The sequence below is a fragment of the Azolla caroliniana genome, unplaced genomic scaffold (genome assembly GCF_043228905.1).
Source record: "Azolla caroliniana isolate FFs.n. ecotype wild unplaced genomic scaffold, voAzoCaro1.0.p SCAF_15, whole genome shotgun sequence".
Lineage (NCBI taxonomy): Eukaryota > Viridiplantae > Streptophyta > Polypodiopsida > Salviniales > Salviniaceae > Azolla > Azolla caroliniana.
The window spans coordinates 11,465,424-11,537,512 of NW_028230450.1; the positions used below are offsets into that span (position 1 = coordinate 11,465,424).

Below are 72,089 nucleotides of genomic sequence, written 5' to 3' on the forward strand. Positions count from 1 at the left end.
CACCGCCTCAGCCCTGGAAGAAGTAAACGTGGGTATGGCGTCAGAACCACGTTTCCTCTCCATCGCAGAAGAATTAAGGCCAGACCAGAGAGACGCGATGATCGAACTACTCAAGAAATATAAAGATGTGTTCGCTTGGGCTCACAAGGACATGAAGGGGTTAGATCCGAAATTCTATCAACATTAGATTAATTTAGCAACCGACGCAAAACCGGTCCAGCAGCGTCGCTACTGCATGAACCCGAACTACGCGACCCGCGTAAAAGAAGAAATTGAAAAAATCCTAAAGACGGGATTCATACAGCCAGTTAAACAAGCCACATAGTTAAGTCTAATAGTAGTCGTTCCAAAGAAAAACAGCAAAACACGAGTATGCGTAGATTACCGAAAATTAAACGTCGTAACCATTACGGGCGCATTCCCTTTACCCTCCCCAGCTCACCGGCTCACCGATCCGGCTCATCCTTCCGGATACCGATCCGTCTCAGGCTTATTCAGCCGATCCGGATCCAGTTGAGCTTGCCGCTCAACACTCCCCCTCAAGCTCAACTTGAGGTCGGATCATAGTGTCAGTTTCCATGGCAGGCGGTCCTTCCACCCGACTCATTCTGGCGTCACTCCGCCTCACTTGCGCTCCTCGTCCAGTCCGGTGTTGCCGATTTGGAACACGGTCCGCGGTCAGTCCTTCGACCTAAACCTCCAAGTGGGTGTGGAACAACGAATAGGCGTCTAAGCATAATGCGTAGGGGAATGTTCCCTGTAACCTATTAGCGTATAAGGGAGACGGCTACAACCGAATCCTTAGCAAAGGTTACACTTACGTTCTTACACGCTTAGGTCTTCAAGACACACACAGTGGGTTAGCCGTAGCTATACACAGAGAATTAGAGAAGATAGAATTCTATTATGAGACGTTTCTTACATTCCCAAAATTACAAGCCCCCTCTATCAGAGGTTTTCTGCCCTTTATATACAGGGGGTCTATTTAGCCATTCATGCTTCCTGCATGAACCGTTACATGCGTTATGATCTTATATTATTTCTTATTCCTACGCTCTTGTCCGTCGGTTACTATTCCGGCGGACAACACCTGGCACGCCTGTGGGATAGTGCCTTGGCATGTCGGACCCATCCCGTTAATCCTCTTCCAAAATGGCCCGGATGTTTGGCTCTACTGCGGTGTCCGCATCCGGAGGTGACATAGGGCCCATAGGTGCATCGTGGTGTGGCTCCCCTGTTTGGTCGGGCTGGTTTCTCCCAGAGTCACAATCGTCGTGTGTGGGCGGTCCGGGTACGGTGGGCTCTTCTTGAGCTAGTGGGTTGGGCTCCGCCGTTGTCGTGCTTGCAGTCGGTTGCGGCTCTGCCTCCATTGTTACGTCCTCCGTGGTGTCAGCCATTTTTGTACGTTCCGGGGAGTGGGGCGGAGATTCCGCCTGGCCCGCACCGTTCTCCGTGTGGTCCGATGATAGTGTAGGGTCGTGCGGATGAACCTCCTCTTGTGTAGTGGTTTCTCTGTCTGGTCCTGTTGGGGACTCCGCTCGTCGGTCCGCGTTGTTCTCCATTGTTGTCATTTCTGGTGATCGAGCCTGCGGTTCCTCTTTTTCGGTCGTGCCCAGAATTAGCGTCACACTGGATTCCTCGTTTGTGCGCGTGTTGCTAGCTTGTGTGATCTGGTGAAATAGCTCCTCCTGGCTTTCACCCAAAATCATATAAGAGCTGCACAAGTTCTTCGGAGTGTTGGTCCGCTAGTGCACGATAGTCTTGCGCTAGGTCCTCTCGTATGGACGCAATGCTCTCCTCATTTAGTTTATAGAAACCTCGGCCGTCTTTTCGCCGGTTCTCCTAGTCCGCACGATACGCATGCAATTCCGCTACTTGGGTTGCCCACGCCATCCATCCTTTGTCCAGCGCCGTTTTCAATTGCGTTGTGAACCTCTCCCGATTTTTTTGGAGAAGGATACGCACGTTATCTGTGATGGCTTGGCAACGATTGCGTGCGTCCTCCATCAACTTCTAGAGGTTTGCGATTTCTTGTTGTTTAACCGCTACCACTTCTTCGTACGTGGCCTTCAGGCCCGCCCACAGTTGGGATTCCTTTGCATGCTGTTCTTCTAATTTCCCCATTTCATTGTTTAGGCGGGCTTCGAGTTGATGCCTTCTGTCTTGTTCGACCACCAACTGCTTGTTGAACCAGACCTTTTTTTCTAATAAGGCCCGGAGTCCCGCGATTTCGCCTTTGATTTCTTCGCGTCCTCCTGTAATTGGGCGTTGTCGTCTTTTGTCCGGATGTGCTGAGCTACCTCCGTAGCGAGTTTCTCTTCAAGGGTTTTTACTACCTTCCAACCGTTAGCCCGTATCTCCTTTTCTCTGTCTGAGGATTGGCGTAGTTCCGCTCGAAGGCGGTCAATTTTTTATTCCGCTAGTTGCACGGCCCTTTTCGCTTTTGAGGCGATGGCGGTCTGAGCCTCAATTTCTTCCTTTAAAGCATCGATGGCGTGGTTTGGTGGCGGAGTTGCGTGTTGCACCATAGCCGCGTGAGCTTCCAACTCCGCGATGCGTTCGTTAAGCTTTTTGTAGTTCGACTTGGGTCAGTTTCACCTTCTTCCAGACATTCTTATTTTTTATGGCCATCTCCTTGGCGCCCGTGTTGACCTTCGCCAGTTCCCGATGGACTTCGACTAGGGCCGTGTTTAATGGGGGTATCTCCATCCCCACTCGGCGTACCCCGGCGTTCCTCTGTCTGCCGACCCTAGCTAACCTTGGCCGCTCATTTACGGTGTGGGTTCTCCGGCTCTGTCCTGTTCGGCGGTGAATGGGTTAGGTGGCGTAGGGTCTAGGTAAGGTTTGAGCCGAAACCCATTCACCTTTTGCTGGACTACTTCCCCGACCAGCGTACCTAGTTGGAACGTGCCTTGTTCCGCTCCAATTATCCAGTATGGGCCAGTCCAGCGGAATCATAACTTCCCCGGCATATGGCCCATGCGAGTTTGGAAAACCAACATTGCTCGACCCACAGCGAACTCCTTTTCCCTTGCGTTCCGATGTCGATCCACAAACGCTTTACACCGTCGTTGTTCCTGTTCCAACACTGCCATGTTGTGGACGCGTTTTTCCCCTAGTTCGAGGAGTTGGTGGAGCCGTACCTCCTCCGACTTGGCTTCTGATAGTCGGTGTCGTACCTAAATTCGCAAACTAGGTACCTGAAATTCGACCGGCATCACAGCCTCCAGCCCAAACGCTAGTCGAAACGGTGTTGACTGTATGCGTGTTTTGTAGCTGGTCTGTACGCCCATAACGCACTCTGTAGTTTGGTATCCCAGTCCGTTCTATTTTCATTGACGATTTTCTTCAAAATGGTCTACAACGTCCTATTGGTGGATTCTGCTAATCCATTCACCTATGGATAATATGGCGTACTCTTCTTATGGACTACGGCGTAATGAGGTGTTTATTCTCGAACAACCGTATTGAGAAAGTGGCTCCCCTGGTCATTGATAAGCTCAATCGGACAGCCAAACCGGCACCAGATGTGCTCGTAAAGGAATCTAGCTATGATGGCCGCCATATTTTCACATAGTGCCTTTGCTTCTACCCATTTTGTGCAATAATCCGTGGCTACCAATATGTATTTATTGCCCGTACGGGCTGCCGCCGGTGTGAAGGGCCCCACAAAATCCAATCCCCACTTTTGGAAGGGGTCTAGTGGTAATACGGGCTGGTGTGGCATCCTTGCGCCCTCTGCGGGTTGTCCCATCCGTTGACACAAATCACACTTTCTACAATACGCGGATGTGTCCTTCTGGGTTGTTGGCCACCATAGGCCCGCCTGCTATACTTTCCAGTCTGTAACGTCGCCCGCGTAATGGCCGCCTGTCGTGCCGCAGTGTGCCTCTCGTAAAACTGCTTCCTTCTCATCCTGTCATACCCCACGTCGCCAAATGTCGTCACTGCCTTTGTGATATAAAATGCCTTCGACGAGGCAGAAGTGATGGCTTCGGATGGCTAGTCGTTTCTTCTCGTTCGTGCGTAATTGTGGTGGAGGCAGTCCCGTAGTCAAAAAGTACGTCATTTCCATAAGCCATCGGTCCGGAAAGGTCGATTCCGTTCTTTCTGCTAGTGTCGCTACCCGCAGGATATCAACGTCCGGAATATCGTTGTCATCTTTCTGTATTGTTTCTCCATTCTCGAGTCTGCTCAAAAAATCCGCCATTGCGTGTTGCGTCCCTGGTCGGTGTTGGATTACGAAATCGAATTCCTGGAGCAGCAGCAATCACCGCGCCAATTTCCCTGTCAAGGCTTGTTTCTCCACCAAATATAGTAGCGCCGAATGATCCACGTGGAACGTGAATTTCCTTCCTAATAAAAAGTGCCGGAATTTATTGATGATATAGATCATCCCTAGCACCTCCCGCTCTGTTGTGGAGTAGTTATGCTCTGTTGTTGATAATTTGCGACTAGGGTAGTATACTGGCCGGTACCAGCTTGGTTCGGTGAGCTACATTAGTTCACTTCCTATTGCTATGTCTAAGGCGTCGACGAACACGTGGAATGGCTTCGCCCAAACTGGTGGTTGTACGACGGGAGCCTGTGTGAGCATTATCTTAACTGCCTCGTAGGCCTTATCCTCCGTTGCAGTCCATTGGAAAGGAGTCTGATGTACGACAGCGTGTAACAGCGTGGCAAAGTCCGCCAAATATCGTATCATCCGACTATGCCACCATATTTGTCCCAAAAACCGGCTGAGTGATTTGGCGTTTGTCAGAGTGTTGGCTTGCGTAATCGCAGAGATTTTGTTCGGGTCAACCGCTATTCCCTCCTTGCTGACTATATGGCCCAGGAGAGTCCCGTTAGTCACGCCGAAAGCACATTTCGTGGGATTCAGGCTTAAGCGTGCGGTGCGGCAACGTTCCAGGCACAGTTGTAAGTGCGAAAAATGGTCTATTGTTCTCCCATATACCGCAAAGTCGTCTAAACAAACTTGCATGAACGCCGGAATGTATTCCCCAAAGATCTCTGTAATTATCCGTTGAAATGTTGTCAGCGCCGTCTTTAGCCCGAACATCATGACCACTGCCACATATACTCCCCAGTCCGTGACAAATGCCGTCTTTTCTTGGTCCTCGGGATGCATGTGTACCTGGTTATAGCCACTGAAGCCATCTAAAAAATTGTACATCTCATGGCCTGCGACGACGTCCAATACGCTATCGGTGAAAGGTAAGGGAAATGCGTCTGTAATAGTGACGGCATTTAATTTTCGGTAATCTATGCATACCTGTATTTTGCCGCTTTTCTTTGGAACGACCACTATCGGGCTTAACCATGTCGCTTGTTTAACTAGTCGTATGAACCCCGCCTTCAGGAGCTTGTCAATTTCTTCTTTCACGCGGGTCGCGTAGTTCGGGTTCATGCGGTAGCGGCGCTGCTGAACGGGTTTCGCGTCGGTTGCTAAATTGATCTTATGCTGATAGAACTTGGGATTTAACCCCTTCATGTCCTCGTGAGGCCAAGTGAACACATCCTTATATTCCGTGAGTAGTGTGATCATCGTGTTTCGCTGGTCCGGCCTTAATTCCTTTGCGATGGAGAGGAAACGAGGCTCCGATTCCGTACCCATATTTACTTCTTCAAGGGCGGAAGCGGTGACTCGTCATGAAATCTCCATTTCCCTTTCGAATGCCGCCCGTGCCCTGCTGAGTTCCAATATGGACTCTGGGTTTGGTTCGTAAAGCTCGTCGTGGCATATTTTGCCGCGGTTGCGATGACGTCTATTTCAAACAGCGGAATAATCTGAGGGTGCTTGTCGAGGTATGCCTCTAATTCTGCATCCTCCACCCCAGCCAGCATATTTATATCTTCTGCGTATAATGGTGTTATACCCTTCAGTTGTGGCATGCTTCCTTCCGTAGGTACGCGAACCTTGGTGCGTCCGTGTCGAAAACTAATACACTTGTGTTGCCAGCTCTACTTGATATTTGCTGCCCGAAGCCATGGTCTGCCCAGCAGCACTGGGTACGCCCCTAGGGCATCCAAGGAGAGGATGACCACCGAGATGTCGAATCGGTGTCCGCCCACGATAATGCCTATTTTGCGAATTAACCCTAATGGTCGTACTGAGCGGGTATCTGCCATTCGGGCAAGCCTCCCATTTTGAAATGCCTAACTATTCGCAAGTTTTCGCGCTAATTACATTGACGCCTGAGCCGCCGTCGATTACGCATCCAAGAATTTCCTATCCGTGTAATATTAATGTAATAGCCAAGTTGTGTTGATCCACTACCAGCGGTCCACTGCTAACGTCTGTAAGGTTTGTAGCGATACTCACCCCAGGTATGCCTGTCACCCATTCTTCCATGGTCTGGCGGAAGCGTGGGACTAGCTGCAGCAGTTTCTCCAAGGTTAACGTTATAGCACAGCCCGCTAACGCCTGGCAAATGGGGTCTGGAACTGGTCTTTCGTCCTCTGCTCACTCCATTGTGTTCGCGAACTCCTTCTGCATACGTTCCGTATTTGTCGCATTTGCTTTTTCCACCCACGCTTGGGCTTGTCGGCGTACCTTGTCTTGCGCAGCCCAATCAGCCGTTTTTGTTTGTTGGCGTGTCGTGACTTGCTGCACTTCCGCCGTAATCATATTGATAGCGAGCCCCTTTCCCTTGCGTGTTGGGCATTGCGTGGCATAATGTCCGGGTTGCTGACAAATAAAACAATGGATGCTTGATTCACCCTTCTCGGCTCCTAGTGGTGTGTGCCACTCCCCTGGTGCTACTTGCTCCTCGCAGTCCGGCCTCGTTTGTCGGAATGTACGCGGTGGCTGCTGTTGGTCCCGTCATTGTTCCTGGTGCCGCTCATCCCCCGAGCTTTCGTCGTAACGCCGGTGATCTCGATATTGCCATGGCTTACCACGATAACCATTGAAACCGCCCCGTTTGTTTGTCTGCCATTGATTCTCGTAGCGCCGACCCCCTTTCGCGTAACTCAGATGTCCACGATAATCCTCGTCCTCTGGTTCATCCTCCTCGGAATCATTGTGATTTCGGCAATTCCGATGGTATCGGTCCTCCCGTGGGTTGCGATCCTTATACCGGGGTCGGTCTTCTTGCCTCCTTTGTTCAGTCTGGTGTGGTAGACGTTGTGTGTCCATGCTACGGACTACGGGAGTGGCTCTGTTTAACATATTGTATTCACATTGGTCGACTGTGTGAGCCTTCGAGTGGCAGATTGGGCAGTGGATTCGCATATTGCAGTCCACTGCGGAATGCCCTGAGTTAAAGCAAATCGTGCACTGGATTGCTTGACGAAACTAGCGTTCCTCATCATGAGGTAACGCTTGTCGTAAGGAGGACATAGAAAACCTTTCCTCCTCGTCATCCAACTCGAGCTGTAACGCTCGTTCAATTACCATATACGTCATTTCCCCTTTCACGCTATTGTTGTTGAGCGTTGCCCGGATGGGCCGGCATAAAGCTGCCAGAAATGTTTCCCGAGCCTCGTCTTCCGCGGGGCTCCGTTCCAGTTTCCGTCGTAAATTTTGGAAACGTAAGGTGAAGTTCGCTATTGTCTTAGTCGGCAGTTGCTTAATCGTATAAAACTGTCTGAGGATTTTGTGTTGTGGAACCCTCCGATGGAAGAATCGCAAGAAGGCAAACTGCAGTTGATCGAAGGTTGTTATTGCTGGTAAATCCATCTGTGAATGCCAAAACGTCACTCGCCCATCTAATGTTAACCCAAACTCCGTCATTTTCGACTGGTGTGCTACCGCCTCCAAAAGGCTCTGCGCCATGTAGTTTGCATTCCAGACATTCAGGAACATGCGAATATGTGTTGCGGCGTCGGTTTCATCGTTAAAGCGGGGGTAGGCAAAGGCCATGGTGGGGGCTACGGCGGGTCGAGAAAGACCACCGGGTGGCTGTGGTGAGCGTAGTCCCCGCGTCTCGTCGAGGTATTTGGAGAGCGAAGAATTACCTTTGTACTCATGGCAGGCAGTATTGTGGTTGCTGAGGCGCGGCTTTTGTAGTGCGCGTTCTTCTGCCTGGCATGTGATGGACCTTGTTATTGGCCGGTCTTGTCGTGTTGGTTCTCTGGGGCGTCTGCGGCTAAACATCCATTCGTCGTTGTTCGTCTATGAGAAGACACAGATCACCAAGCGTGCCAAAAGTGTTGCCGATTAGGAACACAGTCCGTGGTCAGTCCTTCGACCTAGACCTCCAAGTGGGTGTGGAACAACGAATAGGCGTCTAAGCGTAATGCGTAGGGGAATGTTCCTTGTAACCTATCAGCGTATAAGGGAGACGGCTACAACCGAATCCTTAGCAAAGGTTACCCTTACGTTCTTACACGCTTAGGTCTTCAAGACACACACGGTGGGTTAGCCGTAGCTATACACAGAGAATCAGAGAAGATAGAATTCTATTATGAGATGTTTCTTACATTCCCAAAATTACAAGCCCCCTTTATTAGAGGTTTTCTGCCCTTTATATATGCAGGGTCTATTTAGCCGTTCACGCTTCCTGCGTGAACTGTTACATGCGTTATGATCTTATATTATTTCTTATTCCTACGCTCTTGTCCATCAGTTACTATTTCGGCGGACAACATCCGGTTCCGTTTGCCGCAACCCTTCTGATTCTACGCATCTCGACCTCCTCGGTCAACTTGTCTGCTCAACAGGCCCAATTCAGCTCCTTCGTTGTTGTGACTTCGGCGCTTGTCAACCCGCCGGTTCCTTTGTGTTGGCGTCGACTTCCGCTGCCTTCTCGTCCACTTGGCCTTCAGTTGATCCGGTTCTTCCGAATCCGTTGTTGAACCAAATCAGTTGTCTCGGATTCGTTCCAGCTCTTGTCCGAATTGGTCGCTCCTGATTCGTCTTCCGGTTCCAAGCCCTTCACCACATCGAACTATGTCCAGGTCTTGGCCTTCTTCCTGTCTCCCCCTTTGTCAGTTCTTCCCTCACCGGCGTTGTCGTGCCTTTCGGCTCCGGATCATTGCGTGAGTCGGGTGGGAACCACTGGGGTTTTGGACTAGGAGGAGGAAGAATTTGAGGCTAATCTAGTTATGAATATGAATAGATTATAAGAAAGAGATACAGAAACTTGTGAATCCCACAAGTATAATTGTTTTAGTTTATCTTAATCGTAGTAATAAATTGAAATAGTTTAGAATAGATTAGAGTAGATTGAGAAAAGAGATCAAACCTTGTGAATCCCACAAGTATTACATTAATCAATATTTATGTAAGAATATGAATTTAGATTGAAAGAGATAGATTATATAAAACTTCGTGAATCCCACGATTCTATTTTATTATTGGTGTTTTAGGAAATATATCCAATTTCCCAAATATTTCACACAACTATTACATTGTGCTCCCCATCCTTATATGGTGATGAGAGAGTCTTCACAATCCATGCTTTTTTTTCTAACTATAGACTCCATGCTTTTCCTATAGATAGATTATATGCTTTATCTAAAGTGATCATGCTTTTTCTATCTTGTGCGTTTTTTATCGACTATAGCGTTCATGCACGCTAGATATGCATGCGTAGCTTTTTCTTTTAACTAAAGTTTATCCTACGTGAACTTAACTTTCTATGTGGGACATCTACTTTTAACACTAATGAATTGTTAGTGTAATGGTAAGGTTTCACATTATTAACATGGAGGTGCAAGGTTTGAATCTTGCCCTATGCATGTATGATTTATTTTGAAATTTTCTTCTATTTCTTCATATTTACTAAAACATTACTTTATAAGTTTTTCATGTAGTGTACGAAATACACTACGACAGCGCAATCGGTAGTTTCTTTGCCTTTGCCCGTTCTCCCCCTCAAGTGTGGCACGTCGAGATGCTGAACACCAAGCATTTTAGTGAAGTGCTGCAACTTGTCCGATCCGAGCGGTTTGGTGAAGATGTCGGCAAATCGCCAATCCGTATGAACATACCGAAGTTCAACTTCACCGCTCAGAACACGCTCACGCACGAAGTGGTAGGGCACTTCTATGTGCTTTGTACGAGCATGGAATACAGGGTTCTTGGCGAGCTGCATGTTGCTTATGTTGTCGCAGTAGATCAGAATTGGGGTCGGCACCTCGATCCGCAGGTCTTGCAACAATCGTCAAGCAACGGTAGTGCCCCGGTATTCAACCTCAATGCTTGAAAGGTCCACTGTTGGCTGCTTTTTGATGCTCCACGCAACAACCGCGCTACCAAGAGAAAACATAAAGCCGGAGGTGGATTGGCGATCTGATGCATCGTCGGCCCAGACGGCATCAGTGTAGCCGACTAGCTCTTCGGTTATACCATGCCGGTATAACAATCCTCGGTCCTTCATGTCGCTCACTTATCGCAAAATTCGATGTGCGCACAGAAGGTGCTCCATGGTCGGCTTCTGCATATATTGGTTGATCACGCCAACTGGATAATTGATGTCGGGTCGGGTGATTGTCAAATATATAAGGCTTCCGACGATTTGTCGGAACCGCTTCTCATCGCAGGCCGGTCCTGAGTCAGGACGGAGATTCTAGTTCCGGTCTAGGGGTGTGGAGATCGGTCGGCATTCCATCATGCCTAACTTGTACAACATCTTCAACACATAGTGTCTTTGTGAGAGCAATATGCCATCGAGGGATTCCAAGGAAATAGTGAAGATCCCCCAAGTCCTTCATCTCAAATGCGTCCAACAGTTGGGACTTGACTCCACTGATTTCATCAAGTCCGGGTCCGGTGATGAGTAGATCATCAACATACAGCATAATGCAAACCGGACCGTCCAGACCTTGTCAGATGAACAATGAAGAGTCGGACTTGGAGGCCGCAAACCCCATCTTATGCAATCGGTGCGTGATCTTCGCATTCCAAGCTCGAGGGGCTTGCTTCATGCCATAAAGTGACTTCTTCAGCCGGCATACAGCCGACTTGTTCATCCCAACTGGAAATCGGGGGATTGGGTCATAAAGACCTCTTCTTCAAGATCGCCTTGAAGAAATGCATTCTTCACGTCCATCTGGTGAAGATGCCACCCCCTTGCCGCAACAACCGCCAACACCACACGAACTGTCGTCATCTTTGCTACCGGAGCAAAGGTCTCGTCGTAGTCGATTCTGTGGGTCTACGCGTATCCCTTCGCCACTAACCGGGCCTTATATTGATTAACCGAACCGTCGGCATTGTACTTTACCTTGTACACCCACTTACATCCGATCGGTTTATAGTGTCGGGGAGGGTCAACTAGGTCCCATGTGTCGTTGGCATCAAGTGCCCGCATTTCTTCCTCCATAGCGGCACGCCAATTTGCGTCCTTTGCCACTTCTGCGTAGCTCTCTAGTTCACGCACTTCCGCCACTTTGGTCATGTACGCATAGTGATGCGCCATGTACTCATTGTACCAGTACTGCTTCACGGGGTTCTTCTGGCGGGAAGACCGGCGTAATCTACCGTTACCCGGTTTGAGGCCCTTCTTGGCCGGTTTGGACTTCGTTCCCGAAGATCCACCTTCTTCCTTACCAGAGTCGGATTTGCTCCGATCCGACTCAACGTTTCCGGTTTCATATTCCGGCATCTTCTTCTTCCCCTTCTCTTTGTGCGTGAACCGTCTCCTCGGTTCCTTGCACGGGGAGAGCACGGCAGAGTCTCCACTACTCGCCGGTTCATCATCCGACTGGTCATCCCAACTCAACCGCTCATTCGGTCCACTTAACCGAAACGATTCCAGACTCATATCTAGAGTCTCAAACCCTTCGTCTTCTAACTGGACCGGTCCAGGCTCATTAGCCTCATCCTCCAGTATCGGGTCGGGGTCGGAAGTCGGAGCCGGTAAGGCATACCATGATGCCGTCTCATCAAAATCAACATCCCGGCTAACTCGGACCTACTTCGTCCAAGGGTTATAACACTTATACCCCTTTTGCTCATGCGAGTAACCGACCAAGATGCATTTCTCCAACATTGCATCCAACTTCCTCCACTTCTCACCCAGCACATGCACATATGCGATGCTACCAAATATCCGAAGGTGTCGCAAATTCGGCTTGCGCCCGAAATTAGCTCATGCCCGGACACCTGATCACCGATCTGGTTTTGGATATAGACGGTTGTCCGGACCGCCTCAGCCCAGTAGAATTTGGGCATGCTCTTCTCCTCTAGCATCGCCCTTGCCACGTCGATAAGCGATCAGTTCCTCCTCTCGGCCACACCGTTTTGCTCCGGTGTGTATCTACAGCTGAACTCTCTCTGAATTCCTTTTTGCTATAGATAACTGTTGAATTGACCAGAAAAATATTCTTTTCCGCCATCCGACCGCAGGCACTTGATCTTCCTCTCCGTTTCCCGTTCAACCAGGCTTTGCAGGTTCCGGAAACACTCGAAGACTTCGCTCTTCTGCTCAATGAGGTAGATCCATGTGTGCCGGCTGTAGTTGTCAATGAAGGAGACAAAGTATCGACTCCCGCCAAGACTAACATTCTGAGAGAGAGAGAGAGAGAGAGAGAGAGAGAGAGAGATTAGTACGAGGGAGAGACAGAGAAGGAGTAGAACATTAAAAATCTATTACAAAACAATAATAGTTCTCTGTATACATACAGCGTGCTCAACAGCACTATTTATATGTCAAGTCCTAAGAGGACTGACAGAAGTACTGTGTACTTCAATGCTCACACGAGCATCTGACACTAAGTATGAGTCATTAACTACCTAGTAGTCTAGGCTGCTATTAGGCTTCTGGTTACCGCTGGATCCAGCTAACCAGCTCCCTAGCTCACCGGCTTGCTTGCTCACCGGCTCACCGGCTCACCGATCCGGCTCATCCTTCCGGATACTGATCCGGCTCAGGCTTATTCAGCCGATCCGGATCCGGTTGAGCTTGCCGCTCAACAGTAATCTAGGCTTACGGGGGAGATAACCCCAAACACTTGTACATGCAAGAAAGAGTAGTCCTTTTACGAGGGAGTTTGTTGGCATAAAAGGCCGACTCCTTCCAAGTTGTATCTGTCCGAGTGTGAACTCTTCAATAAGTTAAGGCTTAGTATATAAGTGAATTCCTAACATTGTATAGAAAAAAAAGAGTGACAAAGAGACGAAGTGTGTGTGCATTGTATCACAGTGAGAGACTGAGAACGAAGCAAAAAAGCTTTCCATTAGAGCTTGCACTGTATAAGTCCACGCACATTCTGTTTTTCTATCTACGTTTTTTGCTATGCAGAACCGACAACAGATCCACACACATTTCTGCAAACCACACTCGTTACCAATAGTTGTTTCCTTGGGCGGCAAATGATCTTGAAATCAAAACGAGTTAAATATTGCGCCCACCGAGCTTGTCGCCTATTTAGCACTCGAGCCGTCTAAAAATATGTAAGATTTTTGTGGTCACTATAAATGATGATTTGATGAGGCGAACCTTCCAAGAAATGTCACCATTGCGCAAAAGAGTTGACCACAACTAGTAACTCTTTGTCATGCACCTCGTAGTTGATCTCCACGACATTAAATTTTCTTGAGTGAAATGCGACTAGATGCAACTGCCCATCTTCACCTAGTTGTGATAGGATGCTCCCCAATGCAAAGTCGGATGCATCTGCCTCAATGGTAAATGGCTTTTCTAGATCAACATGAGCTAAGACCTGAGCTGATGTGAATGCCTCTTTCAACTGAGTATAGGCTTTGTCCGCTTCAAGAGTCCAAAAAAATTCTTGATTTTTCTTGGTGAGTTGAGTGACTGGCAATACAATCTTCAAATAATTCCATATGAATTTGCAGTAGAAGTTGGCAAATCCAAGGAAACACTGGACATCACGAACGGAACTTGGAGTATGTCATTCCAATATTGTTTGAATTTTCGCTAGATCCATGAAGATACCTTTGGATGAAATGGTATAACCCAAGAACTCAACATCTTTGCAATAAAAACTACACTTCTCCAGTTTGGCACAAAGACCATACTCTCTTAAGCATTGGAATACCTTCCGCACATGTATATCATGCTCCGCCTGCGTTCTAAAGTAAATCAATAGATCATCTAAATAGATGATGAGAAAGATATCTAGAAAATCGCGGAAAATGTCATTTGTCATATGTTGAAACACGGCGGGAGCATTTGTGAGCCCAAAAGGCATTATTATATACTCGAAATGGCCATACCGAGTGCAAAATGCAGTCTTCCACTCATCTCCCAGTCGAATACGGACAAGATTATATGCACCCCTTAGATAAATTTTGGTAAAATGCTTTACCCCATCAATGCGCTCTAAAATACTGGAAATTAAAGGTAGAGCATACTTATTTCTTATTGTGACTTTATTTAATCCCTGATAATCCACGACCAAACGAAGTGAGTCGTCCTTTTTCTTCACGAAAAAGATAGGAGCACTAGCTGGAGACTTTGAATGTCGAATAAACCCACTTGCAAGATTCTCATCGATGTATGCTCAAAGAACCTCGAGCTCCGTTGGTGACAGATTGTAGGTCGGACCCCATTGTGGCTCTTTTCCTGGTTGTAGATCAATGGGACAATCGTATGGATGATGCTTTGGAAGTACACTAGCTTTGACTTTGTCGAAGACATCAGCATATTCTTGGTACTTTTTAGGAATGTAGACCTCTGACTTCCCTTGAGTGTCATTAGAAGGTGCAACTGATATGGCAAATAAGAATAAATCCTCTTTTGCTCTTTCTTGGCATAATTGTTGTAGGGTGATGGTTGAAATCTGATGAAGAGGAACAACGTGTTTGGTAAAGGGTGAATTGGTAACACTATGTTTTTCAAGAGGAGGATCCTAACTTGTACTTGGGCAGAGAAAACTCTACTAGCATGCTTGGAAGAGATGGAACCCATACTAGGCTATACAGATCTAGGACTGTCCAACCAAACGACTCCGATTTTGGCCGGACTTATTCATTTGACTCATCTTCTAATTGGCTTAGGACCTCAAACTTATTGGATAGAGTTGGATTACTAGAATCACTAGTTGGCACAGTTTCAATGATGCTAGACTAATTTCTATTATCATAGTTAATATGATGTACCTGACATCTCGATCTGTGCGGGCAGTGAATGGCAATATGTCCTGGACCTCCACAATATAAGAATACTCGATTTGCTCGACGACGTTGTTTCTCTTCATCCTATAACGGTCCTCGTCGTCGAGTCATATCAATCTCCATCGTTGCCGGGCTATCCATTGGTGTTGGGCTACGTGCTTGCTGTGGAGTTGGGATGGGGTTATATTGTTGCCTTGGAGATTGTGTCGTCACTGATGCATAAGTTGGCATAAATCTTGATCTTGTTTGTTGTTGTTGTCGCTCGGACTGACACTCAAAAAGCCGATTATCACACTGTATTGCTCGGCCAATAGCTTCTATAAGGGATTTTAGATCCTCCGGGAAGGTAAGAAGTAAATCTTTTACTTCTCCACGGAGGCCCGAACGAAACTGCTCCATTAGGGCTTGTTCGTCCCAAGGAATATCACTTGCAATGAGATGAAAATTGGTTGCATACATTGATGTTGGTTGATCCCCTTGCCGCAGTGTGCGAATCCTATTGATTGTCGTTCTTACAAGTTATCAGTGTCTCCGAAGCAAGCCTTAAACTCTTTGATAAATTCTTCAAAGTTGTTAAGTAAGGGAGAATTTGCTTCTAGCAATGGACCAAACCATGACAATGTCGTGCCAGTCAATAAAGTGCCCACTAACCCGACTCGAGATGAATCCGTCGGATAATGCATGGGATGCATCTAGATCACCAACCGCACTTGATTTATAAAACCCCCAAAATGTGCTCTCGAACCATCAAATTTAGCTGGGAGGCTGATTTTGGGCTCCTTAAGAACTCCTTGACCATCGACTTTTACTTGTTGTAAAGCTACAATTGCCGACTCTAATTGTTGAACCCTTCGTGTAAACTCATCATGTATTTGTTGCTTCTCTACAGAAACCTTATGTAGATCTTCAAGCTATCGTTGATTCTCTAGCTCTAGTGATGCAAACTTGCTTTTGAGATTCTCCATTTCTGCAACAAAGGCGAGGTATTCTTGTGGGTTGCTAGCAGCCATGGGTACTGACTAGTGTTTGTGGAAGAGGTAAAGGAGAATCAGTTCGAATCAAACTGTCAGAACAAAGCAAGAGATTGTACGATTGAAGGAAGGTATAAGAGAATAGAAGAAGAGGGGAGAATGGATTGATAAGAGAAGAGTGGATTTATTAGTGTTAAGAATTAGGTAAGTAATTAAGGATGGATTAATTAGTACCTAATTATGTGATTAGTTGATTAGCGGAAGATTATGTGATATGTGTGTGTATGTGTGTGAGAGGAAGAGAGAGAGAGAGAGAGAGATACACTTATAAACAACACAAGATGGGGGATGAGTAAGTATATTAAATTAGCATTATCATCATCAAATACAAAAATACCTACAATGAGGTATATATAGATTTCATGTGCAAGGGTGCAATTGTGTGAGGATAATATAGGTACAAAAGTGTAAGTCCTATATTAAATGTACTTAGGAGTGGAGGATCTAGAATATCCCACTTAAGTACAAGGTCCTATTTAAGGCGTTATAGTCAACACTTCTAACTAGATTCTATCTAGGTAACTACGAAGTTGCATGGTTGACTAACTAACTAAACTAAGTTGAGCTTGATCTCTCAACAATTAGAATAGAATGAGTACAAGGATGAGTTGGATACAAGGTAGGCTTGGGGCTGAAGATTGTTGTTGATTCGAAGTGATTTGATATGATCTATTTGTCTCTATTTATAGGTTTCTATAAAATAGCTTAGAGATTTCTAGAATGTTCTAGAATGTTCTGGACCTACAATATTCTAGGATGTTCTAGAATATTTCTAGAATGTTCTAGAAAGTTCCAAAAGTTTCTCTATTACAATAATCATTATGAAAAGTAGCATTTATCATTTCATATCCTGATAGGTTACCTTAATGGTTAGGCGTCAAATTTCGTAATACGAAGTCCTAGGTTCAAGTCCAGGTGAAGCAAAATGTTCACGGATTCATGACAGTCACCACGGCGCCGAACGCACCCTTGGATGCGCACCCGAAATCCACTGATGCCACAACGACAGATACGGATGAAGGGCCTATGCAAGAAACATTCCACGAAGAGCAGACACCAACGATTGAACTGGCAGAAGAAGACTCGCAAGAAGAACAGACGCAAGAGGCTGAACTGGAGCTGACAGAACCCATCCCCCCCCCCCCCCCCCCCCCCCCGAACTTGAGACAACATAGCCTATCAACCTCCTTGAACCCGTGCCTACGATGCAGACCATGACAATCCCCAGAACACCCACCATAGTTCTCGCGGAGACGGACCGTCCAGAGCCGAACATCCTGAACATCTTCAACGACGTATGAAGGTCTTCTGTGGGTTCGACCGTGCAAGCACTGTCCCACAGACGTGCCATGTGGTGGCCGCCTTGGACCGCCAAATGGGAAAGGTTGAGAAGGAGAAAGACAAAGGGACGGTTACGACAAGCGAAGAAGATGGGTGGGATCATAGCGTAGTAAAGAGGGAGTAACAACTATAGTGTGGGGACAGCGAACGGTTCACGCGCCGAGCGTAACCACCCATGACCCTGTATATAAAGGCCATGGAAAACTTGTAAAAAGCTAGTGATAATCTTGTACTCAATATCTGGAATATAGTTTTTGATTGCCTGACTCTCTGTGTTGCTGTGACACTTGTATCTGTTCATGTTTCGTGTCAAGTATACGTTTTGTGTTGAAGTCGTATTACACTGTGTATGCTAGTACATAAGGAGTCGGTTGTAGCTGTCTCCCTAATCTCCACAGTCTCCACGATCAAGTTAACCCTTACGAGTCTCGTACACAGTCACCCGAGTTCCAGGTACGACGTACTCACCCATTCCTCAAACCACGATTCCCTTGAGCCGAACCCCAAAGGACTAAGGATTTGGCGCCGTGTCACCTTAACTGGTAACAATATGTAGTTAATCAACAACAAACTTGGAAGTATTTCTAGAATCCATCTCCGAATTTATGGAAACACTTGGTTGATCTCCTCCAAAATTCTTACAAAATCTCTTCGAATGATCAGCTAGAGATTGATTGTCCAACCAAATGTACCAAATCAAACAAATATCTTCTTTTGTTTTATGAATTGTCACCAAGATGATCAAGTTGACATTTTCTTCACTTGGCAAAGTTTGCATGCAATAATTTAGTTCATTCTTCCATTAGATATACTTCTTTCTTTGCTAACATAAGATGTCATCTCCATTGGACAATGCTTAGAACATCCAAAAATCTAAAAAAATCCCATTTTTGACAATTGTCTAGTTCAACTCCAAGAGGTTCACACTTCTCTTTCTCACCGTATATGTGATGCTCATGCCACATAGAAGAAATTTTAAAATCATCGTCATCTCAACTCATCCCCAGAATTAGGTAAGTTTTAAGTTGGGGATCATGTATGGCTCAACATTTATGTAGTAATGAAAAGACCAATGAGCTATGTAGCAAGTTGGATTATCAATGGTTGGGTCCATACAAAATCTCTAATGAGATAAATGAGGTTGGTTTTTTTTATCTTGATCACCCTCCTCATATATCTCTTCTACTAGGATTCCAGGTATAACCTTATGCTTTTTAGCTCTGATATTCTAGATTCCGTTGTTCGTGGCCCCATCTAATAATTGCGTTGAGCTTGCTGATGGTCCAGAATATGAGGTGGCAGCCATTTTGTACTCCAAGGTTCGTTGCGTTGCTATGCGCGAACAATACATATTCGAATTCTTTCAACGGTTCAAGATCCAGACAGACTTCTTCTACGCATTAATCGCGCACGTGTGTGTGTGTGTGTGTGTGTGTGTGTGTGTGTGAGAGAGAGAGAGAGAGAGAGAAGAGAAGACATAGATAGGGTTATGAAGTTCGATCTACACTTAAGTCAACTAGACATGAAGGAAATGAACCGATCTCTGAAAGACAAAAAAAATTAAATGAATAAACCAAGTAAAATAGAAAAAATTAAAATTAGGAAATCAATGTGTATTGACGAGAGACGACTCTGTATCTTCTTCTTCCTTCTTCTTCCACAGACAAGAGAAGAGAAGAGAAGACAGGCATGGCGGAGGGAATGACGAAGAGGAAACCCAAACCATCAAAAGCATCATCAGCAGCAGAAGAAGAGAAGAAGAAGGTCGACAATCCCTCATCTCTCCCCGCCCCCGCCCTTCCTCCACCTCCTTCCCTGACTGCAAAGCACAGGGTAGTGGCGATCTTCGGATTTCTCTGCTTATTACCATACCTTTACTTCCTGTCTGTGCTGGATCTGGACAGCGGAGTGAGAAGGGCGATCCTCATTAACTCTGCGATGAGCGTAGTCGGTCTTCTCTCCACTGTCCTTCTAATTCCCGTGGCTTCCAAGTATGTCCTCAAGAGAGGTATGTTTGGATACGATATCAACAAGAGAGGATCCCCTGGTGGGCTCATCCAAGTGTAAGGAAAAACTTAACTCAACTCCTCACACTTCTGTTCCTGTGCATCTTTTCCTTTCTTTTGTTGCTTTTTGCTTTCTTCGCCTTCGTGCATTTTTGCATAGCTTTTGTTGCCATTCTTCTTGGCCTTTTTGCATCGGTGAAAATTCTTTATTCTTTTTTGTTTTACGCATTATTTATTTATTTTAAATGTCTGCATCTTATTTACTGTGTTCATTTTTGTTTTCTTTTTCTTATGGAATCGTATTGTTTGCTACAAAATACTTATGTATGCTTTTTTTCTATGATTTTGTTTATTTCGAATTTGTTTCATCGATTTCAGTTTTTTTGTTTTCATTTGTAAGCATTTGTTTTCATTTCTTTTTATTTCAGATACTCTTTGCATTTTCTTTTATGTTGTGAATACTAATTTCCTATGATTTGGCTCTGATTTTCTTTTATGCCATGATCGCTAATCACAGACCTTCCTATGATTTTTGCTTTGGTTTCCAATATTGTATGCTTCAAACACTCATCACAGATTTTGGATTTTGTTTTGAGTTCAGATTAGTGTTTTGGATTTCTAATTAATCAGGTTGTTCAATCTGCCCGTTATTTTATGTTTCTCTTTTATTTCATTGTATGGTTTTTCAGTTTAGGATCATGAACACTAGTGTCAATATGTTGCATGCCTATAAACAGTTGTTTTCCTTTGATTTTTGAAATTTTGGCGTTTTTTTAATGGTTTACTTTTGGATTGATTTCAGTTGTTTTGTGCAAATTGTTTTTGCAATTAATGTTGATACTAAATTTCTCTGCACTTTTTACCGAATAAACAGACCTGAATCTATGGGTTTGGTTTCTGGGATTGTATATCTGGTGGTGATGATTCTTTTTCAGCATTTCTACTTCACACCAGAATCAGCTGTAAGTTAGTCTTTCTTTTCTTTAAAGTGTGTCTATTGATTCTCGACTTTCCCAAGTGGAAATAAATATACACTTTGCCCACGAAATTTGAGATAAAATTATACTCAAGTAGCAAATGAAATTCAACAAAAAGTGCACTTAGCAGTGATGTGGAAAGAAAAACAGATGCACCTAGTTGTGAATTCCAGATAAAGAATTCGGTGAGGAAAAACCTAGAGAAATTGTACCATATGCTCCCATGATCTTAAAAATAAAACTAAATGATAAGGGCATATTCAAGAAATTCAATATTCCATATAAGTGTCCTTTGCTATAGCAATCTATGCTATAGAATGTAAACATATTTGCTAAATTGGAGTTGCTTTAGCACTATATATGTTTTGTTTCTTTAGTATTGTTTTTTGATGAGGATGTATGTGGAAAATGCAGTGGCTTGTACAATATAATGCAGCGTTGACATCTATTTGCTTCATTCTTTTCTTGGGATTCATGGATGATGTACTCGATATACCATGGCGAATGTGCGTCTCAATTGTTTTTATGAAGTTCATATATATGTGTGGGTGTTTGTGTATGTGTGTGTGTGGGCATGTGTGTAACCAATACATTACCCGTGTATTTGTCAATTGTTTTTTATAAATTTTATTCATATCAATATATTCCCATATTATCTTGATCCTTCTCCATTTGTTTATTTTTATCATTATATTCTATTGTGCAGAAAACTCTTGCTACCCTCCTTTGCAGCTCTTCCCTTGCTAATGGCATATGCTGGTAGCACAACGATTCTCATTCCAAAACCAATCAAGGGATATCTTGGAATAGAGAATTTGGATTTAGGTAATTTTATCACTTGAAAATATATTTGATTAGGAATATAACTCTATTTTGTGGTTTCGAATTGTTTCAAAGTAGTGCAATGATTTTGTTTTTATATACATATTCTTCTTTGTGTATCAGGGTGGATTTACAAGCTTTACATGGGTCTTTTGGCTGTTTTTTGCACTAACTCTATAAATATACATGCTGGACTCAATGGCTTAGAAGTTGGACAATCAATAATTATTTGTGGCGCGGTATATGCATTTTTCTTTCCTACTATCATTGTAATATGATGTAATGGAGTGCTAACAAACTTGAGAATACTATTGTTGTTCTTTGACATGGCTAAAGATCTATTAATACATAAACTATTTGTGTTTGTTTCCATTTCTTTTGTTTTCTGTTTCTTAGTTGAACATACTGATCAAATACACTCTTATAGGTTTGATTTTATCATCAAAATTTGTGGAATAATGTCTATAATTACGCTCATAAATGCTAGGTGCTTGTGCATAATATAACAACAATCGCATCGTCTGCGTATGATCGTCAACAAGCACATGCATTTTCTCTCTATCTTATGCAACCCATGGTGGGAGTGTCCCTTGGTTTGCTCACTTATAACTGGTATATGTCAAAACCAAAATCTTCATTTAATACTATAAAAAATGATTATCACCCAAAATTCTAATGTCTTTGTCATCTCTAGGTACCCGTCATCTGTTTTTGTTGGTGATACATATACATACTTTGCAGGGATGTCATTGGCTGTTGTTGGAATTCTTGGTCACTTCAGGTATCATTATACAATATTTATTTCTGAAGCATTCGTTAATCATGAATTTTTCTTGCCTATTATTTTAATATGATGTAATAGAACCCTTGATGTTAACAATATCCCTTGTCTTTTTAACGTTCTACTTACTGAGAGATTGGTTTTGGATTGCAAGATCAATCTCAATACTCTCTTCAGTAAACCTATTTGCATGTCGATATGGCATCTTTTTTAGAGTAGTTTCTTATATCTTTGATTATTCTAATCAGCTTCTTTTTTTAATCTATGCAGTGAAACCCTCCTCCTCTTTTTTCTACCTCAGATTCTTAACTTCCTTTATTCTTTACCACAGGTTTGAGTTTCATGTTCTTCATTTAACATTGCTGCAAAGATTTATGTAGCTTTTTTCGCCGACAAATTGAATGCATATATATTTTTTTAACAGCTTTTGAAGATAGTTCCATGCCCACGACATCGCCTCCCTATGTATGTAATATTCTTTAAACATCTGTACAGCAATACATGATGTTTGAATAGAGCTAAAATATTTGAATCAATATTGATGTGAAAGAATTTTTCTTTGATATTTGTTTTTGATGATTAAAGTACTTGATTCTTTTGTAGATTCGATCCAAAAACAGGGCTTCTCACTGGCACTAAGGACATGAACCTTGTTAATTTGTTCCTCAGACTTTTCGGAAGATGTTCTGAGCTCCAGCTTCTGATCAGATTATTAATTTTCCAGGTTATTACTTCATCCCCTCACAAGTAAATGAGAATCTCTCTTGAATCAAGAAAAGCGAAGTATGAATCAAAAGTCTCTCGTAAAACCAATTTTCATAATTTTATGATCCAAGCAATCATATGCATGAGAATTGTAACATGTGATCGATCTTTATTGTGGAGATATCACTGTTTCTTGAGTTTTTTATAGAATATGTATTATTCTATCAAAAAATTCTTGATTAAAGCAATGTTATAATCACTGAGCCTTCCAAGGAAACATAGATATATGCTGAAATGTTTGGTTTTTTGTTTGTGAAATGTTTGAACAGGTTCTCTCTTGTGGTTTATGCTTTGGAATCCGATACATAATGGCAGGATGGTACAAGTGATTGAATTTAGTGATGCAAAAAAGTTGAGCATGTGAGAAAATCATGTGTATGAGGGACGTCCTGTGACCAATATTTTTGTGGCCATCGTGCTCTTTTAAGAAATCAAATTTAGCAACATTTTTTCCGGCAAAAGATGCATTGTAATCTCATAGATATCATGTATTGTTATCTCGAGGCAGAGGTAGGTTTGAAGAAAGAAACAAATTGAGACCCAATATGGGGAGAGTTGGTTCAAGAGAACTTGTAATTGAGTCTTGGGATCTATGTGGATTAACACATATTATATATTCAGCTCATCAGAAGTATAAATGAACTTCCAATCCACTTGTTTTATTTAATTGAAAATTAACTGAAGTAAAACCCATCAAATTGATATTTGGGAACGATATATGTTTTGTTCTGCCCTAAATCTGCAAAGCCCAAATGAAATATGTTCTGAAAATAACACAAAAGGAAAGCTTTTCGTATTGATGGTTGATACATTGCCTGCAATTCAAGCTAGTAAATATATTTATGTCTCGTATCATAATGCAATGATCCCATGATTCTGGGTGTAATCCAACATAGGGTTTACTAGTTGAAATGGGCAAGTTGAACTAACCAAAATATGTCCACTTTTTAATACATTCTTTTTCATTCGAAGGTGCCACAAAGACATCAATCCCTAGGAACCTGTTGGCAGCTTCTAGTGATAGGTGAAGCCTATGCCATATATTCTCCTGCCTTTGGGGAATGTTAACACATAGATTTCTATCAAAGTATCCCTTTGTTGGATGGTACATCGCTGGTAATTCTGGAAACTTAGCACTCCAATGTATTTATGGTAGTACACAAATATAAAACACTTTCGGAAAAGAGATTTTGGATACTATTTATCATATCGATTGGAAAGGTTGTCAAGGCTAAATATTGTATTTGAAGGGAATTTAGGATGTGAATTTATCATTTGTTAGTGTTTCTACTTCGGTGTTTATGTCATTGTTTAGGGTTCATCACATTGTCAATTCACACCAAGTCCGTATAAAACTCGGTCCTCTATGCTAAACCCTATTTGAGGCCCAAAATTCTAGTCATTGTTTCATTCAAAGTGTGGCTTGTTTGAATTATCAAAATGGAACACATTTCATTTCTCTATTCGGAACACTTAAATTCAACATATAATTGGTGGCAGGTGCCATGCATCACATATCTGGTGAATAAGGAATTTTAATTTGAAACTCTAAACCTTCATTTTTTTAATAGTGGTATGGTTTGAGTGGACGAAGCACATGAAGAGGTCAATGAGACCTCCATGGATATGAAGGATCAAAGATTAGGAATGTCATTATCAATGAGCTATTTTGTATGAGAGATTATTAGAGTGATATTGAAGGGTGACTTTACACAGCTAAAACAATGGAAGCTTACTGTTCCTTGTAACGGCATCCACCCAATATGTAATAGGCCCACATGGATATCTGGCAAAACCTAGGTCATTAATTTAGTAGTGTAGGTCTAGCAAGGCTATATGTATATTGATGATTTCGTCGGTATTATTGGGCTTTGCTCTCCTCATACCCCTGCAAACGATCTTATATCAAAAATCATCGTTGATGGCTTTAAATTCATCGTCATTTGTATCACATGGCTTTGGTCCGGCATTGGTCACATGTGATCGTTTGATTATATATAGTTGCTCTGCACGCAATAATTTATGAGCCAAACTTTTCATAAAGCCTTTAATTAATGCCCCTAATCAATGCACTCAGAAACCTTGAATTCCCAGGAAATTTGACTGCCATTAATCCCCAAGGAACTAGTTATAAATTTCATGAAATTGTGAATACACTCCAAATACATATTCATGATCAAAAGAATAGTACCAAAATCGAGTGAATATCATGTCCAATCCTACAATTATGTCCACCCTTATCTCATGATAATAAACATTTATGAGTTCCACATTTGCTTTCAATTTTCAGTTACAGAAGTCTTTATTGAAAATCTTCTGACTGTTCATTATCTATGCAATCAATGGATAAGTAGACGTCATATTACTTCATTTCATGTCGACAAAAATATTACTCGTGACATTCCTATTACATTGACAATAAAGAGGGTAAATTGATAGGTTTCATAGTGGCATAGCCAAGCCAAACACCATGTTTGAATTATCATTCATCGTCATGTTATGTGCATGCACATTGTGATCACAATGCAAGTAAGAGAAGGTTAGTTATATGCAATGACCCCGCTATTATTTGTAGAAACAGAACTCCTTAGTTTTGCCTTCTTTCAACAAATGTACCTAAATGTTTTACTATTTCCTCAGACACTCACTCTTCTCTAACCCACCGAGACAGAGATAAGGTACAAACTGACACAAACTAGGATTGCTCCTTCAGAAAGGATATCCATAAGCATTTTAATAGAGGACAATAAAGAAAACCTTCGGCCGCATTCGTGAAAAGTAGAGAACCTGGGTATTTTGAATGTGTCCTAACAAACAGAGTACCGCACATTGTGACTGAGAAATAGGTCCAGATTGAAAGAATGTGGAAAATGCAAACTTTTAAGTGATGGAAAGTGGAGCATTGTAGCAGAGTAGTATTATGTATACATATATTCACAGAGTATTATTTGGGCTATAGTTTTAACAATGAATTGACATGAGTATCTCATAACATTACAAATGAGTAACGAAAGTATTGTGAAGTTTTTACTGCGTTTCTGTTGTCATTATGTAGAGTAGTTTAGTTTAACCTTAAGCTTGTCGGACTTCGTGATGCCCTGGCCCCTATTGGGAACCAAGCCCAAGATGCTCAACAAGTTGAAGGGCAAATACTTATATATCGGCTTACAAATTTGCCTACCCGCAGTTTTATTTCGGGAGGCCCTCATTTGTAACAAAACACCCTTTGGATGGTGACAGAGACCAATACTGAAGAGGTGGTGCAGCTATTGTGAGACTTGCCTTTAAGACCCAGAAAACATCTGAAAGGGAAATGCTGAGGTTGCCACATCTTTCATTTTCATTTAGATTCCTGGAGTTGAGCATGCGATAACAAGATATGGATATGAAACAGTATTAGTCTGTCTTTCGATATCCATCTTCTCATTCTTGTCTGCAACAATGGCTTCTTTCACCTTGCTAGATTGGCTCTTGTATGCATGTGAATTCTCCACTTAGTTTACCCACACACAATCATAAAACATGAAATTCTCTTATCTGGGTATCCATCTTTGTATGAAGACCATTTTGCTCACAAGGAAACAAAGCTCGGAGCCGATAAAAGATATGAATGTAGGCCAAACCTTCTGCAAATATTGTCACCACAACTGTATCGAATGGTATTGGCACAATGATTTGCAGGTTTCTTCACCCATAACAATGCCTACAGTTGAGAGAGAAAGGAAAAGTTAGGGTATTAGGGCGGAACTTATGTACATCTCTCTCTCTCTCTCTCCACACCTGGATATATATACTCACTTAAGATACTGAGTTTCTTCTTCGCCATCGGTCGTTATTACTCCTTGATTTGTTGGCATTGAAGCTAGTGTTGTTAGTCGCCCCTGAGAGAGTAGAAAGATGAGGGGGCTCAGATGAGCTCTGCCTACGCGACGAAACACTCTTAAGCTTAGAGTTGAGTTTCTTCGAGAAGCTCGACCCTGGCCATGAAAAGAACCCTTTCTTTTTAGGAGCTTTGCTATCCAATTGTTCTTCGAGACCCGAGCAATAGCTCCTCAAGCCCATGAACTCGGTCTTCATCTGTTGAACTTCCACTTGTAATGCTCGGACATCCGCACTGTGATGATGGTGATGATGATTGTGAATAGACCACCCATCTCTCGAGGATTGAGGATCGCTATCTGATGTGCTTGCTCTCGCAAACTGAGTTAAAACATGGAGAGGAGGTGTATTGTCTTCAGATGGAGTGAGAGGAGAATGACTCCCTCCTGTGAGCGCATTTCGTAGCTTCATATGCTCCGAGAAGAGAACCCTTATGACCATTCGTAATGGTAACCTATCGTTCTGCGATACGTGCATGCATGAATCTAAAGAGAGCTTGTGTACATCAATGCTTTGGCATAGTTGCTTCCTTTCTTCTTCTGTGAGATCAGGGTGAGCCTGAATCACAAATGGAAACGCAAAAACGAAAAAAGCATGTCCATATTAGGTCATTAATCATGAAATCATTTCAAATAGACTTTTCTGTTTGGTTTTTTATGTACAATAGTTGGGACATACAAATAAATACCTTTAAGAAGATGTCTATGGCTTTATAAAGGCCATCGTGAGATAACCTTGCATTCCCTGGAAGTACCTCTGTAATGTCTTGAAAGCTCTGCAATGGCAGTTTTGGATCATTTGCCACATGAGAGAGATATCCATCCAAAACCTCGGCAATTTTCGATTTAACAGACACCAAAATCACACTGGGAGACTTGAGCAAAGGAGACCCATCAGGTAGACTGTTTTCATGATGAAGAAGAAAGCTCTGCACCATCCGATGAACCATATTCACATCATTGGCAATTTCATACATCTGATTCGATGGTGGGAGAAGATCTCTAAGAGAAACTTGATCTAATTGCATAGCCACCCTCTTCTCGAGCTCCTCACAACAATCAGAATCGATCCCTAACATGTGTGCCACTCTGAGCAGACGGAATTGAAAACTTATGGACACCGCATCAATTTGGGAGGGAAGAACAGATATCATGCTCTCAACAAATGCACAGTGTTTGCTTCTCACCTCAGACGAATCCTCCTCTACATTCTCACTCAAAGGAAGATCAAACCCTCGAAAGGTATGATCACCATTGCCATCTTTGTCATCGTCTTCTCCTCTATTTTCACCATCTTCATTGATGACCTGTTCTTTCGGAGCTGATTTGTTTACAATAAGGTCGAACCCTTTGAACCCATCTTGCTCGACATACTGATGATTCATGGCATCGTCTTCCGAAAGGAGGCTCGGAAGCCATTTGGTGGCATAGCAAGAAACGACAGACCCGATGAGGTCGACCCGCATCCCTTTAGCTTTAATGGCATTCATGATTCTGACAAAGTGATTGGTGCTGAGGAGACACACATCTTCAAACCACCAATCCTGAGGTATAGAAGCAGCAGTAGTAGTAGTAGTAGTAGCAGTAGTAGTAGCTACGGATTTCTCGAGCTCGAGTTCATGGCTACGAGGATCGAACCTTTGGTTGGCGTGACCACCACCACGAGCAGCAGCAGGAGCAGGAGCAGGAGCAGGCTTTCTACCTCGTGTGAAAGACCATCGGATGCCTTTGGGATCGGTGCAGGCCTTCCAGGCGATGGATTCGATGCATCGCTGGGCGATCTCGAGCTTCTCGGACCAAGGTGCGAGGTCAGGGGAGGAGCAGGTCCGGAGGACGGAGATGGAGTCATTCCACGAGGGGAAGACGCGGGAGGAAAGGAAGGATTCGGTCTCGGCCACGAGGTTGAGGTTGGGCGGGCGGCCGGGGGGCAGGTGGTCTGCATCCATCTCCAGGTACTGGGAAGCACATCGGAGGGCTGCCACATTGGAGGTGGTGATGGTGACTGCAACGCCATAGCAGAACTTGGCGGCAAGCTCGAACGCGTGCCGCCCGCCCGGGAATCGGAGCAGACGGATGTGGTCCTTCTCTGTATCCCTCGACTCGAACACCAGCCTGTTCAGGAGGCCGCTGCGGGAAAGGAGAGGGAACTAGGGGGTGTGTATGTGCCATGTGCGTGGCAGGTTTAGGGTTTTTGCAGAAACCAACATATCACACACACACACACCATAGCCACAGATATCGAATCATCAGCATGTTCCTTTTTTTTCTATCATGATGTGAATGAATCATGATATGAATGAATTATAACTATATAATCTTATGAACGAGTATAAACCTGGTCAGATATCATTAGAGAGCTACCATTGAAGCTACACAAAGCGGGGCAAGATAACAAAATAGGTAAATGGTACTTTGAGAACGATGACAGAGAAAGTGGGAGAAGAGGCGTACTTCCCATTAGCGGTGAATAGTGCCAAAAAAAATAGAGAGGGAGGGAAGGAAGAAGCTTTTGCAGAGAGCTTTCGAAAATTAGCGTATTTAATTAGAGAAAGGGCTTCATTGAAACCTGAATTAGAGTCGCAGATAGAAGCGACTTTCCATTACAGACATTGAGGGAGAATTAGCGTATTTAATTAGAGAAAGGGCTTCATTGAAACCTGAATTAGAGTCACAGATAGAAGCGACTTTCCATTACAGACATTGAGGGAGAATTAGTGTTTATATACATATATATAGAGAGAGAGAGAGAATCCTCCATTAAAGATGAGCTTCTAGACAAGCAAATTAGAATCTTTCATGAACACAGTTAGCAGCGTCTGAGAGAGACGCACAGAAGCGCGCTTCCATTAAAAACTTCTCTGAGGATGCACCAATTAGGATTTGAGACAGACAGATTGAGGAGAAAGATCTTGATTATACCTTGTGAAGATGGAATTCTGTAGAGTCCACTTCCACTCGCAGATCGCTCTGAAGAGATGTTGCTACAAACCTGCAAGTGATGAGGAGCTAAGTGTCTATGGCGATCTTTTTCACTCTCAGGAAGACAAAAAAAAAAAAATTAAAAGACTGAGCAAAGAGAAGGATTTACCATGCTTGTCCATCCTTTTGACAACCTGTAATTTCTGCAGGATTGATGAGGAGCTCGACCTTGTGAAGCTTCTGATTATCTGTGGCTGAAGAAGAGAAACAAGAAGCTTCTAATTCTTCTGCGGATGTGTTCATCACAGGCGGAAGAATTATGTCTCGATATTTATCGTTCTTAGATTTTCCCTTGCAGGGGGAGAGGGGGAGACAGACAGACAGACAGACAGACAGAGAGAAGAGCTCGTGAATATGGATATGGATATGGAGTTCACAGGCTCGATCGATCTTCACAAAATTAGATGTCTATTGAAAGATCAGGGAATGGTCTGAGGGCAGAGAGAGAGAGAGAGAGACCTCTTGTCAAAGCTTAATCTTAAGGCTGTTTGGCTATGGCGCCGATTGAGACTGATATATCTGTCGTGGTCTGCTGGTGAACGGAAACCTGGCAAAAAGCTCCGTGAGCAGGAAGAAAATCACATTGGAAATGCAATAGCAACGTTAATTAGCTGAGCTGAAGCTGCTGCGGTCAATAAGCTTTCCTTTGCCATAGCCATAGCCATAATAGCCATAATAGCCATAGCCATAATAGCAGCCATGGATGATATAGCCTACAGAGGGGTACGGTGGAGAGTTAAAGCGTGAATTTTAGAGGTGTTCCTCGACATGAAAGATCCACACAAACCAGGTCTTGTTCTTCCCGTTCAGAGGGTTAAGTAAAGCTGCGTCAAGCTCTTATCGTAGCTTCTTATCCATTGGCAGAGAGAGAGAGTGAGAGCTCTAGGGTAACAACCTAACTGGACTAAAAGCTCAAGACACAGAGAGAGCTAAATAGAAAATGTGTGTGTGAGAGAGAGAGAGAGAGAGAGAGCGTAGCTACATAACATAGTACAGACAATGAGATGAGAAAGACACAGAGGTGGGCCGCGTGCGATCTCAATTAATTAATAGAGAGAGAGAGAGAGAGGCAGACAGAGGAGAAATCTGAAGGAGAAGGAAGGAAAGAGGAAAGAAGAAATTGCGCAGGAGAAAAGGGTTTTTAGGAGGAACAGCAGCAGCAGTAGTCATATATCATCTCTCTGTGTGTCTCTGCGTGTGAGCAGGAGCAGGAAGGGAAGGAGGACGACGCCATTAAATGCTGTCTGTGTAGGGTTTTGGTTTGGATTAGGGAGGGGGCCATGGCCAATAGGGTTTGCACGGATTGGAGCTCCTCTTCTTCTTCTTCTTTTATCTCTGTTTCAGTTAGGGTTTTCTATTGTGTGTTGGGTTCTGTAAACCTGTGTACTGTTTGATGGCGATGGCGATGGCGATGGGGGCCTCTGCTTCTGCTTCTGCTTCTTTTGGTGTGTAGGAGATTTGGCGGCACTCTCTCTCTGTCTCTCAGTTTAGCTGCATCATCTGGCGGCGTATCAATACGCATATTTATATATATATATATATATATATATGTATATATACATACGTATGTTAACTAACATTAATTATACCCTTACCTAAATCTAGAGGCGGCGGGGCCCACATACATACATATATGTACATATACTTATACATACACATATATGTATTATGTATATATGTACATGGATGGATGGATGGATAGATAGATAGATAGACAGAGATAAGATAGATCAGATATGTATAGAGAGGGTAGGGGGGATGTAGTACCTACCTCCTCCAAACAAATTACATACATACATACCACCTTCAATTAATGGGCAATGTATTTGGTTCGCATACGTACATGATGGATGATCCTTCCTCTTAACACAATGGATCCCCTTCTAAACACACATATACATATAGAGTGTGTGTGTGTGTGTGTGTGTGACCCATGGATCCCTCCTCTGTTGGACCCGAAAGTGTGTGTCTGTTGTGTGTTCGTGAATATGTATATCCTCGGTCGCCCAAAACCCGCGTCCTTACTGTCTTACTTACTTACTTACATTACATTACAGTTTCCTCGTCCGTCTCCCCAAGGCCTTCCTTCCATCCGAAAAATGCCCGGAAACTTGCCTAGCCGGAATCTCCCATACCAAGACTCTAACAAACATATGTGTGTTGTGTCCATACAACATACGGTTATATTCGCACCTAGACTTCCTTGCATCAGGTTTTTTTGCTTTTGTGGAGTTCCGGAAATGAAAGAAACACAATCTATTGCCGAAACTCTCGCACAATGTATGTAGCTCATAACATAACCTTACTTTTTTTTTCCTCCAAACATTTCTTTCATTAGTTAGTATTAAGAAAAGCGCCCAAAGACTACAAAACGTACAATCAGAAAATGCTATGTACAAAAGAGAGATGGTCAGGGCAAGGCTACATAACCTTACGAGTGAGTCTTCTTACAAGAAAGGTAAAACAAAACAAAAAAAACATTAGATAGTACACATGTAGTAAAATCTTTGAAGTTCTATCGTAGAGTGATATCATTCTCCCCTAGGAGGGAGGGGGGGAGGCATGGTGTACTTGAAATAAAGAGGCCATTAACAAGATGGCCCACATTTATTTAGTGTAGACGAGGGCCATTTATAGTAGTGATGGTTCTGAGATAGTAGCATAAAGCCATTAAGGAAGAGATATGAATGATTGATCGAGATTGAGAGAGAGGCCACTTACGAAGGAGACTTGGTGCCTTGAATCTTCAGTTATTTATGGTTATTTGAGTATCATTAGGGCAAAGCATAAATTTGGGTAGTAGAAGTGATTGTGATGGCATTGTTAGGAATGCATGTTATTTCGAACCCATGTGGTCACCAAAAATGAATTTCATCACGACTTTGTTAAGATAAAAGCTACTGAGGTCTTTGATTATTACATCTATACTGACAAATGATTGAATCTGAGGAGTAATTTCTTGAAATATTAAACATACGATTTTAAGCATGTTCGAAATGTCCACTTTTTTTTTTTACCATTGAAGGATACATATATAACAATGGCATTTTTTTAAGCAATAAGGATAGTACTAAGATGACCTTTGATAATACAATCAATCAAAAGAACGCATAAGCTTTACAATTACACCATCATTTTTAAAGAAACTTATTATATTTCTCGATTTTGCCATTCACATGAGGCAAATATTTCTTTTTTGATATCTACAGTCTAAAGAGTCATAAGTCTAGGCACCAAGTCTTCTCTTCGTGTGATATTGAGTAGAACCGTGGGGTAAGCTCATGGATAAGAGCCCAAGGTTAGGGCAAAAACTAGACTAATGCCTTCAAACTTGGGCATCACAATGTCATGCTATAAGTTGAGTGTTGTCTTCAAAGGCCAAAGACACAACAACTAACATGTCTCAACATCATACAAAGTCCTTATGTATGATAGGGTGTTGTCACCTCATTCATACAAATGTTTGTTCCCATCATTTCTTAACCTAATGTTTCTACATGATGTGCAAAAATTACGTGAGAGTAAGGAGATGCCATGACAAAGAAACTTGATCTATGAGCTCCTACAATACTCGGGTAAATAAGAAGAAAAAGGCATGGTATTTGGCGATCTTGTGAGAGTCTCTTGGGTGGTGAGGAGTAGCATTGCCACGGTAGAAATTTTATACGGTGTCAAAGTATGGTAGATGGGAAGAGGATTAGCTTTCCTCCCCCCATAGGAACACCAAATTCCCTCCCTGTATTAGTTCACCAGTTGTTCCCTTCCATTTACTGTGGGCAAGGAAGTAGTGTCTTGATTTGCTTTTGAAATATCTTAACAACTATAGTGTTGGGTGCTCTCCAAAGATGCATCGGGTTAACCATGAAGAACTATGAAGCTCGAGATAGTATGGCTTTGGGATGAAATGAAACAAATATGGATGGATGGTATATTTGACTCATGATCGTCAATTATGAAACCTAATACTACTTAGGCATAGCGATAAGGGGCTAATGGATGTCTGAAACATAAATATTCTCAATGACATCACTTCATGTAAATTAACACCATGTTTTTTGTTAGAAGCATTTGGAGTATGGACACAATGTCAATTCCTAGATTCATAACCACAAAACTCAACAAGATTAGACAATGGTTGACAAAAGACAAACTTCCAAGTGTTATGAATCACACACATTCAAGTGTGTTCCAAAGAAATAGTGAATTTGTGCATTCAGATGGTGTGCAATGAATTCAATTTGTACAGAGCCATTAATATGGAATCATATGCAAATACTTCTTGGGGAGAAAAGTCATATTCTCACAAAAGGCATGCACATGACAATGAGCTCGCCTTGTAGAACGGTACCATTGTCAAGAATTCCATGGTTGAGGAGATGGACCAAGTTTTCCTATTTCTTTATGAGATCTTGTAGGAACTTTAATCATGGATTACTATTTTGTAGATTCCCGTGTTATATACGTTTGATTGTTCTTCGATGATCAATTGATATTCAATCCAAACGTGTCATTCAATAGTCCATATATTTCAGATGGGGGAAATGGAGACATTGGAGAGAAGATAGATAGAGGGAAGATAGATGACACTACTTAAAAATTCGTTTCCATTTTTTTTTAAACCTTAAACCTGAAAAATGTTCCAATTGCTTCACACTTGATTCAATCTTTCCAAAAAACATTGGCATGATCGTAGTTCCACGTACCAGAAAAACAATAGTCCTTGTATAACCTCTGTGTTGAGGTTGGTTTCTCTCCTTCATTGCTCTCCAAAAACAAAAATGTGAATATTCATATCCATTAACCTCTTTCTAAGAAAACCGTATATTTCAATCGAGATATGCGTTCATGATGCTGTTTTGATTTGTTAGATATATTAAATTGCTTTTTGGTATCTTCTTATCATGGTTTGTTTCATTGTAAAGGTTGAGTGGGAAGGTGAATTATAACAAACTTTAGATCCTCCCAAAAACAAGCCATCATAATGTGTTTAGCTTTAGAAAAATAAAACTGTAATGGCATCGTCATTACTCATCCAAATCCTACTTGGAAATAACCACTCTTGGGGTTCTTTTGATCAAGCATTAAACTTCCTTTTCGAAAACTACTTCGCTACGAGAAAAACAAAAATACCTCGATTCGATAAAGTCACAAAATGGCAAACTTATTATCTCCAGTCTCATCATGAGCACTTATATATTCAATATGATGTTTAAGAACCAATAATATGTCCAATTTCAACCAATCAAATGGCTATGGGATGAATATTGATGATTTGGCTAGCACCACACGTGTCTTGTCTATTATAGGCTCCCATTTGTCATGCCAATGGACCATGACTACCATATACCATTGTTTTTGACATTTTTTCAATGGTTCACATCCACATGATAAATCACCTAGCCTTTATTTTAGGGCCTAAATCCATCACATATCTGTTTCAAATATTCGTGGCGATTTTGAATCAATAATGTTGAGAAAGACATGAAGGTTAATATGTTTAAACACACTACTATAGATATGTGCAAGTTAAAATGTTGATTGCCCTTGTGATAGTCCAACCTCACACTAATGTTTTGCCAAGAATTAGAAATGAATGAGTGAAATAGTGCAATAAGTTAAACTAGTACCACAATTAAAACTCGAAAGAATGTAATGTACATAAAGACTACATTGTCTTTTTAATACCTTGAGAGTAAGCACATGAACATATATCATGTGTCCATGTTGTGGAAGACTCAACTACTACACGTGGTTAACACCGTGTGCACTTCTAGAGTACAAGTAAATTGATATGATATATGCTCTCGAATATCAACATCAAACTCTTGGGAAATTCGAGACATCTTTATCATATATGTATCTAACCCTCGATCCTATCTTTGCTGTCATAGAGATAATATATTTGTAAAATATAACTTTGCTCTAAGGAACCAACATTAAAAATGGCATGAAATGATGTTCCCAAAAATCGAACAACTTGGGCACATGGTGAAGGCAGTAGCTGATCCTAAAATATTGGCAAATGGACATGAGTTATACATCAACTTCGAACTGTTGGGAACTTCAAGCATGACATCATTATCACGTATGTGTCTACATTTGAATCCGAACCTTTACAACTCATGGTTCTATGCTCGGAAGGATAGAGGTTGTAAATTTATAATTCAATGTTTTCCCAACTTCAATTTAAACCTTTAAGAAAAATGTTGGGCAACTGATAAGATTTAAATTGTTTCACTTGGATGAATACATGTGTGTGAGCGCGCCCACACACACACATCATGGTGATAGGTAAATATGTACATATATGTTATAAATCCAAAATAGAATGAAGTGTACTTATATGCTCTCACAAAACACATCTCGAATTCCCAAAATAACATTCATTTTCTTCGTGATATCCACCATAGTTTTTCTACACAAACCTCTCATAGTCGTGTAGCAATTACATGTCTTTCTTTACTTAAAAGATCATGGGGATGAAGTGAATATCTTGCAATTTTAGCTATCAAACCCAATGAACCACAATGTTGACAAACCTCATCACTAAAACTTTTTTTCTGATTTGGGTGCATGGGGATTTGAAGTCTTGTGCCACATTGCTTGATTCATAGGGTGAATTGTGCCCCCTAGACAACAAGGCCCAAGATCATCAATGTTCATGATGTAACGGTCTTTCATAATACTTGTGCGGTTTTAATGTAGTTTAATTCTTTTATTTTTCTTTTCAGTAACACTTTTATTACTAGTGGGAAACCTCAATGTGAGGTGAAAACCCACAAAGAATAAAGTGAAGTATACAAGTGTCGATAAGACACTAAAGAGCTTAGAAAGTTTAATTCCACATTACTAGTAATAGTTATATACAATACGTTTAGTCCTCTTGAGTGTATTAGATATTGATTAAATGAAGTAGCCTCAAATGAAATGATTGAGAGAGAGACATGTTCTAAATAAAAGATCATCCAAAATATACTTATATATGTACAAGAGCTTCAAAAGGTATGCTCGATAATGCTTAAAATTGCAAGTACATTTTTTGTCAAGTTTGAGATCTTCATCACATGAAAAGCAGGATTAAGCACATAATTAAACTTCCAACTAGATGCAAAATTAAAAATTGAAGCATCTAATTCACTAAATTAGACATGCCCACTGTCTATGTGTAAGCATTACCAACAAATTAAGATTCTATCTATCGTAAAAAACTAATCCTCACAATGTCACGTGATCAGTGACCTAACTTTGACCAAGCATATGATAGGTACATTTGAAAATATGTAACCAAGCATGTATTTTGAATCTCTCTTAAAATTTTGGTATTTTTTGTTTTCTTTAATGCCCATGAGAGATTGAAGGAAACATTGTAGTATGGGGTCAAGCCCATACAAAGGTAGAATCTAACTTGAGTTCTCTCAAATTTATGATGTCCAATCTTGTGATTTATGATGAACCTCAAGTGTTCGTCCTATTCCTTGTCCAACCATCACATCACACTTTTGTGATCTCAAATCCTCATTATATACTACATTAGCTTTTGATATTTTATTCATTTTATTGTATAGTTGAGTAAATAAGGGTCTTTGTAATTTGAAATCCTCATTATATACAACATTAGCCCTTGATCTTTTATTACTTTTCTAGTATAGTTAAGAAAACCTTATTTACATATTTGTTTTTGTCATTTTAGCAATTTACATAATGAGGTTAGCCTAGCTCTAGTTAGGTCTTTCTCTCATCTTTAATTTTTAGGATCTGAATCATGACCATTTTGTTACCAAGAATATTACTTACCATTGGGGAATAAGAATACCATTTAGTAAATCAATCAAAACATTCCCCTATGCTAATATTATGATAAGAAATAAGCTAATATATTGGAAGAAGGAAAGGTTATCCTTAGCTGGACGTGTAGTTGTTGCTAATTCTGTGCTTTTATCATCTGTTTGGTATATAGCCTCTACATGGTTGTTTTCTAGGTCCATTATGCTTAGAGTTCAACGTCTAGTACGGAATTTTATTTGGGGAAATGATACGGTACACAATACTATAGCAAAGGTAGCTTGGTCGGTTCTTATACAACCCAAACATAAAGGAGGTTTAGGTTTGATTGATCCTTTCATGCAAAGTAAAGCATTACTTGTTAAACATGTTGTTAGGTGTTTATTGCCTGGACAAGAGTTATGGAAAAAGTTTTGGATGTGTCATTTATATAAATTAAAACCATCGGTTGGTGGTAATTGGCGTGATAGTCTTAGATGGTTCTTTAATTCAGATTTTCCGCTGTCTAAATCGACAGTTGGGTCCTTTAGTTTTTTTAATGGCATTCTAAGGGCATGGGAAAGTATTCGTCGAGCGCTGGTTTTTTTGCCACCAAAAACATATCATCAATTAATGCGTCAGCCGTTGTTATGGAATCCTTTGTTTACTGATGAAGCGGCATGTGTCTTAGGTTTACGACCTAGGTTATCTTGGGCTGCAATGGATAATGGACCAGCTCGTACGGTTGCGGATTGGATTGCTTTCCTGCAGACTTCAGTGCAAGACCAAAAGAGTAGGGTGTCTAATTTCAGAGGGGCAAACATTATGATAACTCAAGTGTCAACGGTGTATCAGGTAACATTACCAACTTTGAGTTTTGGTCATTGTTTGAATTGGTATGGTATGTTTTCGAGATTAAATATACTAATAGGAGCTCGTCTGTATACTCAAAATGGTAGCCTTTACTTTTATGAAGTTTGCGATAATGGTAGGTTGTTGGTAGTGGAGGAGGAGTCTTCAATTGTGTCTTCTGCCAGGCAGCTGCCAGTGAGAGTAATAGCTAGGTTGGGAAAAAAGATATTTATAGATCCTAATTCACTAATTGCTAAGTATTCATCTCATATATGGGTTTTAAATTCTAGACCAATTGTTGATTTGCAGTGGGATCCATTAGATTATGGTTGGAAGTTACCAATGTCTGATAGTACGCAAGAGAAAGTTCTTCCATTTTTTGCATATTCTGTGTCACTGGGTAGGAAGTTTTTGTTAAATGAGATAGAGTCAATTCCGGCAGGAAAAAAATATTGGGAGGAAGGTAATGTCTCATCTACATATATGTTGAAGTTTTGGAAACACCTTTGGTCGCTTAAATGTATGAACAAGGTATTGCACTTTCGATGGTTAATGATTCATTATGCATTGCCAGTAGGAGCTTTATTGAGGGGAACAATACCTGATCGATCATGTGGTAGGTGTGGCTGGGCATATGAGACATTACATCATGCTTTTTGGGAATGTGTTACGGCCAAATGTTTTTGGGCTCGTATTCTTAGGCTTTTAAGTCGTAAGTATAGGGCTACTAAATTCACGTGGGGTACAATCTTTTGGGGTACGTTGGATCGAGAAACTATTTTTTATCATTATCATAATTCATCATTGACTTTACATGTGAAAAGTTTTCAGGTGTACGTTACGAATAGCTCCTTGCAGGGAGTCAAGTTCTTTTCTAGGTGTTATGTTTGGAACTTTATTTCCTCGTTGGCCTTATGGATTATTTGGAAAGCAAGGTGTTCTAAAATATATAATGATGAAGATACTAATGTTGTGGATCAAGTTAAATCTTTCTGGGAATTATTGGTAAATATAGTTAAAGGTGAATATGATAGCTATAAGGGTTGTGGAAATGGGCCTAACCGGAAAAGAAAGCGACTTAGAAGAGTCTGGTCAACCATTCCTATTTTTTTGGATGCAATAGGGGAAGATGTAAAGTGGAATTATGTTCCACCTCGATGGTTGTTTCCGCCACCAGCGCCATTTATATTGAACACAGCCGTTTAGGATGAGTGCGTGAGGAAAGTGTAAACTGTTTTTGTGTTGTAAATACAGGTTTTCCACGGACATTGGCAACAAGCTAATCGACGAGAGGGCTGATGTGGAAAGAAGGAAGAATGTGTAAGAGAAAAGGATGGGGTATGGTGGCGGGGTCATAGTCGACAATCGTGAGTGGGTGGGGAATTTTTACACTAATTTTTGTTTTTAATACAGGTTTTTCGTCAACAGTGCAAGATGTTAATCGGCAAGAGGGCTGACGTGGACTGAATGAAGAATTTCTTGTTTTGTGATAAGGATGAGGGAAGATGGCGGGGGGGTCGAAGCCATCTATCATGAGTGAGGAAACTTTGAGATTAACTGTTTTGTTATTGATACAGGTTTTTTCGTGGACATTGGTCATGACGATAATTGGCTAGACGGTTGATGTGGATTGAACGAAGAAATTTTCTGTGTGAAAGTGATAAGGTTGAGTGAAGATGGTGGGGAGGGTGAAGCCGACTATAACGAGTGGGTGAGAAAATGTTTACACTAATTTTGTGTTGATCAATACAGGATATGCGTGGACATTGCCACCGTGTTAATTGGTGAGATGGCTGATGTCGACTGTATGAAGAATTTCTGTGTTAAGGATGAGTGAAGATGGTGGGGAGGGTGAAGCCGACTATAACGAGTGGGTGAGGAAATGTTTACATTAATTTTGTGTTGATCAATACAGGATATGCGTGGACATTGCCACCGTGGTATTTGGTGAGATGGCTGATGTCGACTGAATGAAGAATTATTGTGTTAAGGATGAGTGAAGATGGTGGGGAGGGTCGAAGCCAATGTGCAGGAGTGGGTGAGGACATGTTTTAACCTAAGTTTTTGTTGATTATACAGGATATGCGTGGACATTGGAACCAGGTTAATCGGTGAGATGGCTGATGTCGACTAAAGGAAGAAATATTTGTGGTGAGGATGAGTGAAGATGGTGGGGAGGGTCGAAGCCAATCATCACGAGTGGCTTGAAGAAGACTACGGCCAAGAAGTAGCAGATTACCTCAATGGCTTGATTGGAGAGAGCAGTTTTGTATTACCTAAGTGGTACAAAAGGACATTCACAAAGGAAAATTAAAGGCCAAGGAACGGGAACAGCTATTGGACAACCAGGTGATAGTGAACAACTTTAGTACATGCGGAACCAAATGCAAACATGGAGTTTTTAGACTACTAGCCATGATTACCACCAACATATGTATTCACTTGGACCGCAGGAATTTGTTTATAGGTTGAATATGGGTATACTAAAGAGCTTCAGTATATGTGGAATCACATTCAGCCAATGTTGGCTGCAACATGATGTTTTTTAGAGGCCATAACAAATGCCATCTTTATTTGGTCCCTTTTTTTACGATATATACTTATGGAGTGGAAACTATTATGTACAATTTGTAGATTGCCTTTGGCATTGTTAATTTTAATACCAATGGAGCATATTTAAAAAAAAAAAAAAAACATTCCCCTATGCTAGATAGAATTTCCCTGCTATTGGAGAAGTATGTGTTAAAGACGAATACTTTTATTGAGGAATTAGAATAATTCTGATGAGAAACTAACAAAGAAATGAGTAGTAGAATCTAGATTTAGGAATACCAACAAAGCTATTGTCCAACAATCATGTGTGCCTTAAAATTTTGTTCTCGGCCATTCACATAGAATGAGATGAGATTGATTCCGGCATGAATTATAAGATGATGCCAAAGATATCTTACTCACAATGGAGGATCCATAATCACTTGCAAATGCCATTGTGCATTGTTTTTTGACTTGATAACCACATTTTGAGTGAAGATAAGAGCATCAATGAAGTGAGACAAGACTACATACCTCAATATCGAATTCGACATCATTCCCCCCTTTAATTGAAGGCGACACCAATGCTACGTCATGCAAGTTTATTATTTGATCGTATGAGATCCTCTTTCATATGTTAAGAATAAGAAACATTTGGAGGCAGTGAGGATCTAGAACGCAATAAGCATTTGGAGTAGTGAGGGTTGAGAACTAGGTTTAGTAAAAGTCTCTCATTGATTGGTGCAGTCCCCAAATCGCCTCTCAAAATCCTCATATGGTGGTTATATTCACATTGATCAAGCTAGGAAACCCAGAATCTTGTAAGTACAAGTAAAGTCAAGCAACATATTGGGCTACATGAGCACAACTTTATAACATATCAAATTGTACCTTAACTCCTCTCTAGGTATTCAAAGTCTCATTCTAGAAATTCAAATGATCTAGTAAGAAGTATCCCTACCAATTCCAATGAGTACCGATTCTAGTGTTGTTAGAGAAGTATCAAGGTTTTGCAAAAATGTTGATATGGACAAGGCTACCATATACCAAATCATTGCTCCTATGATTGTCCCATAGATCTCTAGCCAAACACTACTCTTCCATTTGGGGCCATTTATGGGTTGTCATCTGAAGATGTAGAAGCACTTAAAACCTATATTGAGGAGAATCTAGAGATGTGGCACATGATCTAGAAGCACTCCCAATATGTAGTATATGCGCACATGTTCTTGATATTTCCTTCATATTGGTAGTTTGAAATTGATATTCTTTATCATTCATCCCAAAAGATAATGGAGTGCCTCAAGGGAGCTAAATACTTCACAAAGGTTGACTTTCCCCAATGTGTATAATCTCATTTGTATTTGAGCGGGGGACAAGTGAAAGATTGCTTTACTCACTTAGTTGTGGGTTGTTGAGAGATCAAGCTCAACTTAGTTTAGTTAGTTAGCCAACCATGTAACTTCGTAGTTACCTAGATAGAATCTAGTTAGAAGTGTTGACTATAACGCCTTAAACATGACATTGTACTTAAGTGGGATATTCTAGATCCTCCACTCCCAAGTACATTTAATATAGGACTTACACCTTTGTACCTATATTCTCCTCACACATGTGCACCCTTGCACATGAGATCTATATATACCTCATTGTAGGTATTTTTGTATTTGATGATGATGATGCTAATTTAATATACTTACTCATCCCCCATCTTGTGTTGTTTATAAGTGTATCTCTCTCTCTCTCTCTCTCTTCCTCTCACACACATACACACACATATCACATAATCTTATGTGCTTAACTTAATCACATAATTAGGTACTAATTAACTCGTAGTTAATCACCTAGTTCTTAACATGGTATTAGAGCGTGTGGTTTAGCACATCCACTAAGCCCACCCGACTACATGATTGTGTGTTCGAGACTTCGACGACAAAATCCGGCTATCGGCTATCGTAGTGCCGCTACGTAGCAAGTGTACGTGATCGAAGGAAGAAAAGCAAAAGAAGAGAAGACACTACATATCAACATGAACACACAAATGGGTAGCTCGCCCCCAAGTGAAAAGCTAGAACGGAACAATTATTCATCTTGGGAGTACAAGATGACCCAATACCTCGTTGGCCAAGGGTATTGAAGCTACATCAATGACACACAAGAAAATCGACCCAACTCGAAGAACACTGACTACGCAACATGGGAGCAAGTGGCGAGTCGAGTCATGTATTGCTTGACAACATGTGTCGACGATCACATGCTTAGCCACATTTGAGGCACCAAGACGCCTAAAGAGGCGTGGGGGAACTTGAAGAAGATGTTTGTCGTCAACACGACCGCCTGAAAGCTTCAACTCCGATAAGAGTTGAACAACATTCGACAAGAAGATATGTCCGTGTTGGACTACACCGCCAAGATAAAGAGCATTTGCAACTCGCTTGGCTCTATCAACATAATCGTCGACGGAGACGAGATGGTTCAAGTATGCTTGGACGGCCTCGCACAACAATTCGACTCGTTGAGGACGACAATCTTGGTGAGGGAAAACCCTCATTTGTTCTTCGACCTTCAATCAATGCTAATGGTTATAGAGAACTACGTCTAAACCAAAACCAAGACATCGGAAGGACAAATGTTCTTCTCGAATTCGGATGGTGGACGAGGACGAGGACGAGGCGGTAGAAGAGGTCGATTCGACCCATCACACGAAGGGAACTCAAACCTTCAACAACAAGATGGAAGCCATCGAGGAACCTTTGGAAGAAGGGGGAGCTTCCATGCCGAACAAGGTCGGCAAACAATGCCACTTACCTACAACTATTGTGGGAAGATCGGTCATTGCGAAGAGAAGTGTCGAAAAAAGAGAAGTGAGTTGGCTTCAACAAGCCGACAACTCACAAACTACGCCAACAACTCTGAATACGACGACTACAATGGTCTATTCGTAATGAGACATAGACTGAACTCTATGACGGCTTTTGACACCACAAGCACCTCCAATTCGGAAGACATGTGGTTCGTCGATTCCGGCGCCTCACATCACATGACATCCCTAGAAGAGTGGTTTAGTGATTTGCGTACACCCGATCGACCCGACGTCATAGAGATGGGTGACGACATCACACATCAGATTCGGCACATCCGCAACATTCCATTCGGCGACGACCAAACGAATTGCATCAAGAATGTCTTGCACGTGCCCACAATAACGAAGAATTTGGTCTCGGTTGGCCAAATTGTGGAGCAAGGCATGCAAGTCCGCTTCAACAACGAAGGTTGTTTCATTGAGAAAGATGGATGACTCATAGCCAAGGGACGGAGAGACGGTCACATGTTCATCCTCGATTCGAACGAGGTGAAATCGGCCATGTATGCCAAAGGTCTCAAAACCGAGACGAACATCGAGTTGTGGCACAAGAGAATCGACCATATCAACCTCCAATGGCTCCGAGCTATGCAAACAAAGGGAGTTGTCATCGGACTTCCGGCCTTCGAGTCGAAATGAGTCGACCGAGTGTGTGAAGCATGCCAACTCGGCAAACAACATCGACTCCCATTTTTGAAGGAGAGCTCTGAAGCAAAGGCCTCCTTGACGTCATACACTCGGATGTATGGGGACTGGCTCAAATGCCAACGATCGGCGGATGCCAATACTATGTCACCTTCGTTGACGACTACTCCCGCTACACTTGGATCTTTCTGATGAAGAAGATGAGCAAAGTGCTCTCCCACTTCCAAAAGCTCAAGGGTCAAGTCGAAAAAGAAACCGGTCGGCACATTTGATGCCTACGATCGGATGGAGGCAAGGAGTACTTCCTCGATGAATTCACCTCTTACCTCCAAAGTGAAGGCATTTGGAGAGAATTCTCGTGCCGACACACACTCCAACAAAATGGAGTCGCCGAAAGGAAGAATCGGCAAATACTCGAGGTAGCACGCACCACGATGCATGAGAAGCACATGCTGAATTTCTATTGGGCCGAAGCGGCATCCATGATCGTCTATCTCATGAATCGATGCACCACCAATGGAGTGCATGAGCTAACTCCCTACGAGCTCCTTGTCGGAAGGAAGCCGATCCTGTCGCACCTCAAGGTGTTCGGAAGCATTGCGAATGTATGCATCCCAAACGAACAACGACAGAAGCCTGACGCGAAGTCAGAGGAATGTATCCTCATAGGATACTCGTCCAAGAAGAAGGCATACAAGTGCTATAATCCTTTGACCCGAGTGGTTTGGGTGAGTCGAGACGTAGTCTTCGACGAATCAACATCTTTGTATAAGCGTGATTCGGCTCCACCTGACATAACTGAGGAAGAGTTGAACATCAACTCGGAGGATGATATTCGGCCAAGCCCTTCACCAAAGGATCGTCCAAGCTCTACCGAGCTAAATGGACCACACGAGCCTTCAAGCCTTCCAAGCATGTCACGGCCAAGTCCGAACTTGGACAAAGGCAAAGGTAAGATGCCCAAATACAAAGTCGATCACCCCGACGACAGTGATTCGGATGTGTCGGCTCCCTCACTAGACAGTGAGTTTGGTGTACCCATCATGCAGACACCTGGAGTAAAGAAGGTGCTCACATTGGCAAGCGAAAAAATTCGACGTTCTTCTATAGAGAAGAATCTTGTCATTCGGCTTGGCTACAACGAGTACATGGTCCATCATTATGCCTTCGCGATGAAGGTAGCAACCGAACACGAGCCGAAGAGCTCTACAGAAGTGGCTCGTGACCCACGATGGGTGAAAGCAGTCGACCCAAGCCTTTGTCACAGGCTTGAGGGGGAGGAACGGAAGCCACAAGAATACTGACGCCGAAAGCTGCACAGAAGTCGACATCGAAAGCCGGACAATGCCGAAAGCAAAACCAGATGTCATAGGCCTCACACTTGAGCTTGAGGGGGCGTGTTGAGAGATCAAGCTCAACTTAATTTAGTAAGTTAGTCAACCATGTAACTTCGTAGTTACCTAGACAGAATCTAGTTAGAAGTGTTGACTGTAACGCCTTAAATAGGACCTTGTATTTAAGTGGGATATTCTAGATCCTCCACTCCTAAGTACATTTAATATAGAACTTACACCTTTGTACTTATATTCTCCTCACACATGTGCACCCTTGCACACGATATCTATATATACCTCATTGTAGGTATTTTTGTATTTGATGATGATGATGCTAATTTAATATAGAGTTAATCATCCCCATCTTGTGTTGTTCATAAGTGTATCTTCCTCTCTCTCTTCCTCTCACACACATACACACACATATCACATAATCTTATGTGCTTAACTTAATCACCTAATTCTTAACGGGCATTATGAGTATAATATCATGACATTTAGGCTTACTAATGCTCAAACCATTTTTCAACACAAGGCAAATGATGTGGGGATCTCTTTATCATCTTATCATCTTTATCAATTTGAGATGTTCACTGTTTTCTATGGTTTTCCAATTTCCACTGTTGTTCTATTTAGGGGTATTCAATTATTTTCTTGCCCATCATTTGTCTCACTTGAAAGGATGTATGTTTTATGTGGATCAATGGTGAAAAATCGACTCTTGAGGGAGGTATAGAAAATTCCTTCACAATAACTCTAGTTTTGGTACACCAAACTCCATTAAAACCATATTGAATGAAAATAGATGCATCGACTTTTGCATTGCAAATATTTTATGTCAAGAGGGAGATGATAATCAATTGCATCCTATTTCTTTCCTATTGCATTCTGTTAATAATTAGGTAATTAACTAAGGGTTAATTAGTATCTAATTATGTGAGTAGTTAATCACGTATGTGATTAAGCAACGAAAGAGTATGTGATATGTGTGTAAGAGTAAGGAAGTTGAATGAGAGATAGAGATAAAGACAAGTGGGGGATGATTAACACAAGTCTAGCTTAAAGACCTTCTCTATATTAATAAGCATCAAGTTACAAAAATACCCACAATGAGGTATATATACATCTAATGTGCAAAGGTGCACATGTGTGTGGAGAATATAGGTACAAGGGTGTAAGTCCTATATTAAGTATGTATCGCACTTAAGTGCAAGGAACAAAATCCTATTTAAGACTTTATGGTCAACACTCTAACTAGATTCAATTTATGTAACTATTAAGTTACATGTTTGACTAAATGGCTAAACCTAGTTGTGCTTGATATCTCAACACATTCTATCCATTAGAAATCAATTATCCCATCTATGACAAGGAGCTAATGGCTATTCTTGAAGGATGCCCTCACAAATTATGTAATTCTCAAACTATCAAAATGTGAAGTACTTTCAATTAGCCAAGGTTCTTAATGGACATCAAGCCCATTGGTATATGCAAGTTCTATCTCTAGTTAATTTTGTCCTTCAAAATTGACTAAGTCACTTTTATTACAACGTTCATATTCGACACCAAAATATTAGGTAATTCTTGCTTTGGATAGTCTACGACTTTTTTTTATTCCAAACAAAATATGCTTCATTAGTAAAATTCTGCATACATGACGACTTGATTAGGCTAACAACATTACAATGGCTCTAGCCATGAAGACCTATTCTAAGATTATTTCCACCTTCTCACCCAACATTTTTGCCAAAAACTTGAAGTCACAAAACTATTACCATTGTTTGCATAGCATGTGAGCAATGCATGCAATGATGCCCTACATGTTATAGGCATGGTTCATTTTCCCCCCACATCAAACTCATATCAACCAACATCCATGTCCTGTATGCCCTGTCATCATTGCATTCCATGACTTGTAGTCACCACCTTTATTTTAGCTTTGTGAAGCTTGGGTTGCATGTAGATGGATAGGCATTGAGCCTCTATTCGTAGGTGAAGATGAGAAAAAATGTAATTCAATGAGAAGTTTGTAGGGTTAAGTATCAAACCCATGGCATTTTTAGGCTAGATTAAATTGTTTTCACCCAATTTAGCATAAGCACATGAATAAACATAAAACTATTTCTATTATACAAGTATGTAATTACAACCTTCTCAATTATTTTTCCTTCCTCTTTTTCTTTATTTCTGTCTTTCTTTCTCTTATACTACTACATTTATTTTTTTCCAAAAAAAACTCCTTCATTAGTTATAAAATTTTATAGATGAGAGGGACACAATAGTTCCATCATATGTGGATGCCCACTGACTCAAGAAAGGGAGAGGACGACTATTGTTGGATGAAGGCAAGTCGTTGTCTTTCAACTCCATCGGATTTGCCATTGATGCCATTGTTTGGCTCTTTAGCATGACTACAACTTCACTTCATATCTCTTGCATTAACATTACTGGATGCGCAATTTGGTTGGAGAAGGCCCATCTACATAGTTGTTTCCATAGAATCCAAAGAGTTATTGGGTTGACCAATTCCAACACAACTTGGGATTTGTCATTAATAGGAGTTGAGTGGATATTGTTGATGGTGGAGAAAAAAACCTCTTGCGCTTTTATCACCAAAGTCATCCCCTCCTAATGTTTGTACTTGTCAACTAGGGCCTGCCATGATAATCAACATACATTTCCCCAATTGATCGTGCCTTGCACCTAACATAATTGCAATAGGAGACCAACCCCTCGCCATATTCGATGGGTCTCTGGGCAGTCCCACAGAGCGTGTTGGATTGATTCTGTTGCATTTGGGCGTGCTACACAATTAGGAGAGCTAAGGCTCCCACGCTATCACGCTACCACGCTCCAACCGGTAGTGACTTATGTATTAATTGCCATTGGAACACGATAATTCGGCTAGCGTGTTGTTGTTTTTAGATTTTCTACCAAACTTTGTGATAATTGTATATGGAACATGATATACGTGTCATACCTTTGCAACAACATGCTCTTAGGTGGTTTGAGCGGCTAGATTGTGGTGACCCAATCTAGTCATGAATTGGAAGAACGGGATGACTTTGCTTCCTTGACCCACATAAAGATCAAGCCATGTCCATTGCAAAGGGTCCTAACTGACCTTATGAAGCCATGTGTTTTCGTGAGTACACATGTGCCATTTCGGGTTGTACTTTGGCCGGATCGAGATCTACAATCCATATGACCAGTATATGCGAGTACTGGAATTGCCATATTCAATGTTGATGCCTCATTGTCTCGCAATTCACGGCCTTCAATCCTGTCCGGTATTCTCCCACCTCTTGGGATCAAAGAGCTCTCCTCCTTGTAGCCTATCCACTTCTCCATTGTTGTCCTTTGATTAGCAGCTTCCCTAAACAATAGAGCGTTTGTAATTTTAGATCTCATAGTCCATCTTCCCCTGATTCCATGGAGTATGTTAACTTGATCTTGTATTAGCAATGCCATAAACCGTCTCCAACATTCTATATTCTTTCTTGGACCTTCTGCAATGTATCCCCATGACAATCCCTTGCTTGATCCAATGAGTTGACCTGATTCATCTATGATACATGGGTTCTATAGGATGCGTTGTTGTGATGTTGCGTGTCCAGTGGGAGAAAAAGTGAAAAGTATGATTCCGCGCGCATTACACAAACACTTGAAAAAGTGAAAAAATAAACCTAGGGCCTAGTGGGATTGAGTGCATATAGAGAGGGGTGGAAGCAAGATTTGAACCTTGTACCTTCAAGGTAGAAGAGAATTGATTTACCACTAGAACTACTATTACATGCTTTAAATCTTATGTATTTTCTTTTCATATTCAGTAATTCATAGGAAACAAATACATAAAAAACCGTGTGTACAAAACCATGTTTTAGCCCGTGGTTTTAGCCCCGGTTTTTGCATAGAGAGACCTATAAAAGCCTCTAGTTGGGCTTGTGTAAGGGGATAAGTGATGTAAGGAAGAAACTTTTAATAAAAGATTTGAGTTATCCTAATGGTGATGTATCTTGTCTCTTAAAACTAAAGTGAAGGTTTCAATCTCTCTCTCTCTCTCTCTCTCTCTCTCTCTCTCTATCGTAAATACTTTCTCACTTACGCTAGTACAAACTTCGAATACTTCCAGTCTAGGACCCCGACGGCCCCGCTTCTTTTCGCGAACACGCGAGGATTTCCTCGGCAACGTTGATTGAGCCAGGCAGGTTCAGACATAGGTTGATCACACTTGAGCCTGCCTCTTATGTCACACCACGCCTTCCACATGGATGCACCGAATTTATCCTCCAATTGGCGTGAGAAACTTGGTTTGAGATCCATGTTTAGAATCCATCCCGTTTGGGGGTCCCAATTGGCCCTTTTTCGTGGCCTAAAGTAAGCGAAATGTAACCGCATTTTCTAGCAGTCATACCCTAGTTGGAGTCCTCACACCACAACTTTGGGCTTTGGATTGTAAGAGGGGATCAATCAAGCCCAACTCTCCTCTCAACTTAGGTGATGTGAGTATAGTCCACGTCACCTTGGCCCGAGCTGCATGATCTTCATTACCAGACCAAATGTAGTTGTGTATTAGTCGCTGAATTTGATGTATACTTGGAGATTTTCGTTGGTATGCTTGGTGTTACAGGCATGACCATTTAATATCCCGTGGTGAGAATTTACCGTAGTATTCTATACACGTGGATAAGTGTGAGGGTTAAACGAGAGTGTAAAGAAGGGGAGGATTACTTTAAATCCTCGGGATTGAGACAACCCATTAGGTCAAGTGTGAACTTGCCTGGGGGCCTTGGGTATCGCTATAAATAAGAGGCCTAGCTACCCTCATTTGATCATCTCTTGACTACATCGAGACTCTGCTCTTGTGGTGGGTCAACTCTTGTAGCGAGCGCGCCAGCACCAGGTACGACTCGACGCTACGACGGTGGTATGGGACGCCGATCGAGGCTCGAGTCCGTCTCGATCCCTTTGCTCGGGGGTGTTCGGGTGGATCGACACCCTTCTTTCTCTTTCTCCTTTCTATAGATCTATCATTAGTTTATCCTTATCTTAAGCTTACTTTAGTACCTAGATCTCTAATATTTGGTATCAGAGCTATGTACTAATGTTTCTTTGTTTGTCTTTTGTCTTTTGATTGATGGTGATCGATCGATGTGCGGTCGGCCTTGATCCAGACAACGATCAACAAAGAACTTCGGTAACTCTTTCCGTAATAAATTTTTTTCTTTCTATTCTCTCTTCTCCCATCTAATCATGTGTTTAGTTTATATGCCATTTTTTTTCATTAAGTCAATGATGTTGTAGTGGTCTTTAATTGATTATCTAAAACGTTTACATATGTGCACGAGGTCAATACCTCGTTTTTATGACATATAAATCATATGTGATGAGTGTCATATGCGTACCAGGTTAATACCTCAATTACGTATTACGTTCACGAACATATGTTACATTTGCGTATGAGTTTAATACCTTGATTTGTTGTAAAGGATATGCGTTTGGTCTCGTATGCGTAAGAGGTCAATACCTCAATTGTGTATTACGATGATCTCTTATTTGTGGATGTTTCGTGTGCGTAGAGGTATATACCTCGATTACGTATCTCGATCACATCATTTGTGGCTATTTAATATAACGATATGTTTAATATAGGCATATGTGGTCACATATATACGTATATAAATAAACATATGTGTATATTCGTTATTACGTGATTATATCGAAAGTTGTCCTTGTCGGGAAAAGGATGTTGGTGGCCGTCCTCACATTTTTGTGAGAATGGCGTTGTCACCATCCCTTTTTCAACAATTTTTGATTGTTGACAACCCCGTTGATGACCTCGATTTCGTTACGTAAAGAAACGCCTATAGCCATAATGATGTTGAGTACGTAGGGCTTGACCCACTTCAAGTGAGGTCGCTCCAATGACACACGTATCCAACATCCCTCCCTCATTACAAGGATACGATGCCCCCATGAGCTCGTTCTTACGAGCGGCATTCGTAATGACGTGACCATGTGATGGGCCACGTGGGTCTACTACGAAACGAGGGCTCATTTGGCTTGACCATTAGGTTGCACTTTGGCGTATGCCATCGTAATTACGAGACTTGAGGTTAGGTAATGTACCAACATAGTTTTGGTAAATGAGGGCGAAATAAGGACCCTTGATATATATGTTCTTTTAAAAAAAAACATATATGATCAAATGCCTCGCATATCTCTTATACACATCAAACATTAAGCATTCGAGAAGAGCAACTTACTTGGTTGGCTCAAGTGTTTAATGTATTTGTTCTTGAGGTCTCGAGTTCAAATATGACCTAGACCATACAACATCCTTGATACATATGACTATAACACATGTTTAGACTTAAGGTCTAAGTGCACCTCGGGGTCCTCGTAATAGGACTTAAAGAGCCGAAACCACATATGTGGGCAAAGAAACAAACATTTTTTTCGTGTATAAACTACTCATGACGCGAACATACATGGTTGAGCCTCAGGGAGCCGCCATGAAAAAATCGATATAGAGATCAGGGAAAGACATTAAATTGTCACCCCCATGGTTTTTAAAACACCTTTGTGTTACCATAGTAACCTGATCTTGAACCTCATCTCATACGTCTAGAGGGGTATTGACGTGAGATCATAATATCGATTAATGTTTGCCCATGATATGTTTACATCACAACATGATGTTATGACTATCTCTTTGACCTTATCCTATTTCTTTTCCAGAAATAATCTTTAATGGCTCAAATTAACGACCCGATGTCATCCGCTCAAGCGGAAGGAACTCAAGGGAATCCTCTTGGACAAATGTCCATTGAGATGTATTTGGCACAAATAAGCCAATACCTTAGTTTCACCCATGGTTGTTAGGTACGTTAGGTACGGTACTGATACCATACGTATTTAACGTATTAATACGGGTATAGTACCTCCCAATTTTAAAATACGTTAAATACGTTTTTTAGTATGTTAAATACCTATAAAATACATAAAATACGTATAGTACGTTAAATACGTTAAATACTTCTAGAATTTGAAATTTATTTACTTTCTTAAAAAATATTTGTAATATTGTAATATTGTAACCGTGTATATGCAATGTAACGAAGCATTCCATGGCTGTAGTTGCATCTTAAAAGTACTAAAGGGCAAATCGAGCAAATATGAGAATCAAAAGGATACAAATCAACAAATCAAATAGATATTTGTTAGGTAAAAAAAACCCAAACTTGTTGGGCATTTACAACAACAGCCAAGGCCACGAAGCAAAAACTGTATATCCCTCACATGATTGAGGGAATTCACATATGAGTCATGACAAGCTAAAATTCTACAAAAAAAATCGTACTTTTGACAAAAACAACACTTTGACAAGAAGTGCAACATACCTATTGAAGAAAAGACCACATCTTTTGATTTGGAAAAAACCTTCAGAACACATAACATCAAATATTTGAGATACACTTACATTGCATTTTGTCAAAGAAATAGAATGCATTGTAGGAACAAAATTTAGAAAAAAACCTTAACAACACATAACATCAGATATTTGACTTCTAAGAACACATAACTTGAACTATGTCCAAGACTCCAATGTATCAAAATGGGCTTAGATCAAAGAAAAGTAACATATGGCTATTGAGCTTAGTAATAATGTATAGAAATCAGAAATATTAGTCATTAGATCTCATCCTCATCACAATCACCATCTTCATCATCAGATTCAGTGTTAGTTGATGACATCAACATAGGTTCTTCGTCAGTAAGATCATCATAATTTGTATGAATTGCTTCTTTTATTCCATTGACATTATCTTGATCATTTGGTGGTAAAGAAGCAAATGTACTTGATCTTGTTATTCTCCTATCACAAGAAGACCGCTCATCATCTCTTCTTGGCCTCTGCCTCCGTATTCGATCAATAGGGACTCCATCGCTTGATGTTGTCGTATGCGATCTTGTCATGCTCCTTGTCCTTCTTCTCATGCTCATTGTTTCTTGAAAATAAGTTTCATAGAATTCTCTATCCATATCATTCTCGTGGCTAATAGATGGAATATCAGGAGTCTTAGAGACATCTATCTCATTTGGATTCACCTGCAAAAAGTTTATAAAAGCTTAACGAAATTTGAGGAATGTAAATTATAAGAAGTGAATAAAACAATACCTGCATTGGAGATGCATTCACAGTCTCAAACTTGCGAACTAGCCTTAAGTTCTCTCGCACATATACCAATCGTTCAAGTTGTGCTACCTTTAGTCTGTTTCTATTTTTTGTATGTGCGAGAGCATGTGCATTCCAATTCCTTTCTGCTGCCCCAGAAGAGCAATCCTAATAGAAAACAAAATATGAAATAAAAGGTAGTACACAAAAGTGCAGTATTTTAGAACTTAACTATAAAATTGATCATTTTTTCAAAACTTGACACTTGGGATAATATGCGGACAACTAATGCTTGGAGCTTTGGAGTTCTTCCACCAAAATTTTCCCACCATGTGACTGGCGTCATCATAGATATCTCTTCACGTGCTAATGCATAGCTAAATGTCCCTGTACCATTTCGATATTCATGCAATTCACGAAATAAGATATCACATTCAAGTGTCGAGTACAATTTTTCTGTATAGCTCATCCATGCATCCATTAACTCGGGGTTAATAAATGTAGCCTCCTCTCTCCACATCGGATGCAGCAAATGAGCTACAAGGTGGATCAACCTCTTGAACCATTTCCATCGTATGTCAAATAACTTCAAATCTTCGTACCTAAAAGGGTATTAGTAATTACAAAATGATCTGATCTTAAAACATGAGAAAACATTTGGAGGTTTAATGCTAAGAAACCATAAAAAATTAAAATAAATATGAAATTTACTTGGATTTGTGGGGGATGTTTTCTTCCACTCCTTTTGCTAAAACATCTTTGCTTCTTCGCATAAACTCATATAACAAACCAATAGTGGATCCCTCCCTATCAGTAAGTCGTAAAACACTATACAATGGTGCCATTAGGGTCAAAACAACTTGAAACGAGGACTCAGTTGTAGGATCAAGGATGTAGTTCTTTACATTCATGGCATTTGGCTTATTGCAATCTGACCAAGACCTCCACATGTCACTCACCACTGTTTGCTCAAGAGGATACCAAACTTTGAGCAAACGTTGTATGACAAGGTACATCACACCAAACCTTGTCTTAGAAGGTCTCAAGATGGCAAGGTTACTGTGAGCAGAAATTTTTTTCCTAGCATTCCTCTTCTTGCAAAAAAAACGTACGATATTATTTGCTTTCAACATAATACTTTTCATCCAAGGCAGCTGACCAATGTCCTCCAAAAGTAGATCCAAAGAATGGGTTGCACATGGAGTCCAAACAATATTAGGGAACTCTGATTCTAGCAAAGACCCCATGCGGACACAACTAGATGCATTGTCTGAAATGACTTGGACCACATTTTCCTTACCAACTTCTCTAATTGCCTCTGAAATTCTTTCAGCTAACCAAGAGCTATCAACTGTTGGTGTTGTATTAGCATGACTACAATCAATGGACTTGAGGAACATTGTCCCATAACCAGATGATACGAGGACATTTACAAGTTGCCTATGAGAAACATCAACCCATCCATCTGTTAATATAGAACAACCATACTTGGGCCATAATCCTTTTACCCTTTCTAACTTTGCTTGCAAGGATATAACCTCATTTTTCAAGCCTTTCGTCCTCATGTAATTATATGTGACTCCATTATGTTTCTCTCCAATTGTAGAGAAAGCTTCTAACATGTTCCGCCAACATGGTGTTTTTAATAGATTAAATGACAAATTTGCTTCAATGATACATCTCACTTCCATAACGTTTGCATGTTGTTTCCTTTGCATTTGTAACACATGTCCTTTACGCAACGGTTGTTGTTTCACTATAATTGCTGGTGGATATGGTTGGCGACTACCACCACCCATACATGACATGCTTTGACTTTCATCAACAAAGGTAGACGAGCATGAGGTAGAAACACCTAAAAGAAAAAAAAATTCAAGATAAATAATTTACAATTATTTAAACATTAGTAATCAAGACACCTATTGTAGGCTTGTGTCTATACCTTGTTCAGGCATGTTGAATGAGTCGATCTCTGCTACTATATCTTCTTCTTCGCCAATTGCTTGGCTTCCACAATTACCATACAAAGTTGTAAGGTCAATCAACATTTCCTTGGGGACATTGGTACATTTCGTTACTCCATGGCTAGGTTTTCCAATTAAATGAGCAATCATTCGTGTTGCTGACCCATGCATATGTTTGTTGCAAAATTTACACTTCCAACTCCTATTTCCTGTTTGACTTCTTACGACATTGAGGCAACATGTATCCCAATATTTGTTCTTAATGGGCGGCATTTTCCTTCTTTACGACATTGAGGAGCAAGATTATATGAATGCATTAAAGCAAATCGAAGAACTGAAAACTTTGAATAGATCAACCTTCAGGGAGGATGAGGATTATACTACTTTAAATAAGCAACTACAGGATACTCAAGAGTATCTTTTATTCATAGAAAGCAAATACAAGAAAATGTTACAATTAAGGACATGTATAAAAACAGAAAATTCAACTCTTTTGGAAGCTAAAAAGGAAGCAAAAATTACCATAACTTAACTAAAGAGCCTTAATGCTTAACGTAATAACGACATGCATAAAAGCAAAAAATTCAACAAGTTTGGAAGCCAAAAGGGAAGTAGAATTTGGTCAAGAAATCCATCTTGAAGATGTACAGAAAGGGTTCGATGAAGATCTATTTATTCATAGTGCTTTGCTAGATATGTATGTCAAATGTGGATCTATAGTGGAAGTGCAAAATGTTTTCAACCGAATGTCCAACCGAGATGTGGTATTATGGACAACATTGATTGCATGATATGTTGAGCATGGACCCGTTGAGGATGCACTGAAAAGCTTTGAAAAGATACAAGATGAGGGGATACTTATTACTACCAAACACTTTCACCTTTTCTTGTGTCTTAAAGGAATGCTCTCATTGGAGGGTTTGTTGAGTATAGAACTACTGAGAAAGCATTAGATTCTTTCGATAAAATGCAAGTTGATGGAATCTTTCCGGATGCATATACATTGCCCATGTCCTAAAAGTGTGCGGTTTATTATGTTGGAGATGAGGTCGTCTATGCGGAAGATCAAGAAGCATTCGATTGGTGTTTGAATACCTGCGTATGACAGTTTCTTGGTCGTTGCACAGAGAGAGAGAGAGAGAGAGAGAGAGAGAGAGAGAGAGAGAGAGAGAGAGAGAGAGAGAGAGAGAGAGAGAGAGAGAGAGAGGCACAAAAAACTTTCTTATTCCACAAAGCAATAATACAACACCCAACCTTACAAAAAGGTTACAAGGTCACTATATATAGTGACCGACTTAGGGCAACTACCCTTTATGATAATTACACAAATGCCCCAAACTTGGGCTATAGAAAGGGATAGTGTGAATACGTCCATTATACACTTGTATTCGACACTCCCCCGTAATGGGCGTATACATGGGTTATCTAAGATTACAGGTATAGACTTAGGTTCTCGGACATATCAGCTTTGTTCGGGTCGGCAGGGTCCGAAGGTAGAAGACCGAACTGGTCGGGTCGGAACAGTTGAAGCCGATCATTAAGGAACTGATGTCGGTTGTCGGGAACCATCCTGCTCTGTGTCCGGCTCTAACCGGACTGGTTTGTCGTTACGCCCATCTGATGCCGAAGAGACCGAAAACGGTCTGCCGAAAGACACTTGGTCATTCCATCTGCGACATTGTCGGTTGTGGATATTTTCTCTAGACCGATTTTCCCTGAAATGACGCAGTCCCGAACGAAGTGATATCGAACGTCGATATGTTTGGAGGCGTTGTGGTGAACTGGATTTTTCGACAGGGCAACAGCACCTTGACTGTCGCTGTAGACAACTGGAGCTGAGTCATGGTCGACTTGTCGAAACGTGTGCGCCAGCCGACCGAGCCACAAAGCTTCTTTTGCTGCGTCGGACGCAGCTACATATTCTGCTTCGGTCGTTGAAGTCGCTGTGCACTCCTGAAGTTTCGACTTCCACGAGATTGCTCCATTGCCGAATTTGAAGCAGTATCCGGTTGTTGATTTCCGACTGTCTATACAGCCGGCGAAATCCGAGTCGGTGTAACCGACTACGCCTGAGGTTCGGTTCGGACCGAAAAGAATGCCGTGGTCTTTTGTGCCAGCCAGATATCTGAACACATGCTTGACTGCGTTCCAATGCGATCGGCCAAGATTGTGCATAAATCTGCTAACGACTCCTACGGCGTGAGAAATATCAGGCCGTGTCGCGACCATCAGGTACATAAGGGAGCCGACTGCCGGTGCATACGGTACCGACTTCATATCTTCCCCCTCCGGGCCGGATGTCGGGCAGTCTCGCTGAGAGAGCCGAAGATTCATTGGGAGTGGGGTTGAAGCAGATTTGGCTGATTGCATGTTGAAGCGTTCCAAGACACGTCGGATATAGTCGGTCTGAGACAAAAAAAGATGTCGTTTATCGCGATGCCGACTAATCTTCATGCCGAGTATGTGTCGTGCCGGACCGAGATCCTTCATGGCAAACTTCAACCGCAGTTGCCGAATGAGATCGGCAAGTTCGCCCGCGTGGCGTCCAGAAATTAGCATGTCGTCCACGTAAATGATGAGGAAGATGGGTGATCCATCTTGAGCTGTGTTGGTGAAGAGACAATGGTCCTCATCGCTTTTTGAGAAGCCGATCGATTGGATGAAGTCGTCGAACTTCTTGTACCATTGTCGTGGTGCCTGTTTGAGGCCGTATAGACTCTTCCTGAGTCGGCAGACTAGATGTTCTTGGCCAGTTGCCACGAAGCCTTTTCGCTGCTCCATATAAATTTCCTCCTCGAGATCACCATGGAGGAAGGCTGTTTTGACATCTAGCTGAATCAGCTCCAAGTTGTCGGCTGCCACGACGCCGAGCAGAAAACGAAGGGTTGTCATTTTCACCACTGGTGAAAAAATCTCGTCGAAGTCGACGCCATATTCTTGTCGGAAGCCCTTCGCAACTAATCTGGCCTTGTACTTTGGGGTGGTCGAATCAGACGTCTCTTTTAGTCGATAAACCCACTTGCAAGGAAGAGCACGTCGGTTCCTAGGTAATTCGACCAGATCCCAAGTCTTGTTTGCCCGAATGGAGTGCATTTCCGACTCCATCGCCAGATGCCAGGTGGCGGAATCGACAGATGTCGATGCTTCTTCGTAAGACGTCGGTTCGCCGGCGTCGGTGAAGAAAATTCCAGGAGAGTACCTCTCCGGAGGTTGCGACAGTCTCTCGGATCGTCGAGGTATGATTGGACTGGTCGCATCGGGTATCGAGGTCGGATGGTCCGAAAGCGGATTGTTCTGCTGTGCCGAGTCGGAGTTGTCCGAGTCGGTAGTGTAAGGTTCAGCTACCCGTGAAGCTAACCGTGTGTTGAGAGCGGGGCCTTCTTGAAGGGTCGGCACATCGGAAAACGTTACCCTTCGGACTTCGATCGGTTTTTCGACTGATGGATTCATAGCCGACTCGTTGAACACAACGTCCGAACTTCGAACGATTTGCCTGCGTTCGGGGTCCCAGAGTCGGTATCCCATTTCGCCGTCGGATCCATATCCAAGGAAAATGCATTTCCTGGACCGAGGTGCAAGTTTTCGGCGATCATCTTTCGGAATAAGGGCGTACGCCTCGCATCCGAAGATCCTCAGCTTGTCGTAATTCGGCTTACTGCTGATCCATAGTTCCTGAGGAATTTGAAGTCCTAGAGGTCTACTTGGCGACATATTGATTATGTGTACTGTCGTGAGTAGAGCCTCTGCCCAGAAGCCATCCGACAGTCCGGAGTGTTGGAGCATGGAAACTATCCTTTCTTGGATTGTCCGATTCATTCGTTCTGCAATCCCGTTTTGCTCCGGACTGTGTGGTGCCGTAAATTCACGTCGGATGCCGCGTTGTCGGCAGAATTTGACGAATTCTTCGGATTTGAACTCTCCCCCATTGTCTGTCCGAAAGCATTTCAGGTTTCGGTCGGTTTGATTTTCTACCATAGCGAGCCAATCTGAGAATATCGAGAAGACCCGATCTTTGGTGCGAATTGGATAAGCCCACACCTTTCGAGTCGAATCGTCAATAAAAGTGACGAAGTAAGAGGCACCGCCGAGAGACTGATGCGGCATTGGGCCACAGACGTCCGAATGGACCAAATCAAGAGGTCTCGTTTCTCTTGGTGCTGATGTCGGGTGTGATGCGGCTGCTTGTTTGCCATACTGGCAATGCTCGCAGAATTGATGGTCGGAGAAGGATAGTTTAGGGATGTATCCGGCTCTAGATAGATGCGTAATGCCGGCCTTGCTGAGGTGTCCTAATCTTCTGTGCCATAGTGATGACACAGGAATATCCACCAAAAACAGGTTACCCTCTCTGAGCGTAACATGTAACGGATATAGTGAGTGTATCTTGGGTCCTCTAGCAAGCAGGAGGTTCCCCCTGTGGAGTGTCCACCCTCCCGAAGAAAAACCGGCACGAATGCCGTCTTCATCTAGTTGTCCGACTGAGATCAATGGCCTTGAGAGCTCGGGTACATGTCGGACATTGTGGAGTACAAGTGTAGAGCCACCTGCAAGGTTGAGCTCTACTGTGCCGATTCCGATGATGTCACAGTGTTGTGAGTTGCCGACTCGAACTGAGTCGGAGTGACGGATCGTATATTGCCGAAATTGGGATCGATGAGGAGTCACGTGAAATGACGCGCCCGAATCTAAGAGCCATGTGCTCGACTCTTCAGTCGTGAGTAGGACTTCTGATCCGACTGGATTTTCGATTGATAGTATATTCGGGTCGTCTGGTAGCACATCAGCTGAGAAGCTGACGTAATTGATCTCCTCATGCCGGCCACTCTTCTTGTTGTTCTTGTTCTTGAGTGCGCGGCAGTCGGCTTTGATGTGTCCGGGTTTCTTGCAATAGTTGCAGATTCGGTTATCCCGTGACTGGCTCCGTCTTCGCTGATTGTTCGGCGGCCGTGAGGAATCTCTTCCTCGTATGTTCGATCGGTCTGTCGAACCTTGTACTACATAAGCGTCGTCTGTTGAGTCTTTGGCGAAAGACTTTCTCCGAGCTGCTTCGGTCAGGATTGCGCTCGTGACTTCGGAGTATTTAACAGCCGTGGTTGACGCGTTGCACACGGTTGTGACGAAAGTTTCCCATGATGAGGGAAGGCTACTCATGAGTATCATTGCTCTGAGTTCATCCTCGATTGCCGTCCCCTGTGACGAGATTTGGGAGCTTATGCTTTCGTACTCATTGAGGTGTGCTTGAACCGAGTCGGATTCTTTCATCCGCAAGTTGTAGAGGCGCCGGATCAGAAACATCTTTGTTGCGGCGACCTTCTTTTCGTAAGTGTCCGACAGTGTTTTCCACAGTTCGAATGCTGTCGTACACGATTGCACCGTAAAGTATACCGATTCCGATAGGTGCATCCGAATCGTGGCGCGGACGATTCTGTCCAGCTTCTGCCACTCAATTGGTTTGTATCCTTCTGGAGGTTCTTCATTTTCGATGGGATCGATTTGCCCCTTGACTATGAGATAGTCCTGCATTTGTTCCTTCCAGAAGTTGAAGTTCGATCCATCGAACTTTCGGAGACTCATTTCTGACGAGCCGGATGTTGATGCCATCAAATTCGGTTTCGGTTGACGAAGCTCGGTTCGGAGTTGACTACGAGCCTTGTTGGAGTGCAGCCGGTTGGCTCACCCGATATCGCTCTAGTCGGATTTGAACCCGAGTCGGTTCGGCTTCGGAACTTGCTCGAATTGACTCCGGTAGCTTGAGGGACAGAACCGACTGGTCTTCCCGAATGTTGCCGAGTCGGAGTGAGCCCGGTTCGCTTCGGATATATATGCCGAATACCGATTATTAAAACCGATTATCTGGACCGATTCTGCTTCGGTTGACTGCAGCAATGAGAGAGACGGATCCGACTGATCCTCCCGAATGTCGATCAGCCAGATGAAGCACGAATTTGGGTTGTTGTCAAAGTTGCACAAGGGGATTTCACCTCGAGCGGTTACGATCACAAGGGACAGAGTACAACCTACTGGCTTACTCCAAAGTGAAGATGATCTAACGCGATGAGATGCGAGCCTCGTTTTTCTTCTTCTTCTCTCTTCTTCGAATGACGCAGGAAACCGAATGCTGAGACGACGGCCGACAGCGGATTGAAGGACCGACTACTGTGCAGGCTCTGATACCAGATGTTGGAGACGAGGTCGTCTATGCGGAAGATCAAGAAGCATTCGATTGGTGTTTGAATACCTGCGTATGACAGTTTCTAGGTCGTTGCACAGAGAGAGAGAGAGAGAGAGAGAGAGAGAGGCACAAAAAACTTTCTTATTCCACAAAGCAATAATACAACACCCAACCTTACAAAAAGGTTACAAGGTCACTATATATAGTGACCGACTTAGGGCAACTACCCTTTATGATAATTACACAAATGCCCCAAACTTGGGCTATAGAAAGGGATAGTGTGAATACGTCCATTATACACTTGTATTCGACATATTAGGGCCTACAGATAAAGGACAATCCATGTATATGGAGGCTGTATGGAAAGGGTTCCAACAAGTGCACATTTATTCATACCCATCACATTCAAAAGCAGACAACCAAAACCATGATATTCCAAAAAATGAGTAGTTGTTAACAAAAATAAATATGCATTGCAAATGATAAAAAATGGGACATCATTAAAAAAGGACCAAGCACTTTTCCCATGACACGAAATTGAGATCTTTAATGTTTCTGGAAACCAATGTCATTTATAGTAACATGGAAAGTAAATTAGAATGATCAATTTCTGAAATGAATTCAAGTGGGATACAACCACTAAAATCAATAAGCAAAGGATTAGCTAATGCTACAAATTGTGAAAGATTTTGAACACATTGTCTACATGTATACATACATGTTTGAGTTTCAACACATGGTTCCTATAATATTTGATCTCAACACTTGCATAGAGGAGAGTTTTATTGCATGACGTCAATTACAATTGTCTACCAATTTGTTACTTGTATAGATGCATTATTGTGGAATAGATAGATTGTTGGACACAAGCATACGTAAACTAGATCAACTAAAAATTAAATCTCCCTTGTCATTTGGTATTATCATACAACTTGACATTGGAATACAACAAAATGGGAGGTATACTTAATCATAAAAAATAAAAGAAAGAAACATATTCACTAACCTGATTTTATTTTCTTGTTGTTGTTGTTGTTGTTGTTCTTCTTCTTCTTCTTCTTCTTCTTGTTCTTCTTGTTCTTCTTGTTCTTCTTGTGCTTCTTCTTCTTCTTCTTCTTCTTCTTCTTCTAGTGCTTCTTCTTCTTCTTCTTCTTCTTCTTCTTCTGCTTTTTCTGCTTCTTCTTCTTCTTCTTCTAGTGCTTCTTCTTCTTCTGCTTTTTCTGTTTCTTCTTCTTCTTCTTCTTCTTCTTCTTCTTCTAAGTCTATTCTGTCCGTCTTCCTTCCTTCCTTCTATTTCACTAAAGTTGTTCTTTTCTTTTGCTTTCTTTAGGGTTTTACTCACATTTTCTATAAATACGTACTATACGTATTTTTTTAAAGGTACGTTAAATACCGTATTAGACGAATGTATATGACGTTTGAATGAACAACTTTGACGTATGGTACGTACTATACAAATAAGAAGGTATTATACGTATTGATACATTAAATACGCGTATGTAAACAACGCTGGTTTCACCGCTCAACAAACGACCGAACTTCGGCAATCTCAGAGTGCTCTTGAGGCACGTGTCATTAGTCTACAACGTGAGACTAATAGACCTGATGAGCGACAAGGTGAACCATCATTTGTCGTTAAGCCATTTACGGGAGACAAAAAGGAAAGAATCGAAGAAGCAATCTGCACATGGCTGGGACGATGGGAGTCTCATTTTGAGCTCTATCCCACGCTAGATAGTACAAAGATTGCATATGTCGGCCGAGAACTCGGGGGTAAGGCCGTTGCCTAGTGGCGTGGGCTCCGTACTATGGGGAAATTGCCCGATACTTGGACAGATTTTGTCACGGTTTTTAAGGGCCAATTTCTGCAACCTCCCTCTCAAACCGAGGCAGCACAAGCTTTAATGAAACTCTCTAGCAGGAAATTTTCCTCGCTAGAAGACTATGTTCACCATGCTAGAACCCAAATCCAAAAATCGGGTCTAGAAGGGGACAATTGGTTGATAACTTGTTTTGTCAATGGCATCCCCAATTCGGACTATCACTGGATAGTGCACGATAAGGATCCAAAATCCTTCGAAGAGGCCGTTGAAATAGTTCTTCGCTATCAACGCACTTCGAAGAAGGACCACAACAAACCCAACGAAGCGCCCGGGACTAAGCAGTCGCAATTTGTTGGGAAATGCAAGACATCCAACGAATTCTTGGATCGCAATTGTAAGCGACAACATCCTTTTTGCGTATTTTGCAAAAAGAAGGGTCATACAAAAGATCAATGTCGAAAGCTCCAACGGAAAGAGCACGACAACAAAGCTAAAGCTGCAGACCATAAAGGTCAGATTCCTAATGTCCTTTAGGTCTATACACATCATTTAAGTAATTGTCAATGTTCTTTCCCTCACTATGTATTGGGTCCCAATGATTTACTACGTGCAAACGAGTATATCAATGGATCTCCCGTATAATTTTTATTTGATTCGGGAAGCTCACACAATTTTGTCAATGATCGTTTGGTTCAGATATGGGGAATCCAACCCACCGTAAGTGATCACACCTACACGGTGCACTTGGCTGATGGAAGAGTACAATACATCAACGAGGCGATTCATTCATTAGGAATTTCTATTGATACTTATATAAAGGAAGTAGACTTCCATGTAATGAATCTTTGTACCACCGATGTAATACTGGGTTATCCCTAGTTTTATAATAAAAACTCTTCTTTATCTATTGATTGGGTTCATCATTCAATTACATTTGTACTGAACGATTGTACTCATTTTGTTCAATGTGTAAAAAAACAATCCCTCTCGATTGTTTCCTCGTGTCCATCAATATCCGAGTTGTCTTGTTCTACTCTATTTTATTGTGTACTTGATCCGGACATTCATGTTTACAATATCGATAATATCTCGGTTCAATTAACATATTTTGAACAACAACAACTTGATGAAATCTTAAATGATTTTCATGATGTTTTTCCGAGTGAACTACCAGATGGCTTACCTCCTAAACGTAATATAGACCATCGTATAGATATTGTACCTGGTGTTGCACCAATAAGTATACCTCCTTATCGCTTAAGTCGATCCGAAGAGGATGAGGTATCTAAGCAACTCAAGGACTATTTACGAATGGGTTACATACGTTATAGTAAATCTCCATGGGGTGCACTAGTTCTTTTGGTAACAAAGAAAGAGGGCACATGGCGTATGTGTATTAATTACCGACACTTGAATAAAGTGACGATCAAGAATTCGTACCCATTGCCCCGGGCTGACGATCTAATTGACCGTCTCCAGGGAGCTCAGTATTTTACGAAACTTGATCTCCGTACTGGCTACCATCAAATATGAATAAGTGAGGACGATGTTCCTAAAACGGCATTTCGTACGCACTATGGCCATTACGAGTTTTTGGTTATGCCTTTTGGTTTGACCAATGCTTTGGCTACTTTTCAACAAGAAATGAATGACATTTTCCGAGAACAACTTGGAAAATTTGTCGTTATTTTCTTGGATGATATTTTAGTTTATAGTTGTACATTAAAAGAACATGCTAGACATGTCCGCTTTGTTTTAGAAACATTGCGTGACAAACAATTTTATGTGAAGATCTCAAAATGTGAGTTCTTCAAGAAATCAATTACTTATCTAGGACATCTCATAACCGAACGAGGAGTTGAAATTGATCCTTCTCGCATTGAGAAAATCAAGCTTTGGCCCACTCTTCGGAATATTCGAGAAGTTTGATCATTCCTTGGTTTTGTTTGGTTTTTGCGAAAGTCTCTTCGTAATTACTCCCAATTGACGACGCCATTTACTGATATTTTAAAAGGTCAAACGCGTTGTCGTAGTGTATTTCGTACACTACGTGAAAAAGTAAAAATAATATAACCGATTTAATTACATATAAATAAATAAAATAAGAATATTAAGATATTTATCACCAATAAATAAAATAAGAATATCAAGATATTTATCACGTGCATAGGGCAAGATTCGAACCCTATACCTCCACGTAGCCAAACCTCAACTTTACCATTATGCTACCTTATCTTTAGTGTTCCATAAATAGATTTAATAACTATAACTGCTTTATTTGCGACTACCTTTATTAAAAGGTAAATCGTGCATTTTTAGAGTGCGTGAATATTTTTATAGAAAAACGCAAGCGACTAAAAAGTGACTCATGCACATCTAGCGTGCATGAGCACTATATTTAGCAAATAAAAGCAAGGATTAAAAAAACATGTAGCTATGCTTAGTCTCTCCCATCACTACATAAGGATAGGGAGCACAATGTAATAGGTGTGTGAAAAATATTTGGGAAATTGGATATATTTCCTAAAACACCAACAATCAATAAAATATACTCGTGGGATTCACGAAGTTTAAGATAATCTATCTCTTTCAATCTAAATTCATATTCTTACATAAATATTGATTAATGTAATACTTGTGGGATTCACAAGATTAGCCTCAAATTCTTCCTCCTCCTAGTCCAAAACCCCGGTGGTTCCCACCCGACTCACGCAAACGATCCGGAGCCGAAAGGCACGACACAGTTGGTGAACCCGACGTGAAGGCGGGTGGCAAGGAGATGGAGAATCAACAAGAGGCGATGAACATGATGATGATGATGTTCGAGAGAATGCTACAAGAACAACGCGAGATGTCGGAGATCACAACAGTAGTACAACGGCTCGTGCAACAGAACGGGCAATTCGATGGAAAGGACGTGTCACGCTATCTACGTGACTACAAAATGGAGATGTTGCGATATGGTATCTCAGAAAGATTGCAAGTGTTATCTTTCAACCGGGTGGCTACGGATGAGCTTCAAGAGAGAATCCACGAGATACGACAACAAAGCCCGATGTGGGAGTCCTTTGAAGAAGCTATACGAGACACATATGACTATCTAAGACCGAAGCGGATGAGGACATGGTCCACGAACGACGGTCAACAGTGGGTGAAAAGCGGCCACCGACTACCACCGAAGGAGAGCTTGATGCGGAAGGGTTCGGAGATGCATGAAAAGTCGCAAGTCGACATTGAAGGGGAGCTTAAAACCGAACCAAAGTCGAGGCCAACAAAGGACGAGGAGGAGGAAGATCGAGGACGAAAGGGTATCCCCACACCGGTTCCAGAGACTTCGGCGGTTGTGCCCGTGCACCAACGTGAGACCGGAGAGACGGAATGTGTCGGCGGAAAAGTGGAGGACCGGAAGGGCAACGAGGAAGACAAAGTAAATGAGCACGAACGAAGGGATTCCTTCACCATTGTTTCGGAGACTTCGGTACTCGAGCCCGGGTGTCGACATAACACCGAAGATAAGGAAAGTGGCGGCAACGAAACGAAGGTCGAAGCCGATGCATACGAAGGAGAGATAGCCAAGGAGAACATGGCTATGGGTGAAACAACGGAAGATGATAATACCGAGGATTCCTACCCACTAATTCTAGAGACTTCGGCGGTTGTGTCCGAGAACCAACGTGAGACCGGAGAGACGGGAGGTGGCAACAAGGAAGGTAAAGTCGGAAGCCGGTTCGGATGGAAGATGATCCGTCTGAAATTCCGATGTAAACAAAAGCATGACAACGCGAAGGTCGGGTCTACGATGGGAGAAGCATGTAATACGGAGCACGCACTACGGCACCAAAAGAAGCACGTGCTACGGCGTAAAGAGAAGCACACGCTACGGCGCAAAAAGAAGCACGCGCTACGGTGCAAAAATAAGCATGCACTACGGGGTAATACGACGCATGCACTACGATGGAATACGAAGCATGCGCTACGGCCTAATACGACGCATGCGCAACATCGAGAAATAAAGCATGCATTAAAGCCGCACAAGGACCTAACAGCGAGCGCGTATTCGGAGGTCGACATCGACGCGTGGGTAGAACCTACGGAAGACAAGCGCGGAGTGGAGAGAGACAACACACCAAGATGCTCAAGAGTACCACAAGGGACCATGACAACCACTCATGGCAATGCAAAGAATGAACAAAGAATATGGTGGATCGGATGGCGACAATGGTTCGGGTGGAAAGAATGGGTCTACTCAAAATGGAGAGACAAAGTTGACATAGCGGGACAAACGGAGGATGAAGGGGAGACAACGAGCATCGGCAACTTCGGCACATACCGGAGGATGTGCGGGTTCGGAGGGGGCGAGTGTCGTAGTGTATTTCGTACACTACGTGAAAAAGTAAAAATAATATAACCGATTTAATTACATATAAATAAATAAAATAAGAATATTAAGATATTTATCACCAATAAATAAAATAAGAATATCAAGATATTTATCACGTGCATAGGGCAAGATTCAAACCCTATACCTCCACGTAGCCAAACCTCAACTTTACCATTATGCTACCTTATCTTTAGTGTTCTATAAATAGATTTAATAACTATAACTGCTTTATTTGCGCCTACCTTTATTAAAAGGTAAATCGTGCATTTTTAGAGTGCGTGAATATTTTTATAGAAAAACGCAAGCGACTAAAAAGTGACTCATGCACATCTAGCGTGCATGAGCACTATATTTAGCAAATAAAAGCAAGGATTAAAAAAACATGTAGCTATGCTTAGTCTCTCCCATCACTACATAAGGATGGGGAGCACAATGTAATAGGTGTGTGAAAAATATTTGGGAAATTGGATATATTTCCTAAAACACCAACAATCAATAAAATATACTCGTGGGATTCACGAAGTTTAAGATAATCTATCTCTTTCAATCTAAATTCATATTCTTACATAAATATTGATTAATGTAATACTTGTGGGATTCACAAGATTAGCCTCAAATTCTTCCTCCTCCTAGTCCAAAACCCCGGTGGTTCCCACCCGACTCACGCAAACGATCCGGAGCCGAAAGGCACGACAACGTAAGTCTACAAAACCTATTGTGTGGAATGCTACACTAGACCTCGCCTTTAAGGAACTCAAGGACCTGGTTTGCAAGGCTCCTTCACTTCTTTTACCTGATCCTTCAAAACCTTTTGAGGTTGAAACCGATGCAAGCGATTATGCTATAGGTGCTATCTTGTATCAAGATGGTAAACCAATAACATTCGAGAGTATGAAACTTGATTCTGCTCAATGTCGGTATACCGTTCAAGAAAAGGAATTATTTGCAGTTATACATGCGCTCAAAACATGGCGCCATTATCTTTATGGAAATCGCTTTGTGGTAACTACGGACCACGAGTCCTTCAAATATTTTTGTGACCAACAAGACTTCAAAGGTCGTAAGGCACGATGGGCTGATCTCATCCAGGACTTTGATTTTTCCATACGATATCGTAAAGGTTCCATGAACACTGTCGTTGATGCACTAAGTCGCATCCGTGAAGTTAACATGCTTAGCTTCACTGAAATAACATCAGATCTTTATGATCACCTTCGAGGAAAGTATCATGATGACAGTTATTTTACAAAATACTGGGCAAGAGTTGAGTTTGGAACAGACACCACCACATCCTCAAAGGAATACTTCCACATTGCTAACGGTTTGCTCTACCGTAATGGGAAGGTTTGTGTTCCAGATTTACCCGAGGTAAAAAAGAGGATTCTTTTTGAATGCCATGATGCACCCTCAGCAGGGCACCCTGGAATACATCGCACACTTGTTCTCATCTCCACTCAATTTTATTGGCCTAAGATGCGTCCTGACAACATAACTATGTGATTAAATATCACCAGTGTCAGGTTAACAAAGCCGAGCGACTTAAAGCCGCATGACTTTTACATCCCTTGGACATTCCCAATAATAAGTGGGAAAGTATATCCATGGATTTTATTGTTAGCCTTCCTCGCACCCAAAAAGGTCATGATGCCATCTGGGTTGTCGTTGATCGACTAACTAAAATGGCTAGATTTATTGCTACTAAAACCACGGTAACAGCTCCTGAATTGGCTTACCAATTCGTTGACGAATTATTTCGTTTTTATGGGTTACCGATGGATATCATGAGTGATCGAGATCTAAAGTTTACTAATGACTTCTGGACGCAAGTCTTTAAGAAGTTAGAAACTACGTTGAGCATGAGCTCCACGGATCATCCTCAATCTGATGGACAGACAGAACGAGTAAATCAAATTATTGAGGACATGCTTCGAGCATACGTTGGTGCAAAACCAACAAAATGGGAACATTATCTCCCAATTTTGGAATTGCTTATAACAGCTCCAAGCATACATCGACGGGATATAGTCCTTTTATGTTGATGTATGGTTTTCAGCCATGAGCCCCGATTGATGTTAATATACATCATGATGAGTTGCAAAGTACGCAAAACTTTCTTCGGGATATGCAAGATATGTTGCATATTGCACGAGATAATATAAAAACAGCTCAAGATAGAGCACGTTTTTATGCCGACCATCATAGGCAACCTCGTGTATTCAACCCTAGACAAAAGGTATTTTTATGTGTACCTCACAATTCTAAAACATTGTCTACGGGTAAGTGCGCTAAGTTAGCCCCACGGTTTTGTGGACCTTTTACAGTCCTCAAACGCATTGGGTCATCAGCCTATCGTCTCGCTCTTCTCGATGGTGTTGGAATTCATCCAGTCTTCCATGTGAGTCGTTTAAAAGAACTTCTAGGTTCTGGCGACAACATAGTTACAACTAAAACTCTGGTTACTTCTGAAGATTTATCTTCGAAACCACATGTACTAGAAAGAATTCTCGATGTTAAAACAAAAAAGTTACGTACTAAAGAAATCCGAGAATTTAAAATAAAATGGATGGACAAATCTATCAAAGATTCCACATGGGAACGCGAGAATACTCTAAGAACAAACTTCCCTAACTTTCCATTGCAAGAGTGCATTGTTTTAAAGAAGGGGAGTATGTTATGGGCATGACCATTTAATATCCCGTGGTGAGAATTTACCGTAGTATTCTATACACGTGGATAAGTGTGAGGGTTAAACGAGAGTGTAACGAAGGGGAGGATTACTTTAAATCCTCGGGATTGAGACAACCCATTAGGTCAAGTGTGAACTTGCCTGGGGGCCTTGGGTATCGCTATAAATAAGAGGCCTAGCTACCCTCATTTGATCATCTCTTGACTACATCGAGACTCTGCTCTTGTGGTGGGTCAACTCTTGTAGCGAGCGCGCCAGCACCAGGTACGACTCGACGCCACGACGGTGGTATGGGACGCCGATCGAGGCTCGAGTCCATCTCGATCCCTTCGCTCGGGGGTGGTCGGGTGAATGGGCACCGTTCTTTCTCTTTCTCCTTTCTATAGATCTATCATTAGTTTATCCTTATCTTAAGCTTACTTTAGTACCTAGATCTCTAATACTTGGCAAGGGCTATTGCTTCCTAGAATGTGAAAAGATTGTCTTAGATGCTCTGATTTCTAGGAATCGGCAACGGCTCGAATGAAGCCTAAACCGAACCGCCAAATCATTTGAGCTCGGTTTGGGATTGTTCAAACCAGTTAAGCCTAAACCGGTTACCAAGCCGGTTAAGGCTTAATCGGCTTGGCAAAACCGGTTTAGGCTTAACTAGTTAGCCTAAACCGGTTTAGAAACTGGTTCGGTTAAGGTTTGGAAACCCCCAAACCGGTTTGGTTCATACAAACCAAACTGGCTAAACCTAAACCGAACCGTTGCTGATTCCTATCGATTTCTAATGAAACTTGTCTAGGACGGATATGGCAATACATTTATTTTTTCTTACTCCTTTTCTTTTTGTTTGGTTAATCCTCTATTTCTTTCTCTTATACTAATATGGCAATACATTTATTTTTTCTTCCTCTTTTTCTTTTTGTTGGTTCTCCCTTTCTTTCTCCTTATGTCTTTCTATACCATAAATTCTTTAATATCAAGAATTTATGAACCACGTTCCTCTTGTATTCTCCCCATGTTAATAACCTTCCTACAACTAGAGTTTGTATAAGTCTTCTCATGTTGGATGGATGAGCACAGTCTTCTCATGCTGGATGGATGAGCACATGATGCTCATGTTAGAGGCTATCACATGCATATACAACATATATTTTCCCTTAGTTATGTTCTAATTAAAAACACCTAAAACTTTTAACTCAAAACATATCAATATACTATTACTTCATTAGTAGTGACATTGTTTCATTATATATGTGCATAGGATTTGAAATCCTCATTTCGTTGTTTAATTATGC

At 41.7% G+C, this 72,089-nt stretch overlaps 3 protein-coding genes and 1 long non-coding RNA gene across 4 annotated transcripts; 1 reads left to right on the top strand and 3 right to left on the bottom strand.

The window, feature by feature from the left end:
- The first annotated feature begins 19,077 nt into the window (after nt 1–19,077).
- Nucleotides 19,078–23,486, top strand: LOC147854628 (uncharacterized). The gene is made up of 11 exons (XM_087331567.1): nt 19,078–19,466; nt 20,284–20,371; nt 20,801–20,892; nt 21,093–21,211; nt 21,332–21,447; nt 21,696–21,820; nt 21,903–21,989; nt 22,260–22,320; nt 22,414–22,454; nt 22,593–22,713; nt 23,024–23,486. The coding sequence occupies exons 1-11, from the start codon at nt 19,093–19,095 to the stop codon at nt 23,081–23,083; spliced, it is 1,284 nt and encodes a 427-aa protein (XP_087187693.1). The 5' UTR covers nt 19,078–19,092; the 3' UTR covers nt 23,084–23,486.
- Nucleotides 23,487–25,665: 2,179 nt separating this feature from the next.
- Nucleotides 25,666–30,281, bottom strand: LOC147854629 (root phototropism protein 3-like). The gene is made up of 4 exons (XM_087331142.1): nt 29,721–30,281; nt 29,552–29,621; nt 27,322–28,779; nt 25,666–27,191 (listed from the first exon to the last, which is right to left on the bottom strand). Exons 1-4 carry the CDS (start codon nt 29,852–29,854, stop codon nt 26,553–26,555), a joined length of 2,301 nt encoding a protein of 766 aa, XP_087187268.1. The 5' UTR covers nt 29,855–30,281; the 3' UTR covers nt 25,666–26,552.
- On the bottom strand, nt 28,917–29,532 carry LOC147854630 (uncharacterized). The gene is made up of 2 exons (XR_015531019.1): nt 29,290–29,532; nt 28,917–29,198 (listed from the first exon to the last, which is right to left on the bottom strand). It is a non-coding gene; the product is annotated as an uncharacterized LOC147854630 (long non-coding RNA).
- Nucleotides 30,282–53,293: 23,012 nt separating the features above from the next.
- LOC147854631 (uncharacterized) lies at nt 53,294–55,891 on the bottom strand. The gene is made up of 5 exons (XM_087330978.1): nt 55,720–55,891; nt 54,489–55,632; nt 54,043–54,379; nt 53,781–53,945; nt 53,294–53,710 (listed from the first exon to the last, which is right to left on the bottom strand). Exons 1-5 carry the CDS (start codon nt 55,889–55,891, stop codon nt 53,294–53,296), a joined length of 2,235 nt encoding a protein of 744 aa, XP_087187104.1.
- Nucleotides 55,892–72,089: the final 16,198 nt, after the last annotated feature.

What these genes read in the sequence shown, in the direction of transcription:
- LOC147854628 (XM_087331567.1), top strand. Translation starts at nt 19,093, where the DNA reads ATGGCGGAGGGAATGACGAAGAGGAAACCCAAACCATCAAAAGCATCA. An exon ending in AATAGAGAATTTGGATTTAG is followed by an intron (nt 21,212 to 21,331) that starts GTAATTTTATCA and finishes TTTGTGTATCAG; the next exon opens with GGTGGATTTACAAGCTTTAC. An exon ending in GGAATTCTTGGTCACTTCAG is followed by an intron (nt 21,990 to 22,259) that starts GTATCATTATAC and finishes TAATCTATGCAG; the next exon opens with TGAAACCCTCCTCCTCTTTT.
- LOC147854629 (XM_087331142.1), bottom strand. Translation starts at nt 29,854, where the DNA reads ATGAACACATCCGCAGAAGAATTAGAAGCTTCTTGTTTCTCTTCTTCA. An exon ending in CAAAAGGATGGACAAGCATG is followed by an intron (nt 29,622 to 29,720) that starts GTAAATCCTTCT and finishes CATCACTTGCAG; the next exon opens with GTTTGTAGCAACATCTCTTC. An exon ending in CAGAATTCCATCTTCACAAG is followed by an intron (nt 28,780 to 29,551) that starts GTATAATCAAGA and finishes CACACCCCCTAG; the next exon opens with TTCCCTCTCCTTTCCCGCAG.
- LOC147854631 (XM_087330978.1), bottom strand. Translation starts at nt 55,891, where the DNA reads ATGATTGCTCATTTAATTGGAAAACCTAGCCATGGAGTAACGAAATGT. An exon ending in TTGTCCGCATATTATCCCAA is followed by an intron (nt 53,946 to 54,042) that starts GTGTCAAGTTTT and finishes GTTTTCTATTAG; the next exon opens with GATTGCTCTTCTGGGGCAGC. An exon ending in TGAATGCATCTCCAATGCAG is followed by an intron (nt 53,711 to 53,780) that starts GTATTGTTTTAT and finishes AACTTTTTGCAG; the next exon opens with GTGAATCCAAATGAGATAGA.